Genomic DNA, 71,257 nt, shown 5'->3' with positions numbered 1-71,257 from the left:
GTGGATCCATATCAGTTTAACGGTTGCCAAAATTTCAGATGGACAGATAGACATCGTTCAACTTTCTTTTAAAGATTTTTTATTTCAAACTCATTAACATTTAGATTTAGAAATATCCTAATTTAAGCTACACATGGATCCTGGGATAGTTTAAGTTACTTTTTTAAAATTTAAATGTTTTTGTGATGGTTTTAGGCTATTTCATTTTACTTCCTATCCTAAATTCTAGAATATAGCCGCTGTATAAAATGACAAAAAAGAAATTTTGGTTTTCAAAAAATTTTATTAAAATTCTGTTCAAATTTTAGGTGGAACGGGAGGAGACAGAAAAAGCCGAAACTTCCTCATTTGCTAAATTTATAGAATTATTTGCTGGCAGGTAAAACCGCTTGCATTAGTCCAAAAGTTAATTGCAATATGAAAAGGGTAAGGCAAAATGAGAGATTCAAATGTGAAAAGTGACTGAAAAAATAGGGGAATGGTATTTAAAGTAACAAAACACAGCTGAGACTGATATACCGATATCAGGACTACTTATTTATCGCATCGTATTATAGCATCTTTCAGCGGATATTAAAATGAAAAATTATAAGATTAAAACAAGTTTTATTAGCCTTGGACTTTTGCCTCTTAGGATATTAATTTTGTGATTTTTATTTGAAAATATATGGAAAATTTCTGTAATACGATGTTATACATGAGTTTTCATCATGGCTGAGAAATAGTTTTAATCTAGTGGATATTAATCGGTTTCGAAGCCATACTGGAAAAGTTTCCGAAAGAACACAGACAAAAAAGATTACTTACGGAGAAGCTTCCTAAAATCTGATAAATTATGAATCTATGAAAAGAAACTATCTTAATTGTATAGAATGTTTATAAATAACTTCTTTCTTGTGAGATATGATAATAAAACTGTAATAAAAGCATTATATTGATATAACATTATAACCCAGGGAAGGAGGGGACATTGGGCTGTTTATTACACTAGTCCCCAAAGTCTTAAAATAACCTTTCCTTATTCGTTGGCTTAACAACCTTGGGGACTTTTGTTGAATTTTTATTGGTTGGTCTATTCATAAGTTGAGTGTCCAAACGTTTCAACCAATAAATGTAATCTACTAAAGGGGTAATTTTGTGTATTAGCATTGGGGATGTACATTGATTTATCAGCCATTGTCTTATCCCTTTAGATCTCTGATTATAGCATCAATGCATTTATTAATTAGCAATATTCTTGCTGTTTCTAGTAATAATTACTGAATATAATATTTTGCTATTTATTAGATTCGGCCACTTAATTTAAATATATCCAAGCACTGCGAAAACAAGGAAAATAAATACTTGGATCCCACACTAGATTATCATGTACTCTAATATACTGAAACTAAAATAACAACGATACCCCCCCCTCCCCCATCCACCCCTTTTAACCCATCCCCTCCCCTTCTACTGGATGAATGAAGTGACCAATAAATGATGTCCATGTTAGCAACCTAAATTAACGACACAAATGTCCCCGTATATTGACAATGTACAATAGTACATCCATTTTCAGAATAGAAACCATCCTAGCTTTGATAACCCCCTCCCCCACACCATATTTACCATCCCCTCCCCTTTTAATGAACGAATTGGCCAATAAATGATAAATTTCAGAACAGAAACCATCCTAGCTTTGATAACCCCTACCCCACTCCCTATCCTACTCCTTAACATCATCCCCTCCATTTCTACTCGATGAACGAATTGAACCAATAAATGATAAATTTCAGGACAGAAACCATCCTAGCTTTGATAACCCTTACCCCACACCCTATCCTACTCCTTTACATCATCCCCTCCATGTCTACTCGATGAACGAATTGACCAATAAATGATAAATTTCAGGACAGAAACCATCCTAGCTGTGACCTGTTTACTTATCATAATCTTCACATTCTGTGCTTTCATCACCTACAGATGTGAGAAAATATTTATCAAATACAAAAAGGTAAGATGTTTATTATGGGAGGAAGAGGACATTAGGCCGTGTATTACATTAGTCCCTAAAGTGTTATAACGTTTTCTTATTCGTCAGGCTAAACAACTTGGAGGACTTTCATTTAATTTTGATTGGTTGGTTCATTAAGTTGTGTGTCCAAACGTTTCAATCACAAATTAAAAACTACAGAAATATATTGTTTATCATCATTGGGGATGTACATAAATTTATAAGTCATTGTCTTATCCCTTGTCTGTTATAGGACCCCTTGTGGCTTCGCCCAGAACCTCTAGGGGCGAAGCCACAAGAGGTAATGGCAAATCCTATATAAAATCGTTCTTAAAGCTATTGAGATTTTTTAAAAATAACTTCTCTTGTCAAATTTACTCTGTGGCAAAATTAAACGCAAAATAAAAAAAATTATTTTTGGAAAACAATGTATCTAATCAGAATAACTTTTGTTGAGCTGTATGTTTTTTGTGGATAGTCTCTTTTAACACTAGTTTCGTGTATTGTTTTAATAAATATAATAGGGGGTGGGCTCTTTAATCGGTTCTGCGGTTACCGAGATCTTAAGTTTCAGACGTACAGACATCATTCTTTTTATTATAGATAAATAGATATTTTCTAGCCTAATTTTCACTTCTCAAATTTTCTTTTCACATTAAATTTTTCTTCTTTGAGCTAAGCTTGTATTTATCAATTTATAAAACTAAATATTACATTTTTAGGATATTAATTTGTTATATCAAATGTTTGCTTAACTCAAAATACCAAATATTAAAGAAATATTTACTGCTAATGAGAATAAAATAAAAAAGAATAATCTTTCTAATTGTATCTACCTAATTATTTACATAATTTGTTTTCTTAGAAAAAAAATCTTAACTTGTAGTGTACAAAATTATTTAGTACCTATGTTACTATTTAATTCAATGGCGTGTACAGGGTTTTGTCAGGAAGGTGTAAACATTTGGGGGGAGGGGGAAATTTAAGTATTCACAACCTTCTTCCAGACAATCATAATTTAAGGATCTTGGACAAAGTAGCTTCGGACAAAGTAGCTTCAGACAAAGTAGCTTCAGACAAAGTAGCTTCAGGACAAAGTAGCTTCAGGAAAAAGTTTCCATTATAAGGACTCATGTTCGTTTAAACATTTTAGGTAAAACATTATTTTTATAGCTGCTTATTGAGATAGATGTCTGAAATTTTGTTGGGAAAAAATGTTTAACTGCAATTTCTGCATGATTTGGGGTGATGGTAAACTCCCCCAAAGTAGTCATATACTTTCCTAGGAACTATGAGAGGCTTCGTTGTAAACGAGAACTATATCGGTTCAGCGGTTAGCGAGATCCTCTGGTACAAACAGACACACACAGATCCTGTTACTTTTAAATTATTCACTATCTTACTTAAACCTAACATTTCTTTAAGTATCCAGACTGATATGTCAATCGGTCAACGATGGTACACAAAATTACCCTTTCTGAAGAGAACATGAGTGGTTGAACACTCAACTTAATAAACTAACCATTCATAATTCAATCAAAATCCTCAAAGTTGTTAAGCCAACGAAAAAGAAAACGTTACTACAAAACGTTTGGGTCTAGTGTAATAAACAGCCCAAAATCCCCTTTGATACTAGAGACGAAGCCACTATAATGTGTAAAAGTGCGAGTATATAAATATAAATATAAAAGGTAGTATTACATAATATAAATAAAAAGTTTAACCTGAGCCAGCAAAGCAATAAATTTATCCAAACATTACATTTACAAAATATCATTTTTTGAAGCAAAGTTATTTTTGGGTTTGGGTTTGTCAGTTTTTACCACATACCTCGTAAATAAGTTATTTAAGTTTAGAATATTAATACCAAGGATCTAAAGGGATTAGACAATGGCCGATAAATTCATTTATATCCCTAATGATGATACAAAAAATCTGTAGATCAAAATCAGTGGTTGAAATGTTTGAACAATCAAACGAAAATGTTTAGCCAAAGAATAAGAAAACTTTGGGGACTATTGTAATAAACATCCCAATGCCCCTCACTTCCTGGGTAACCCCTCAAAAAAAGACATGAAATTCTTCTTGTGAAAGTTTTGAATTTAGGTGTCCTTGGTATGAGGCCGCTAAATCTTAAAGAAATGTGATATTCTGAGTGAATAAAAGCGATGGTATTGTAAAATATTTCATACATACACAAAATCTTAAACAAATACGCGTGGAAAATTCTTTATAGCACTAGCGGACTAATGCAATGGATATATTACTACTTGAATCTTACACCAGATTTTCATGTTCTCTAATAAAGTAAAACATGCAGCGGGCTAAAATAACGCCTCCCCCATCCAATCCATTTATCCCATCCCGTCCCCTCCAACTGGGTGAATAAACTGACAAATAAATGAGTTCCAAGCTAAATTGAGGACAATTTCTCCCCCTTTCATAATATCCACGTACATTCTAAATCTACATCCATTAGTTGACCAAGTTAAATTAACATTTCATAACAAAGAGGCGCATCTGTTCGTTGTCTGGAAAGGCGATAGGTTCGAATCTCGGCCACTTGCGAAAGAAACTGCTGTTATGTATGGTGCGCGACATTAATTTATATATTAGGTGATTTGTTCTTGCATAAATCAAACACAACTCATGACCATACACAATTAGAACATCCAGAAATAGTCTTTCAATCAAAGGGTTAGTTGGACAAAAGAATTTCAAGTCACAAAAAAATGGGGGCGGGCTGAATGGGTTTTAAGGGTGGGGTGCAGGGGCGTCCAAGCTTTTTTTTGGGGGGGGGTAAAAAATTTTAGGGGGGGGTAATTCGTGTTTGGGGGGGGTAAAATGGCGTGCGAAGCGCGCCGAAATTTTTTTTTACCCCCCCCAAAATTTTTACCCCGGGGGTAAAATTTGATTGGGGGGGGTAATTACCCCCCCTAAAGTCTGTTGGGGGGGTAAATACTCCCCCCAAATCTGTTGGGGGGGGTAATTACCCCCCCCAAACTAATTTACCCCGGGGGTAAAATTTTTGGGGGGTAATTTAATTATGTAAAAAAAGCACCTACCTAATCTATTAAGTTAATAATAAGTACTATCTTATAACATAAAGTAGTAAGTAAGGTTTATTTGACTATAGCTTCAGATTTCATTACTTTTAATACTGAGTTCTCCTTTTTAGGAAAGCTTCACATAGATCCCATGATGGTTCCACACTATTATAGGTCAATCCTTTGAGTGGTTTTAGGCTATTTTTCTCCTCCCTTTTTACCCTTTAGAAAACACGAGTTCTTAGATGCTAAGGGCGCCACTACTATTCAAATATATAGTAGTATCTCATTCTTTAGAACATAAAAATACAATAATTAACTCACTAACCAATGAACCAATATGATTTTACTTTAAAGTGAAGCGTCTTATAGGTCCTGGTAAGTTTTATAACTAGTTTTGAGACACCCTGACATCCTCCCAAAAGAAATCGCCTATAGAAATTCTTTTTCATTATTTAATGAAATATTTAATTTAGTTAGGTATCTATTTTATGGAATCTTCAGTGCTTTACAATTACATCATAGATCCCCGGGATGGTTTTAGCCCTTATAAAGGCCCAAGCAAATAAAACATGATCAAACTATTAAATTTTTGTTATCATGGTTAAGAACTGTTTTAACTGGTTGGACAGTAAAATTTTTTTTAAAGAACATTCAATTTGGGGGGGGGTAAATACCCCCCCCAAAAAAAATTTTTTTAAAGAACATTTATTTTGGGGGGGGTAATTACCCCCCCAAAATCGTTTGGGGGAGGTAAATACCCCCCCCCCCAAAATCGTTGGGGGTGCCTACGGCACCCCCAAGGTAGGGGTAATTTTTTTTGGGGGGGGGTATTGTTCACAAAATTTTGGGGGTGCCGTAGGCACCCCCAAAATCGTTTGGGGGTGCCAAATGGCCCATTACCCCCCCCCTTGGACGCCTATGGTGGGGTGTACCACTTGAGTTATAAGTTAAAGTTCCCAAATACTTGAATATCTCGGATAGATTTTACCAAATATCAATTCAAATAGATATTGAGATATAAATAAATTTTAAAATCTTTTTACAAATACTTTATAATCGTTTTGTCAATATAGCATTGATAAGAGCCAGTAATAGTAATTTATCGCATCGTATTATACTCAACTTAACGCGGATACTACCTAAAAACTAGTTTTGTTGGCTCTAAAGGTTCCAAAGTCTCCGGCTAACGAAATTAGTATTTATTTCATGATTTTTATTTGGATATTCGTGGAAAATTGTCTGTAATACTATGCTATACATATCAAAGGTATGAAAGGTTAGCTTTCTAATAAGTTTATTATTGTAATGTAGGATTGATTTTTCCAGGAAGGCTTCGAAACCGGTTCACTGCCATTCCGAAAAATCATGTATAACAGACAATTTTCTCCTAATATTATAATAAAAAATAATAAAATTGATACTAGTTTTGTCAGCCCGGAACCTCAACACCTCGGAAAAAAAACTGGTTTTATCATATTTTTTCAATATCTGAGGAAAGCTGTTTATAATACGATGCGATAAAAAAATCTATTATCCCACCCTGTCAAGAGCTATATTCTATCATGTTACCAATAAGGTTTTTTACTAAAAAGCTAGAAAAAATTATTTTGTCATCTCATTATTATTGTTGAAATTTTCGGCAACTCTGGAATGAAAAACAAAAAGAAAATGCTTTTAGCTTGTCTAAAGAAATTCATGGACACACGGACATTGAATTTTATCAAAATTAGTTTTGTTTTGGAACTTATACTTTGGTTTGGGGGCCACAGGGAAAAGAGAGGGGGGGAGTTGATATAAACCGATATATTACTTGGATGTTGCACCAGATTTTCAAACTTTAAAGGACGCCTGCAAGAAATACCACGCTTTAACTGCTGAAAGACTGCCACAAGTAGACCCAATACCCCAAATTTAAAGCCTTCAGCTTCAATAACAAAAAAGTTCTAGGCATTTCAAAATAGCATTTTATGTACAATAAATATTTTGAAAGATTTCCAATGCTCATAAACGAAAAAAAGAATATTAAATTACGTCGCCTAGACACAAAATCATAACCTTATCTTTGTCAGAAACTTAGATTTCCGGTAACTGATTACATTTTTACAATAAAAACACCACATTTCATAGTCAAAATCTTTGAAAAAAATTCGATTTAAATTACATTTTTAAACAAAAAACATAGCGGAAACAAAGGGGAAAACCAATACAAGCTCAGCTGTGATTGGTTGCTTAGCTGATTCAGCCTTCTGATTGGCTACAGTACACTCGGTACAACGCAAGTTAAACTTAATTTTTTTAAATGATTTTGACTATAAAAATGGGTATTTTTATTGTAAAAATATAATTAGTTACTGGCAATCTAAATTTGTGACAAAAATAAGCTTATAATTTTGTTTCTAGGCCATGTAGTTTAATTTCAAAATTTCTAACATTAACATTGAAATTCTTTCAAAAATTTAATGTACATAAAATGTCATCTTAAAATGCCTTGAACTTTTTTGTTATAGAAGCTGAAGGCTTCAAATTTGGGGTATTGGGTCTACTTGTGGCAGTCTTTCAGCAGTTAAAGCGTGGTATTTCTTGCAGGCTTCCTTTAACCTGTCATTATATCCACGTATTCTATATTCATTCATTCATCCCATGTTATGTCGAGACCCGCGACCGTGGCTCATCACGTTGCGCCTAGCTCGTCGTCGGGGAGGTGATAGGTTCGAATCTCGGTTTAACACCGCGTCATAACTAAAAACGTTAAAAATAGTTCCTACTGCTACTATGTCAGGTGCGCGACATAAATAGTTAGAGTAGGGGGAATGCCTTGGCCCAAACTATGCGCAACTTATTACCATGCACAGTTAGGACTTCTCAGACAAAGGTCATGCAATCAAAGGGTTGGTTGTCTAATGGGCGAATGGACGCTTTACACCGCAATCACAAGCGGTGTATGTTTGAAACAGTTTTCTGACTGCCTGCTTTTTTTCCTGCTACATCATCTCAAGCTTTTATTCAAATCTTTAGATTTCCTTTGTTTCCTTTCTTGGAAACATTGTTTGGTAACTTAACCCCATGACGCTTAACTTAGACGCCCGCAAGATGACCTACCTCCCCCCCCCCCCTCCTCCTCACCAACAGTCTCACCACCTCTCTCCCCTCCAAACTTCTGTCAACAACCCCTCCTCATAACTTCAACTACACCTACGTGCCTACAACATCTATAAACCCGCTAGAAATCCTTTGTGCTTTTATTATCTATTTTAGTGTGTGTGAAAGGGAAAATATTTTTCCTTTATTCTTGTGCAGATTCCCCCATATTTTATGGGGTATTTTCACCCGCAAAAGCCTAGGGGCGGGTTCGCTTATTACAGTGATACTTTCAAATCCTGGCAAGAACTCTTGTAGTCTTTTTATAATAAGACTACCTTACAATTTTGACTTTTCCTCAATTTTGTAAGTCCCCAAAAGAGCCCAGTAAACTTAAACTGGGACCCTCCACCTCCATAATCTACTCCTGCCCAAAATTCTTGCTATCAATCAAACCAACCAACTCTAACAAACTAAACTCAAACACCAAACCAATTTAAACATTATCAATTTAATTGTGTATTTAGTTTATTATGCTAGTTATTAATATTTTATATGTATAACAGCTAACCCTTAACCTACTAACACATATCTAATTTATTCATTTTTTTAGTTCGTATTTTACTTATTTTATCATGTATGATTTTTTTCTGTAAGAATAAATCATTTCAACAACAACAACATTAATTATAACTTTTAAATAAATCTCTGTTTCTTGAAAAAAAAAAAAAAAAAAAAAAAAAAAAAAAAGGTGTGTGGAGAGGTCTAGAACCCAAAGCGACACCAAGCCCCCTAGAGCCATCATCATATGTTTAGAAAAAAATAACTTTTTATCCATATACAAATCTCAAAATCCCTGAAGTAAAATAGAGATTTGCTCTATATCAATGGATATAGAATATACGTGGATAATATGACAGGGGAAAATTTTGGTTGCTATGTCCCCTGTCATTTATTGGTCAGTTCGTTCATTCAGTAGGAGAAGAGGGGTTGGGGTAAGTGTTGGATGGGGGAGATCTCGTTTTTTTAGCCCGCTACAAGTTTTACTTTATTAGAATTTGACAATCTGGTGTAACATCCAAATAATAATATATCCATTAATAGAGATTTGTTCTATATCTGATGTGGATATCAAACAAAATCAAGAGTTCAATTCCACAATTTTTATTTAAATTTCAATGTGTTTTGACTTTTATGGTAAAATCTTAAGAAATTCTTTAAAAATAACTATCAATTTTTTTAATAACAGTGCCCTGTGATTAAAAAATATTGTTGAATATATTTGGCTTACATTCTTATAATTATAAAAATTACCATTATGTGTGTCTATCTTTAGCTTAAGATCTCCCAAACCGCTGAATTGAAAAGATTATTCTTTACAGCGAAGCCTCTTATTGGTCCAGGAAAGGTTTTACAAAAGAAATCACCCTTACAATTTTTTTAATTTATTTTGAAAACTAAACAAAAAAGTCTTGGAGCAAATTATACCCCCCCCCCCCACCCTGCTTCCTCGATTTCAATTATTTTGTTATTCTATAGAAACACTTAATTTAAAATTTCCTAATGTGTTTAAGGAAATGAGTCTTGCTTCATGCTCTCAATGCTAAAATTTAATCTTAGGACATCTTTTAGATTTTTAGCTTTTGTTTTCCTTGTTCTATCATATCCTATATTCTGTTTTTAAAAGTTAAGCTTTTCTATAATTAGGGTCGGTCCGTACAACCGTAACGGTTAGCTCTTTTCGTTAATTAAGGCATGTTCGAATTGTCCTATAGATTTCAAACTTTGCATGGTGATTCCTGTAGTTGTTAGGTACGATTTAGAAAGCAAAGCAACTTTGTAATCAAAACCAGAATGTCCGTACGTACATTTTAAACATGTTGATTTTTAACTTTTTTTATTTTATGCATTATAATTATAAGATTGATCTGATTTTTGGAATACTGATTTCTAGGACAATAATGTACAATGTTATAAGCGAATCATTTCTATAATCAAGTCCTAAAAATGTAATTATGTCCTGAAACATTATCCTGCATGCAAGCAATTTTTCGACAAATTTACTTACAATTTTGTTTCGAATTTTATACATTTATATTCTAACTTATCAGTTCTGACACTCTACAAGTGTTAATATTCGTTTGTCCTACAGTTTCAGAGCTTCGCTTTTATGGATGTTGTCATCCTTGTTAAAAGGGTAGAGAGAGGAGCTAGAAAATACCTAAAAATCATTCAAAGACTAAAATCTGAAAACAAAATAGCCAAAAACCATAATTTAAATCTAAATAATAGGATGAGAATCAATAGAGTTGTGACTTGTGTCATCCTGGTATTGGGAATAAGAGACAAGTATTTACCTGTCAATATATCCATATATATATCTTATATCCATAATTTACCTGTCAATATATCCACATATATCCTATATCCATTATTTACTAAGTATATTTGCGATTACTTTTATTTAATAGATTTTTCCAATTTTTAACATTTACAAAAGGGCCTGCTTTATTGCTTCAAGATCCATGTCAGATCTATATAGGAAATAAATGTCTATAAACGAGCTCAAGTTTTCCAAGGAATAAATGTTTAAAACTCATAGTGCTCCAATAATCCATAATAAACTCTCATTGCCCAGAACAATAAAACCCAATATTTTACTTTATTAAGAATAAATAAATTTTTTTTATTTCATCTGGCTATTTACGTAATATTGAAGTATTTTATTACTATTCTTAAAAAAGAAAATTTAAATTCATAATATAGTAAATTTAAGAAAACTTAGTTTTAAAATGAGTTGATTCTAGCGCCCCTCCCTAATGTGTCCAAATTTTGAAACAAAAATTAAAAACATTTTAACCCTTTCCTGACGGTTATAAAAAAATATATATTGGAAAATAAATTCCGTAATTTAAATAGCATTTTTAAAAGAATGAAAATGGCTTTATTATAAATACGTATTTGAAGATTAAATTAAGAAATCAAAAGAAAATGGAAGAAAAAGCAAGTTAGAGAGAGGTTTTTTTTTTAAAAACAAGAAAACGCTGAGGCAGAATGTTAATACGTTCATAGTATCAAAGACTTTTATTATAAAATAAATAACTAAAATCAGCCGAACAGAAATTCTAATGTAAGTAGTTGAGCTTGAAGTAATCTTTATGTGTAAGTTAATATATTTATCTCTTTCTATTCTAAATGCATAAGAATATTTTAAACTAGCGAATGTGTACCTAGCATCCAGGGGCTCTCAATTAAAAGGGGCAGAAACAGGCTAGAAAAAATAGCTCAAAACCATCTGAAAATGAAATAGCCTAATACCATCATGGAACCTATTTAAAGCTTACCTAAAATAGAGAACCTAATTGCTTCAGTAGTTATTGAGATCTTAACCTTCATAAAAAAAGGTTGAGTTTACTTCTTTACGGTTTCTTACAGACAGACAGACATTTCAATTAGAGTACAAAGAAACATATGATAACATCCTCAAACTTTGTGAAGTTCAAAAAAATCTAATAAAATAGACGGACAATATGGTTAAAACATTAGATGTCAATAGAAATATATACAGTAAACTTAAAACATAAAATACCATAAAATCTAATTACTAAAACTTTAGCATAATGGACGGACTGACTGACAAAGTTAATTAAATATATATAATGCTTTTTAGTCAGCGAAATCCTCACATACAAATTTGCTTTTCATTTTTAATTTTAAGTAAATCATAATTCTGATTTTGTACCAGACAGACATACAAAGTTCAAGTAAGATTTTCTGCTAAAATATTTCATTACAGACCAGCGAACAACGTGAGCTGTAGGCTAGTCATATTATATTTATATTCAGAGCTGTGACTCGTGTCATCATGGTATTGGGAATAAGAGACAAGCATTTCCCTGTCAATATATCCATATATATCCTATATCCATTATCTTATATCATATTTTATTTAGAGCTGTGACTCGTGTCATCATGGTATTGGGAATAAGAGACAAGTATTTACCTGTCAATTTATCCACATATATATCTTATATCCATAATTTACCTGTCAATATATCCACATATATCCTATATCCATTATGATATAATATTTTATTTAGAGCTGTGACTCGTGTCATCATGGTATTGGGAATAAGAGACAAGTTTTTACCTGTCATTATATCCATATATATATCTTATATCCATAATTTACCTGTCAATATATCCACATATATCCTATATCCATTATGATATAATATTTTATTTAGAGCTGTGACTCGTGTCATCATGGTATTGGGAATAAGAGACAAGTTTTTACCTGTCATTATATCCATATATATCTTATATCCATTATCATATAATATTTTATTTAGAGCTGTGACTCGTGTCATCATGGTATTGGGAATAAGAGACAAGTATTTACACAAACAGGTATAGGTAAAGAATTTGTATCAATTATTCATTTTTAGGAACTTAGCTACTCTATAATTCACTTTCATAGGCGTCCAAGGGGGGGGGTAATGGGCCATTTGGCACCCCCAAACGATTTTGGGGGTGCCGTAGGCACCCCCAAAATTTTGTGAACAATACCCCCCCCAAAAAAAAAATTACCCCTACCTTGGGGGTGCCGTAGGCACCCCCAACGATTTTGGGGGGGGTATTTACCCCCCCCAAACCATTTTGGGGGGGTAAATACTCCCCCCAAAATAGAAAATCTCTAACAAAAAAAATTTTTGCGCGCTTCGCGCGCATTTTTAATACTAAATTTTTTATAAAATTTAAATTACCCCCCCCAAAAATTTTACCCCGGGGGTAAATTTTGGGGGGGGTAAACAAATTTTACCCCTGCCAACAGATTTCAGGGGGGGTAATTACCCCCCCTAAGCAAATTTTACCCCCGGGGTAAAAATTTTGGGGGGGGTAAAAAAAATTTGCGGCGCGCTTCGCGCGCCATTTTACCCCCCCCAAAACCAAATTACCCCCCCCTTAAAAAAATTTTACCCCCCCCAAAATAAAAAGCTTGGACGCCCCTGTTCACTTTGCCTGTATTTTCGACAGTCAGCTAGTCCGGGAGAAATGTGATTTTCTCAGCCACTATTCAGGATAGACTGGTGATTTTTTTGTGAGGATTACTTATACCCATGAGCATTCAGTATGTAATTTACTATATTCGTCTGCCTGTCAGTCATGCTACAAAATAAAAATATAAAAAATACATGAGAAAGGTTTTGTGATTTTTTCTCCATTAATCTATTCTTGATATTAACAAATGCTCTATAAATCTAGTTGTCTGTATTCTTATCAATGACTTTTTGGTGCATCTCTACTTATGGATGTTGTCTTGTTTTAATCATTTTTTCCCAACAATTGATACATAAAAAGATAAATTTCTATAATCAGAAAAAATACAAGATCGTTCGTTACATTACATCATAATTAGACTATTTACAAAAGAAATCCTTTTATGTCTTTATGAAAATATTGGGTTTTTAATTTATAAATTTATGTATTTAGATTTGGGGAGCATGTTATATCTGGAGGATAGGGAGACCTCCAGTACAAATACACAAGATCTTAGTTCTCCTCCACAGTTTACTAGTAAGGTAAGTGAATGGATGTATTATACCCGGAGTTTACTAGTGAGGTAAGAGAATGTATGTATTATACCTGCAGTTTACTAGTAAGGTAAGTGAATGGATGTATTATATCTGGAGTTTTTAGAAACCTCCAGTACAAATACACAAGATCTTAGTTCTCCTCCACAGTTTACTAGTAAGGTAAGTGAATGGATGTATTATACCTGGAGTTTACTAGTAAGTTAAGTGAATGGATGTATTATACCTGGAGTTTACTAGTAAGGTAAGTGAATGGATGTATTATACCTGGAGTTTACTAGTAAGGTAAGTGAATGGATGTATTATATCTGGAGTTTAGAGAAACCTCCAGTACAAATACACAAGATCTTAGTTCGCCACCACAGTTTACCAGTAAGGTAAGTAAATGGATGTATTATATCTGGAGGTTACTAGTAAGGTAAGTGAATGTATGTATTACACCTGGAGTTTACTAGTAAGGTACGTTAATTATGAATTGTATTTTCTTGTTTTTAACTAATCCTTAATATATATATTATTTACAGATTCTAAGTTACCGGCGCAGCTCCCAGGGTGGCGATTTTACTCTTGGCCATGGGGCAGGCTCCATGGCGGCTCGCAGCGGAGAATACCTTCTAGAGGCAGCTGTCGGGGAGCGGAGCACTGAGCAGCTGCATCTCATAGAGACGCGCAGCTGCGATGGGTTTTTGGCTTGAAGCAGCAAAGACTTACAAAGCGCAGACATTAAAACTAAATCTGATACTTTCAGAGGCGCCAAAAATGCAGTTAATTGCAGAGTGATATGAATAACAGTTTTATGTTAAAATTAGAAGGTTGCAAAAATTATCTTATATAATTTCAGTTATGTTCTAAGTTTTCAGTTTTGAAAGATGAAATTAATGTGTTAATTTAAATAAATTTAATAAAGTCTATTCAAAGTTTATTAAATGTTTAGAAATTTTCCCAAAGATTTTCATTTTTGTTGTCATTATCCCTTTAGGAAAATAAAAACGCCTACCTTTTTATAATATTTTCCAGTATGGCTTAGAAACCGATTAATAACCGCTACTAGATTAGAACCGGTTCGTAGCAATACTGAAAAATCACGAGGCCCGGACTAACAAAACTGGTGTTAATTTTATGATTTTAATTTAATATTCGTTGATAATGGTCTGTAAAACAATGCTATACATAATTTTTCAGTATGGCTAAGCACCGGTTCTTATCTATTGGATATTAATCGGATTGGAATCCATACTGGAATAAATATTCTGTCTTAATTTCAAGATACTTTAAAAGTATAATAAACTGTTTAAACATGTTTTTAACTAAAACTTGCCAAATGAAAAGTGATATACCTATATTTAGTTTCAATAAAAAAACAAGGTTGTAATTCTAAACAAGATACTATTGTTCAATTTTTGTTTGACGGTTTCCCTTAAAAGTTCCTAGTCGAGAACAGAAACCCCACTTATTTTAAAATAAATTGAAAATGAAGGGGGGGGAGATATATTCTTTTTTTATTTCTTTATGCCAAGTTAGGTTAGGTTATTTTGGGCACTGTACACTTACAGCCCACAGGGTTAGGGTAAGAATGTAATGGCCAAAAGGGTTAGGCCCTCCCCCACAATATTTTAAATTTATTTTAAAAACAGGGAATGGAGATTCAAAGTTGGACGGACACTTTAAAGGAAATCACTTTATTTCTAGTTTGATTTTAACAAATAATCAAAAACCTTCTTTTATATGAATTAATGTTTATAATTTGTAAATAAGATTAAGAATAACTATACCGGTTCAATAAAAATGATATAGTAGATAAATGAATTGAAAAAAATTGGTTGTATTGTTATATTAAATAAATTTTATAATGAATCATAGTAACTACTTCAGGTTTTTTGAATCTACTGCAGTTCACGTAAAATATTGTTGGTAACGAATATTGCCAAAAATCTATGAATTTTAAAGGCTGCTAGCTGCCAAACGGCTAAACGTACAGATCATTCCCGCACACTGTTATAAGCGGCATAAGAAGGCCTACAAATAATCTGGAATAGCCATAAATCAATAATGCTTAATTATCTCGCAGTGCAGAGAAATGCGCGAAAAAGGCCTATTTTACGCGTTTTTTCTTCAGTGAAGCTTTCCCTGTGCATCATTGGATCTTGGCTATTCCAGATTATATGTAGGCCTTCTTATACCGCTTGAAATGGTGTGCGGGTATGATCTGTACGTTCAGCCGTTTAGCAGCTAGCAGCCTTTAAAATTCATAGATTTTTGGCAATATTTGTTACCAGCAATATTTTACCATGAACTGCAGTGAATCCGGTTTTTTAATTATAAATTTGTTTGATTTGAGTCCCTGTTCACTTGTGTCAATTTTTTAAAAATAAACAAGGATAATGATAACTCTAAGTAGCGCTGTGCAATTTATTTTTTTTAAATCTCAGAAAAAAGCTTAGTCCTTCATATGTCAGGCAAATCAATTTATTATTACTTGGATGTTGCACCAGATTTTCATGTACTCTAATAAAGTAAAACTTGCAGCTGACTGAAATAGCGATCGCCCTCCTTTGCACCCTTTACCTCCATCCTCTCTTACTGAATGAAAGAACTGACCAATAAATGAGGTTCATATTAGCCTAAATTGACTACAAATTTTTTTCCTGTCTTAATATTCACGTATATTCACATGGCTAACAATGCTTCTAGGTTGAAATTTTTAATTTTGGTCAAAAATAAAATGTAAATGCATAAATTCTAATACAGGACTAAACAGAAAGTAAATGGAAAGTTGTCACCTTATATATTTTCTTTTCGGGATTTGTTAAAAACAACAAAAAAAAACTTTTTATTGTCTTGAGATTGCAACTACCCACCGAAAACCTAATAGCTTTTTGGCGAGGCTTACAAATGGACATTACACCAGATTATCATGTACTCTAATAGTGAAAATTGTAGCAGGCTAAAATAACGATCCGCCACCTTTATACCATCCCCTTCGCTCCTACTTAATGAATGAACTGACCAATAAATAATGCCCATCTAAGCAACCTATATTGACGACTATTTTTCTCTTGTCATACACGTATATTATATATCCAATGTCGGGGTACAGCCATTGCAGCTAGTAAAAGTACAGTGGATGTACTTTCGCCTGTACATTGAAAATGAAAAAAATATGGATGTAATTTGAAAAAATGTTAAAAATATTGGCAAAAATACCTGGAATATATCTTAATTTAATAATGTTTATTGCTATAATTCACTGAAGTTCATAACGGTTGAGTAATTTCTTTCCGAAAAAAAATAATTTTTTTCTGTTTGAAGTTCTGTCTGTAATACACTTCAAAAATACCAGAAAAAGGCCTCAAATTTGATTACTTATATAACTCTTGTGGAAAAAAAGGATTCTATTTTATATTCTTTCTTTGTATTGTATTAATACACTTTTGGTTCTTGGTATAAACATAAATGAACAGAACATATGTACACAGAAAAAGAAAAAAACTTTAAATTCACAAGAAAATGAAACTTGTTGAGTGCAAAAAAAGGAAAGTTTCCTTTTTGTGTTATCTTGTGGCACTTAACAACCCACCCTTTGAATGGATATATTATTACTTGGATCTTACACCTGATTTTCATGAGCTCTTATAAAGTAAAAAACGCTGCTGGCTAAAACATTTCTAGCCCTCTTTCATCTCCTTTACCACATACCCTCCCCTCCTACTGGATGAACGAACTGACCAATAACATTGGTTCATGTTAGCAAGCTAATGACGATAATTATTTCTCTGTCATAAAATAATTTATGATATAAGAAATTGACAACTGAAAAAAATACCCACCTTTTCCTTTTCCGTTTAAAAAAAGTGTACACTGAAGGAACGATTTTGCCCCCCCCCCCCCCCCCCCCATTGCCTCAAGTATTCTTAGAGTAGCCTCTGACAAAGTAGCCCCGGACAAAGTAGCCTCGGACATTTAGTAGTCTCCGGACAAAGTAGCCTCTAAAACAAAGTAGCCTCAGGACATTTACTTAAGAATAGTAGCCGCTTAGAATTTTGTGGTTGGTAGAGCGCTGTGGGAAAACAGTAAAAGTGTCGAACTATGACGTCAGAAAAAATTAACAACTGACCAATGAGAGGCCGCTATATATTTTACCACAGTGAATACTGGCTTCTTATTGGTTAATTGTTAATTCTTTCTGACGTCATAGTTCGACACTTTTACTGTTTTCCGCTGCGGCAATGATCATTATTATCAGTTGAGGCTATTTTCCTTTGGAGGCTACTTTGTCAGGAGGCTACTTTGTCAGAGGCTACTTTTTTCAAGAACCCTCTAAGGGAAAACCTCAACTAATCATCATACAGGACCTCTGGTTTAATTTTCCTTGTTTCAAGGATTAAAATGGATCTAATCAAGTTAAAAGGAAATTACCCAAAGAAAAGTTTTGAGAAAATGTTGTAGTCATAGAAACTCCATTATAAAGATCAGGGATTGAGGGGACATTGGACTGTTATGACACTAGTCCCCAAAGTTTTATAATAACGTTTTCATATTCGTTGTCTTGACAACTTTGGGGGCTTTTTATTAAATTTTAATTTGGTGGTTAACTAAGTTGAGTGACCAGTCGTTTCAACCACTACATTATCTAAATTATTTATAAGAAATAATTTAGTGTATCACCATTGAGGATGTACATTAATCTATCGGCCATTGTCTGATCTCTTTGTATCCCTGATTATACAGATACATGTGAAACAAATGTGTTCAACATGTTAGTTAAAAAAAATGCATTCAATCAAGAACGAAAATTTTGGTAAAATTCAAAGTCAAATATGTGCTTTGAAGGAGCTTTGAATTTGATAGAAGGGGGGTGTAAAGGGGTGAAACCAAACCCCAAATCAAATTCGTACTTTCTTTTCTTTTTGCTGAAAGCATAAAAAAATAGGTTTAAATTTACTAAATGGCTAATTTAAAAGCAAAGCTACTCTATAATTCAGTTTTGTCAGACCGTAATTTTCTCAGATCATATTAAAATAAATTACTGATTTTTATGTAAAGGTTACAGGTAATATTTTTTTGGTGTTCGCTACTAATGGATTTTGTCAACCTTGTTTGCTTTTATTTCATTTGCGGATTCGCCTTTAGAGTCTAGTGGTACTGCATAAATTTAGCCTAAAACCATCCCAAAACCATTGTGAAGCTTCCAAAAAATGAAAAACTCAATCGGTTCAGTAGCCATCGAAATCTTAAGCTACAAACAAACAAAAAACTTACTATTTATATAATTTTTTTAATAAACTTATGACTTCCAAAATAACAAAATCATTGTATATTTTCGTTTTATCTTGAAACAATTGATTGGATTTATTATTACATTAATTTTACACCAGATTTTTCATGTTCTCCAATAAAGAGAAACACGATGCGGTACCCCCAATCCACCCCATTACCCCATCCCCTCCCCTCCTACTGGATGAACGAACTGACCTTTAAAGGGGTTTCATTTTAGCAACCTAAATTAACGACAATTTTTCCGATTAATATATCCACCTGTATTCTATATCCATTCTTGAGAGGAAAAAAAACAATGAGAGTAATTTTGTTTTGTAATGTATGTAACTTTTACAGGATTAACTATAAGCTTAGTTTTTCTTTTCAAAATAAACTTATTTTATCTCAGCAACAAAGGGTTAAGCAAATTATTTTCCAGTATTGCTTTGAATCCGATTAATATCCGCTGAAAAATCATGTATAGCATCGTATTACAGACAATTTTCCATGAATATTAAAATAGAAATAATAAAATTAGTGCCAGATTTACAGGATTAACTCTAAGCTTAGTTTTTCTTTTCAAAATAAACCTTTTTTTATCTCAGCCACAAAGGATTAAGCAAATTATTTTTCACTATGGCTTTTAATCCGATTAACAATTGCAGGATTAAAATCGGTTCTCAGCTATACTGAAAAATAAAGTATAGCATCGTATTACAGACAATTTTCCATATTGTCTTTATTAGTCTAATTCCTAATCCCTCCTTATTTTCGATAAATTCCAATAATAAGGTTAGTTTCTGTGCTAAATAAGCCCAAAATATCAGGAATCTGCAGGGATAAGGCAATGACCGATAAATTAATATACATCCCCAATGATGATACACAAAATTAATGTTTGAACACTTTACTAAATGAACCAACCAATCAAAATTAAATAAAAGTCCCTAAGGTTGTTAAGCCAATGAATAGGAAACGCTATTATAAGACTTTTGATAATAGTGTAATAAACAGCCCGGTGTCCCCTCCCTCTCTAACAAAAAAGCACAGACATTAAAAAATTGAGTCACACTGTTTTTAATAATAAATTTAATTTTTAATGCTCTCTCTTTTACCTTTATCTCTTACTTTTATCTTCTTTATATAAAAGGCATAGACAGAACTGAAATAATTTAAAAAGTTGTGTAAAGAGTGCCATTAAAAGTAGGGAGTAAGGGAGGGGAAAATGGGCAATTAATTCAATATAAGAGTTATCAAAGAAAGGCCATGAAATCCAGATTAATCCAATAAATTTGGAGGAAATTATAAAGGGATTGTTAATTAAATAATAGATTTCCATAGCATCATGTAAAGTGAAATCACAACTTGTTTTTGATAAAATATATTGAGGTTTTATGGTGTTATTTTTATATTACAAGATTATTGGACCCGGCCAGCTGCTAGCTGGCTGGGCAAGAATATGACTGCCCCTTTTTTTCTGTTTATTTCCCTTGCCCCCACCTCCCTACTCCCTACTCCCTTCTCCCCGTCTGCTACATTCAAAACTAACACAACGAGTAGTTATTTCTCTTGCCCCCACTTCCCTTCTCCCTCTCCCAATTGCAATATTCAAAACAAACACAACGAGTAGCTGCATTTCATGCGCTAGTACCCAAACTCAGTCAGAAACTGCTAAATTCTTGCACATTTCCTTTAAGCCAGTACCCAAAGTCTGAGACTCCTAAAAATTGAATATTCGATCCATTGTCCCCTCCCTTACTCCCTGCATTAAAAGGCCATAATATACTTCAACTTACTTCATTTCCTTACCATTTATACATAGTACGTTCATTTAATAGATTTATGATTACTTGGATCTTACACCAGCTTATCATGTACTCTAACAAAGTGAAACTTGTAGCTGGCAAATTAACGGTCCCTCCATCCACCCCCAGTATCCTCACACCCCTCCCTTCCTACTGGATTAACAAACTGAACAATAAATGATGTCCATGTTAGCAACATAAATTGAAGACAATTTTCCCCTATCATAATATCCACGTGTATTCTACATCTACATATTGTTCATTTATCAAACTTCCACTTGAGAGGGGAGTTGAATCCCAAAACACATTTTTTTAATTTCATTTTTTTTAGAAATATTTTTTTTTTGGTAGGGGGTAATTTGTTCTAGGGGCGTTTACTCTTGGAAGGGTTGTTGTACCCTCCCCCAAAATAGTTATAAACCTTCCCAGGACCTATGAGAAGCTTTACTGTGCAGGAGAACCCAATCAGTTCAGCAGTTATCGAGATCTTTCGGTATAGACAGACAAACAGGCTAACAAACATCCTTTTACTTTATTACGAGGATTTATTTTAGTTTTTGTTGGCCCATCCGTCTATCCGTACAGGATAGTTTTAATTGTTTAGTTTAGTCTTGTTAGAATCATTGTATTAATTTTAAATCTTTAATTAGGATTTCTCGTATTCATTCGAATCCGGTGGATAGCAACCGGTTCTCATCCATACGAAAAACTATGTCTAGCATCGTATTATATCCAGCTTAATCTACGAATATAAAAATGTACAATCATAAGATTAAAACCAGTTTTTTTAGCCGGTGCCTTCGGCACCTCGGGGCTAAAAAAAACTAATTTTAATCTTATAATTGTACATTCTATATACGCGAAAAGCCGTTTATAATACGATGCGAGAAATAACTATTTTCTTTTTATTTACGAAAGCTGAAATAATAATTCATATAAACTTGTTTTTTTTTTTAATGGTGATTACTATGGCAATAAGAAATAATGTTATAATCGTTGCAATTCGATAAATAAAAGTAATCAGCTGAACATCAGACCTAAGTTAGTTATAGAAAAACTCGAACTTTTTAGAAAAAAAACTTAAGAAAAAACATTTACTTAAAGTGCATTTATCTATTATGTTGTGGTAAATAAAACTTTTCTCACACACATAGGACAAATGCACACAGAGAGGGGACAAGGGGCTGCTAATTACACTAGTTCCCAAAGTTTTATAATATCGTTTTCTTATTCGTTGGCTTAGCAACTTTGGGGACTTTGATTAATTGCTTTAATAATTTGATTGTTCGAACGTTTCAACCAATAATTTTAATCTACAGAAGGGATAATTATGTGTATCATTATTGGGGATGTACATTGATTTATCGGAGATTGTCTTATCCCTTTAGATCACTGGAACAAATGTGCAAAACTCTATGTTATTAACACACAAAGTTTATTATATAAAGATTTGCTTCCCCCACTCAGTTCCCAGCCATACTAAAAAATCATGTATATTAATGTATCATTGACAATTTTCCACGAATATCAAAATAAAAAATCATTTAATTAATACCAGTTTTGTTAGCCCCCGGTGCCGGAGACCCGGACTTACAAAACTGCTTTTAATCTTATAATTTTTCATTTTGATATCCGCGAAAAGTGTCTTTAAATAAACTTAAATAAAGTAGTAAGCTTTTTGGTCTGTACCGAAAGATCTCGCTAACTGCTGAACTTATATGGTTCTCCTTTACAGTAAAGGTTTATAACTATTTTGGGAAATGGATTTTCTAATCTCCCTGGAGAAATCGCCCCTAGAAAAACGACCCCCCTCCCCTTCCAAACAAAATAATAACATTTACTTTTCTTTTAAAACTAAAATTGAATTAAATCACCAAGAAATAATTAATTATCGCATCGTATTATTGACAGCCTTTTGCGGATATTAAGATAAAAAACTGAAAGATTAAAACCTAAAGGACTAACAAAACTGGTATTAATACATGATTTTTATAATTATATCGGTAGAAAATTGGCTGTAATACAATGCTTTACATGATTTTTCAGTATTGCTGATTTTAATCGGTTTCGAAGCTATAACTGAAAAGTTATTATTATCTTTGGAGAAAAAATATTTTCCATCAAATAGCCTAAAACCTGACCTAGATGAATCTTTTACTGTTCTTAACGCGTAGTATGCATTGTTTAATGTAAAATTTATTCTTGTTGAGGGTACACTACAATATAATTTAAGAATGATAATTAAAGTAGAAAGTAATTCAAATATAATACAGTCCATTTGTGACGCAGCTAACAAATGGGATAAAATTATAAGAAACTAGCGGATTTGCCACCAGATCCCGCTAGAGCCCAATAGAAGCTTCCACGACAAAAAAAAGGGTGAACTGAACAAGTAGACTTTCAGACAAAGGTTGTGCAATCTGAAGGTTGGTTGTTAGTAGGGTGTGTGTTTTATCTAATACCCGAATTGTTTGGAAATAGAAGGAAACATTGCTCCCCTAGATTAGTTATCCTTGGTTGCGGGACCTGAGCCGTGGCCATAGTCGTAGCCGTATCTGTAGCCGTTGCCGTCGCCACTGCCAGTGTTGCCAATAAAACATGGATTTTTAAAAGATTTTACAGCAGTGCAATACCAACTATCCTAAAAATATGGATCTCTAAAATCTTCTATGGCCCACCCCAAAAATAAATTAATTATTTTTATAAAAGAAATACGTGTAGCCAATTTGATTTAAACATCGCTATTGGTTTAGTGGCTGTACCTCTGGCAGCGGCAAACGGCAACGGCTACACATTTAAAGATCCAGCTCTGATGTTACCTCGTTAGGACAGGATTCTCCTTCTAAACTGAGAACCAAATAAATAAGCAAATTCGGAAAGGATCGATATAAATACTTGACATTATAAAATGTCGATATAGTCTCATCATTTTTAACAGGTAATCATGAATGGATTTTTATCGCCTGGATCTTACATCAAATTATCATGTACTCTAATAAAGTGAAACACGTAGCTGGCTAAAATAACTATACCCCCCATCCACCATCTTTTCCACACCCCTCCCCTCCTACTGGACGAACGATCTGACCAATAAATGATTTCCAGTTAGCAACCAAAATTGTCGACAGTTTTTCCTCTGTCATAATATCCACGTATATTCTATATCCATTTAATCATGCAATACAAGACACATTATAGAGAAGCTTCGCTTTTTAATATAACAAGTATGGAAAAGTGCACCTTTAGAACAAATTGCCATGAACTTATAATACAAGGTTAAAACATATACATTAAACATATGATGCTCAGGGATCTTAAGGAACACACAAATTATGATAAACAAAATCACCATTCAAGAATATATGTGCAAAAGTTTGAACACTGCTAATATATAACCAAATCTACAAAATGTTATAGGGGTTGTAAAATTTTTATTCCATAGTCCCCTCCCTCCTTGCATGTATAAGTGAGAGTGTTTTCAAAATTTTCTACATTATCAAAATTAGCAAAATTTATATTTTTACCATCAATGTTTATTACTTGGATGTTTCACCAGATTTTCATATATACTCTAATAAAGTGATACTCCCAGCTGTCTAAAATAACGATACTCCCCCATATACCCCTTTTTTCCCAAACCCTATCCTCCTACTGGGTCAACGAACCGACCAGTAAATGGTGACCATGTTAGCAACCTAAATTGAGGACCATTCCCTTGTCATAATATCCACTTTGCTATATCATAGATCACATATCCATTTTGCTATTAAATCTATGTAAGTTGTTTTGCAAGAAGTGTATACAAAAATTGGGGCATATTCACTTTCACAGTAGTTTTGCCCCTGTTTGTAGCCCCTGCGGGGGGCTCTAACCCTGCGAGGACAATCGCCTAACCCTGCGGGGCAATCACTTAAACTAACCTAACCTATCAAAAGGTGCTGTGAAAATACGACGAAACGCCCCATATGAGGAGTTTCCAATTTTGCTATAAAATCTATGTAAGTTGTTTTGCAAGAATTGAATATAAAAATTGTCCTCTAAAGATTTGTGCAAAAAACAAACACTTAAGTTTGCACCACAACAACAAGTTTACCAGGCATTATATTGGGTGCGAGAGAAAGTGACCAGGGATAAAGGTTTCATCAATCAAATGTCCTTTTTCAATTATATGTAGTAAGCTTTTTTCTTTGTTGCGAAGGATCTCGCAAACCGCTAAAACTATATGGTTCTTCTTTACAGTGAAACAACTTTTAGGTCCATGGAAGGTTTTTAAATATATTGTGGGAGGGTATCTCCACCCTCCCAATAAAAAAATAACCCCCCCCCAAAAAAAAAAAAAGATTTTTTAACTTTTTCTTTTTAAAAATAAAATTGAAAATCGGGGGGGGGGGTTCAACTTTCCCCCCTCCAACCTTAAGTGCCACTAGAGGATTTTAGGGGCGTAGCCGCTAGTTTAATATATATATATATATATCAAGGGCCTAACTATGAAGTGGTCTTTACCTGCAGTGCCTTAACCCTGCGGGATTACGTTTACTTAGTACCAAATATAACCTAACTTAACCTGAAAACTATCCCCTCTCCCCTTATTTTTAATTTATTTAATTCAGGGGGTTTTGTGCTCGACAAGGCACTTTAAGGAAACGCTGGGAAATCAAATAAAAGACAGGTATAACTTTATCTTAAAACAAGCGGCTGCGTTCCTAGAGGCCTCTAGGGACACTTACCTCTCCAAAAATAGTTTAAAACCTTACCTGGACCTATAAGAAGCACCACTGTTAACGAGAACCATATAAGTTCGGCGGTAAGCGAGATCCTTCGGTACAGACAGACAGACAGACATCCTATACTTTCATATAAGGATAAGCATTCCTATATGGCAGATATTATTTAAGCAAATTTTTTTCGGATTATTTGCTAATGCATATTTCTTGAGATATTATATTATGTAAACCTACTTTATTATGTAACCCCTGACTTATAAGTTAACAGAACTTAATAATACACTAGCGGCTACGCCCCTAGAGACCTCTAGGGACATGTAAAATTGTTTCTTTTCAATCTATTTTAAAATCAGCTATTTATCAAAAATATTTTTTTCTCCGATAGATGGTGTTAGTTATGTTTTAATGTTTTTATTTTTGTCGATTTCATTGGTTAGGGTGGTTGTAAATGTACCCTCCGACAAAATAGTTGTAAACATTCCCAGGACCTATGAGAATCTGCCCTGTTAAGGAGAACCCGATCGGTTCAGCGGTTAGCGAGATCTTTCGGTACAGACAAACAGACAGACAAACATCATTTTACTTTATTATAAGGATTGAAAAAAAAACAATAGCAACAGGGTCCACGAAAGCGAAGCTGTAAAATCAGATAGAATGACAAATGAACAATAACTCTTGTAGAGTGTCAGAACTTAATAAGCAGAACATTAATTTGTAAGTCTAAAAAAATAGTCATTAAGTTTGTTGCAAAATATAATGTTTAAATGAGTAAGAAAAAACTTATTTTAACTTAAAAAGTTATTTTTAAGGTGATTGAGATTTTATACCCCCTCTACTAGAGTTTGCGAGCGAAGGTGCTAACTTAAAAAATTCTCTTGTCTACAAAAAAAGAATAAATATTGTTATAAAATGTTTGTTTGAAGCTATTTTGTAATCAGACCCCTATCCAGATATTTTATTACAACGTTTTGGTGTCCAATCGCACCCGTTAAAATGTCCAACAGTAAATTAAATTTTTAAATAGTTATTTATTGCATCGTATTATAGCCAGCTTCCGCTAGAAAATTATATGTTTAAATTTAGTAATGTTAGCTCCATGGGGCAAAAGGCAAAACTGGTATCAATTTTATGATTATTGTTTTAATATTCGTGAAAAATTGTCCGCCGAAATGCGCCGCTGTGATTGGCTGAAATTCTGCGCGGGGTGATTTAGCGCACCATTGATTTAAAGATCCAGCTCGTGATACGATGCTATATATATTTTTTTAAGTATGGCTGAGAACCGGTTCTAATCTAGCGGATATTAATCGGTTTCAAAGCCTTAATGGTAAACTTTTTGCAGCAGTGCTAGTGCACCTAAGTTGCAGGTTGTGAGGGGACATTGGACTGTTTATTACACTAGTCCCCAAAGTCTTATTATGAAGTTTTCTTATTTGTTGGCTTAACCTGCTAAATAAATTTTGATTGGTTGGTTCATTTAATTGAGTGTGCAAACGTTTCAACCACTAATTGTAATCTACAGGAGGGGTAATTTTTTGTATCATCATTGGGATGTATATTGATTTATCGCCCATTGTCTTATCCCTTTAGATCCCTGTCTAAATTGTATAGTTTCCTGAAAACAATGAGACCACATTTACAAACAAATATATTTCAAGAAGTAAACATAAAATTTATTTTTAGTGCGGGGTATTCTTTTATTTCTAGCTGTATTAAAGCTCAGAAATCTAAAGGAATAAGACAATGGTCGAAAAATTTATTTAAACAAAATTATACCTTCTATAGATTACAATTAGAGTTGAGAACTTTTGAAAGCTTAACTTAACCAACAAATAAATTTTTTAATAAAAATCCCAAAGTTGTTAAGCCAACGAATAAAAAAACGTTATTTAAAACTTTGGGGACTAGTGTAATAATCAGCAGGGATCTAAAGGGATTAGACAATGGTCGAAAAAATTATGTACATCCTTATTAATGATAAACAAACCCATCAAACCCAAACAAACATCACCCATTCTGTAGATTACAATTAGAGTTTGATTCTTTTGGACACTTAACTTAATGAACCAACTGATCAAATCTAATAAAAATCCCCAAAGTAGTTTAGAAATATAAGAAAACGTTATCATAACACTTTGGGGACTAGTGTAATAATCAGCGCAATATCCTCTCCCTTCCTGGGTATTTGACTAATTATGTGGAAAATAGAAATAATGTCACCAGCCAAAACAATCTTATAAGACTTAACACAGATAATGGATATATATTATACGTGGATATTATGACAGAAGAATAATTGTCGTCAATTTATGTTGCTATTTCCTCTATCATTCATTGGTCAATTTGTTAATCCAGTAGTAGTGGAGGGGATGGGTTAAAAGGGGTGGATGGGGAGTGGATATCGTTATTTTAGCCAGCTGCGAGTATTATGATATCAGAGTACATGAAATTGTGGTGCAATATCCAAGTAATAATATATCGATTTAACACAGAAACAGAACAAATATATTATTTTTTTAATTCCATTGTCCGTCTGTATGTTTTGTATAATCTCAAAACACCAAGGAAGTTTGGCCATGTTTTAGTCCAGTTTCAAGTTTTTACACTTTCACTGTATAAAAGTCTATCTGTTTATCTATTACTGAGGCATAGAACTATATACAATAAGATTAAAACAAGTTTTGTTAGCCCAAAGGGGCCGACGATTAGTAAGATCTAAAGCTTCATTTGGAGAGCGAGACTAAAGAAGATAATGCTGTCTTTACTTCACTTAGAGGTGTGTATCAGAGGTGTTATTATCAATCTGATACTTATGTTTATGGGTAAATATTTATCTTCTGATTACAGAAAATGAATCTAAATTATACTAAAGTCAAGCGAGCTACACTACAATACTTAATTTTAAATCATGAAGATCAAAACAATTTTTAACAGTATATATTAGATTTTGATACAAATTAAATTTTTTAAATTTTGTCCAACTAGTCATTGTGATTTGTACTTTAGCATTATTGTCTTTACTGCGCAAGTCAAAGATTCCTTCTAATTTCCCAGAAATTTTAGGGGTTTCACTTCTATTCCTCCTTATTCTATGAGCGAGACTTACAGACATCATTCTACTTTGTAATATTGATAAAATATTGAATAAAATGGAAATCAAATTATTTTCCAAATATAAAAGTTGGTTTGATGCCTAATTTGTAATGATTATTCGTATTGCTTATTTATTAGGTTAATATTCATATGTATTTAGGTTAGACTCTACATTATTATAATTATCAAACAAGAAGCTTTTCTACAATTAAAGTGTTGTCTGTACATTTGTACGTCGCTAAAGCATAGCAATAAAGGTAAAAATAGATGTTAAAAATACGTGGATATTATGGCAGGGGAAAAATTGTCGTCAATTTAAGTTGCTATCTTGGAACTCGTTTATTGGTCTGTTCGTTCATCCAGTGAGAGGGGAGTGGATGGGGTAAAGGGAGAATAGTAAATTTATCCCGCTGTAGGTTTCCCTTTATAAGAAAACATGAAAATCTGGTGTAAGGGATTCTTGGTCGGTTCATAAAGTTGAGTGTCTAATCGTTTCAACCAATAATTGTAATCTACAGAAGGGGTAATTTTGTTTACAATCATTGAGGATGTACATCAATTTATCGGCCATTATATGTCCGATTAAAATATTTGTTAGTTTTCGATTATATGGATGTTAACATCCTTGTTATATGTAAATTATACATTAATAGTTTGGCTTTACAAGATGGTAATCTTAATATTTTTATTACAATTATGCAAATTTATGGAATAATGAAAAAACAATAATTAAATAAACAAACACATGTTAAAGCAAATATATCAACACCTATAAAAAGTGAAGCTTTGAAACAGTAGGACAAATAAACATTAACAATTTAGTGTCAGAATTGAATAATCAGAATATAAATGTTTAAAAGTAGAACGAAACAAAATTGTAAGTAAATCTGCTGAAAAACTGATTAAATACAGGATATTGTTTCAGGACACACTTACATTTTTAGGACTTGATTATATACATAGATGCTTCTCTTATAACAATGTACTTTGTTGTCCTAGGAATTAGTATTCAAAAAAACAGACCAATCGGATAATTTTATCACATAAAAATTTTATGTTAAAAAAGTTAAAAAGCAACATGTCTAAAATGGACGTAGGGACTTTATAGAGTTGTTTTGCTTTCTAACTCGTACCTAATTCCTAGGAATCATCAAGCAAAATTTGAAATCGACAATTTTAACATGCCTAAATTAACGAAAAGAACTATTCGTTACGTATGGATGGACGTACGGACCGACCATAATTATAGAAAAGCTTCGCTTTTAAAAATTCTTCATCTATGGACAATATATAGAATAGTGGCTTCACCTCTAGTCTATAGTTTCTAAACCCTGAATGGTTACCATTACCATTACCTTGTGAGGGCAGGATTCTCCTTCGATTTCAGTGATCATCCACGTGTAATGGGATGCAATACTCTAACAACCAAGAATATTAGGATAAGTAACATCCATCAGACAACTAACCCTCTGATTTCACGACTTTTGTCTGAGAAGTCATAATTGTGCATGGTAGTGAGTTGCGCCTGTTTATGGACCCTGGCATTCCCCCTACTTACTATTTATGTCTCACACTTGACATAACAGCAGTAGGAACCATTTTTAACGTCTTTAGTTATGACGCAGTGTCGGCCCGAGATTCGAGCCTGTCACCCGGTGACGAGCGGATGAGCTATGTGTTGAGCCACGATCGCGGGTAACCCTGAATAATAGAAATAGGAGAGAAGAACTATAGTGTGAACCCCTTTTACGTAAATCTGACGAAGGAACTTTTCTAGCTGACAAAAAACTTTAAAATTTTTTGAGTATATAATTTCTAGAAAGCTAACTTTATATTAAGGAATTCAACAATTCATAGCTAACTTATTAAAGGATTTGTAATATGCTTTACACTATACTAGAAAATAAATTTTAACACGATATAATTTTCGTGAGAAAAGCTTTATCTTAAGAAATTCGACTATTTACAGCTGACTCTTTATATGAACAAAATGAAAAAAATATGCCCTTTCCTTTTACCCATATGTGTACAGTGTATACACAGTACTACGCTAGGTCCTGTTGAAAACGTAACGAACGTACTGTTGTATTGCTATTTGTTGTTATTTTATTTTTATATAATTTATTTCGAGGTAAACATGAAACAAACTATGAATTTATGTATTTTAAATGTTTATAATAGATACGAATTACGAATTAAAGATTATAAATCATGTACATTTGAAGTCCGAGATATTATTTTTTTGTTTGAATAGAAACTCAAGAAAAAAATATGATTTTATTAACTTAAATTAATAGAGGGATTTTTATTATTTTACAACGATTGCAATAGATGAAGCATATTTATTATTAATGCACAGATAAAACATAGATGTGAAACAACAATATGAAGGCAGTACTTCATGTGATGGACTTGATTCGAGTAAAAGTTGAAAGAACAGCTCTAATTAACTCTAATGAAAAAACTAGAAAACTTCAGTTTAATTCAACCAATGAGATTTCATGTATGCTCCGATGCGATTCATTTATTGGCTCAATCAGACATTACCTCTCTTTCTTAGTACCTTTATTCCCTGAATGGTTTGCAAAAAATAAATCTGTATAGCACTTTGCGAGGTTTAAAGAAAACAAATACTTAATTCACTTCTTATCCATACATTAAAGTAACAGGAGGTTTGTCTGTCTGTTTAAAGTGCCGATAGCAACTATGCCACTAGTATATTAAGATAATGGTTAAACCTTAAATGATCAAATAGTTCAACGTTTTACCTTACTACAGAATTAGAACTGTTCATATACAGGAAAATAAAGTAAAAAAGCTTAAAATTAGAAACTTTTTTACATGTTATAAAACAGGCCACTTAAAATAGTACATTATATTGTTAACTTCTAATCACTGGCGTCCACAGGGTTTTGCCAGGGGGGTGGGGGTGCGTGGATTTTGGGAGTCCTCTTAAACCAGTATCAAGGGATGTTTAAAGTGGTGAAATACATACATGTAAAATGAAATGTAAAAAAGTACAATATACTACAAAATAGTATATAAACATCAAAGGTTTTTGAGGTATCTTATTTTAAAGTACTGCTGTAAAATCATCTTTTACACAACAAAAAGGTGAAACATAAAATAATATATTTTAGAGAAAATTATAAATATCTGTAATATTGCTCCAAATTGACCAAATTGGACAGTTAAGGTGTCTAAAACTATCTACATTCAATGGATAATCCAAATACATGCTTTTTAAGACAATATAAGTCAACAGGAGGATGCTAAAATGTAATTTCAAAGAAACAAATGTAATTTAATTTTAATTAAAAATCACTTTTAAGGCATATTTCATGTTTTTGCAAAGGTTAGGTTAGGTTAAAAATATACAAATATGCCCCCCCCCCCAAGGGTTGGTTACTGTAGGGGGGGATTTTTTCTAGGGGTAAGTTGGCTCTTCAAAAAAAAATTTAAGATGGTTTAAATAGACTATGTTAGGTTAAGAAAGGTAAAATGAATAAAGCTCCCTGCAGGGGTTAGGCGTTTGGATAACCTAAAAGACATTTCTAAATAGGTTAGGAATATAATATACAAATAAGCACCCCATAGGGGTTAGGCGTTTGATGGTGGCAAATCAAAATTCAATTAAAAGACCCAAAGTTTTTAAGCCTGAATTGTTATAAAATTTAAGATGAATTGTTATAAAACATTGGGTACCAGTGTAATTTAATGTACAATGTCCCCTCTCTGGGTTTTGGAGGGGAGGGGGGGGGCATTGGGTTGTTTATTACACTAGTCCTTAAATTTTCTTTTATAAGTCTTAATAAGACTTTTTTTATTTGTTAGATTAAATTTATTTTAAAAAAAATATTTCAATGTTCTTTTTAAAGATGTAGGTAGGTCGTTTTTAAAATACTAAAAATATTAAGATATAAATTTCTTTTATTTACATTTGTTTATTATTTTATTTATATAAAACTTAAAGATTGGGGAGGGGTGGGGGGCCAAAAACAGCCAACTCCGTTTTTCTGTCATCCTTCTTTTGTAAAATTAGTAGTTGAGGACGTAAGCATGTTTTGGGCTCCACAAACCTCTTTGGAGCCAGGGAGGGAGGGGACAATGGGCTGTTTATTACACTAGTTCCTAAAGGTCATTTAAATTTGAATTTCCAAATGTGTTTCCCCGGTGTTTCCTCATCTTATCTCAATATTTACTACTAGATAAAAAAGCTTTTAACTTAAAAAAAATCTTAATTTTAAGAATTAAAATTTTGAATGTATAAATTGTTTATCTATCTATCTTTCACGCAGTAGTTCCAGCTTTAATAACTAGTTGTATATTACCAGTGAAGACGTCAACATGAAACTACTCAATTGTGTATGTTTTAAGTATTTTGTTCATTTTTAATAAAACAAGGATGACAACATTCAAAAGTAGTGAAGCAAGAAATATTTAAAAATAGTTTTAAAGAAACTTAAAGATAAATAATAATGTAGAAATTTATTTTTGTTGCTATTACTAAAAAAAATTCAGACAGATGGACATTAGAAATTAAAGAGTAGCTGCTAGTATAACAGTGACAACTTTTCTTAAAAATACTTTTAAAGCACTAAACAATATATTCTTTTAATTTATATTTTACTAGATTCTATGTCCTCCAGTGGCACTTGGGATTGGATGGAGAAGGGGGGAGTCAACCATTCCTCATTTTTTTTTTAATTTTAAAAAGTAAATATTTTTCTTAAATAGGGCGGGGGTAGGGTATTTTTTCCATGAGCGATTTTTCTTCAGAGAGTTGTTGAACATTCTCAAAAATTATTTTCCCAGGACCTATTAGAAGCTGCGTTGTATATGAGAACCATATCAGTTTGGTGGTTAATGAGATTCTTTGGTACAGACAGACACACACACAGAAATCCTTTAACTTTATTATAAGGATATTAGATTAACATGAGATTTTATCTAACTATAAATTTTACATAAGGCTTAATTTAAGGCTTCCATTGCAGTGTATTCACTTTTAAAAGCAAAAATTTTTATACTTAGGGTCAGTCCTTCCATCTGTAACTGTTAGCTCTTTTTATTAATTTATACATGTTATATTTACCCTTTCAATTTCAAACTTTGTAAATTGATTCCTATAACAGTTAGGTACAATTTAGAAAGCATAGCAACTCTATAATTGTTACCAGAAAACATGTACTTACATTTAAAACATGTTACTTTTAACCTTTTTCAAACAAATTTTTATGTAATATATTTATACTATTTATCTAATTCTTGGAATGCTGATTATGCTAAGGTAAAAGCAAAGCATCTCTTTAATCAAATACTAAAAAATGTGAGCGTGTCATTTAACAGTATCCTGTATTTATGCAACAAATTTACTTACAATTTATTTCAGCTTATTTATATTCTGCTTATTCAGTTTTGACACTCTACAATGTTATTTGTCCTTCAGTTTCAGAGCTTTGCTATTATGGATGTGGCATCCTTGTTTTCATGTTCATTTTAGTTTTTTTAAACACATTATATGTTTACTAGCAGCTACGCCCCTAGAGGCCTCTAAAGCACCTGAGGAGGAGAGAGTTGAATTTAATAACCCCATTTCTTATTTTAGATTTTAAAAGAAAAAGTAAAAAAGAAATTTTGGGGAGCAAAAATATTTTTTTTTTTTTTGGGGGGGGGGGTGCCTCTCCCCTTCATTTTTAATTTAAGATAAAAAAATTAAATTTTTTTTTTTTGGGGGGGGGGATTTTTCATTTTTGTTGGGGGTTGGGGGTGTTATAAAAGTTATAGACATTTCAACATCATATTTTTAGTACAATGAAAATTTTAAAAGTTTTTTATTGCTAAACATGATTTTTGAGTATAGGTGAGAACTAATTTTTATCCTGCATATATTAATCGGTTTTAAAGCCATATTGGAAGATATATTATCTCATATCAAAAATTTCAAAATCTTTTTTTCTTTTTAAGGTCTTCCTGCTGTTACTTGCACATCCAATTCTATCGTGTTTCCCTGTGCAGGTACTTTAATAATAACTAATGGCTACACCCCTAGAGGCTTCAAATGTCACATGAAGTTGAAGTAAAAAAAATTTTATGGGGGTAATTGTTTCTAAAGGTGATTTATTTTAGGGGGGTGGTACACACAGACACACATATGTTATACAAGGATCAATCAAAATATGATATAGAATATTATATTTGTTTATAGGAAAAAACTGAAGGTTCTTGTTCTGAAGATATAACTACTCCTGAAGACACAACACTAGCTGAACTTGATACAACAACTCCTGAAGACACAACTATAACTGAACTAGAAGCTAGAAATATGGAGTTAGGTAATGAATAATTTATTTTAACTATTTCAAAAATAAACCTCACCACATAGAAGACACAAATAGTTCTGCTTATTTTTATGTTAAAATGTGTGTCTGTCACAAAAGATCTTGTAAACAGCAGAAGTTTTCAGGAGTTTTAATATAGGTGCAGGATTGTTTTTTTAATTCAAGATACATTCATTCTTCTTGGGTGCAAAATAAATAGTTTTATTTTTCATTAGGTTTGATTGAAGCATCTGGAGCTGGAAACACAAGTCAAGTATTGAAGCTTTTAAGCATAGCAGTCAACATTCATGCTTATGATAATGAAGGTAAAGATTATTATACATTCCTTTTAATTTAATTTGAATGAATTTTCCTAACAATAGAACAATCTAAAATACAAATTAGAACAATGTATGTATGTTTTTTTGTCAATTTATTTGTACCTTCCTCACTTAAGGTTTTTCAGAACTATGAGAAGGGTAAGTCCAAAAGCAATTTCTTCCAGGGTTTCTGACCACCTGTTTTTATGTGTTAATATGAACCAGCATAGTCCTCCAACACCAAAAATACCCTTGGAAATGGTTTTTGGCGTCTAGAACTGATTCTATGGCCAGTTTAGTGACAAAAAAATGTATTTAAAAATCAATTTAGCTCTATATCTCAACCTTGAAGCATTTTACAGCCATACTTGCAAAGGGTAGAAAATTTGAGCATAAGAAAAATCCACTACAACCATTTTTAAATGTTGACAACTAAGTTTTGAATTTTAGTTACAGTACTTTTTTATAGAAAATGGAGCTAATAGCAATGCAAAAAATGACTATGGTTATTTACATAATATTATTACTAAATAGTAATTCTATCATATGTATAAGATCTTATATCCTAACTGTCTATATTTCTATCTATCTATTTATTTACATATCTTTTTATCTTACTATACTATTTTATACTTTATTTATTTATTATATGTATAAACACAGTTTATTTCTTTAACTTTTTATTGATGGAATACATATGTTTCTCTATAAAAATAGATCATCAGTTCCAATTAAGATGTATAAAATAAGAGTTAAAAAAATATATGTCCTTGCATTTTGAATCCTTTTAAAAGACTAAATAAGAAAGAAGTGTTAGGAAATTGTACCCCCTGCGGGGGGAAATTAGCATCTTTATAAAAAGGGAGAGGTGTTTAAAGAGAATCTTTAAAGGGAAAAATAGGTCATATTTTATCATTTGCAGTTTTACAAATTAATACATATTATATAAAAAAATACTGCTTTGAATATGTTTCACGTCATGCACTTTGAAAGAAGGAACTTTTCTCTGTGTGGACACTTGCTGAAGATTTCATTTCTGTTGTTTAAAGTTTGTATGTTAGATTTGAAAGCTTTCATTATTTCGAAACTTTCTGTCAAGCAAAGATTGTATTTTTTGGAATTTTGATTGTAAGGGTTTGCTAGTTTTTAAATTGACCATTCAATTTTATAGTTTGTGTTTTTCTGTCTTTTTGTTTTGATGAAATCAGATAGCTTTGTGCAAGTTGTGTCTCGTGAGAAAGAGGATTAGTGCCTACTATATACTTTTTAACACATATTATCTCTTTGTGTATCTATAACTCTACTCTAAACTTTATAATGTATAATAAATATAATATATCTACATCTAGGAAAGACCAGTCTTCTGTGGGCAGCAATAAATGGAAGGGCTGATGTTATGAAGATATTATTAGAAAATGGAGCTGATATCAATACAAAGGACAATTATGGTTAGTTACATAATATTATTATTATACAAGATTTCTATCATATGTATAATATCTTAATATATCCTTCCTTCTATCTGTCTTTATTTCTAATTATCTATTATCTAAACATATCTTACTATAAATGACAATACTAAATATATCAATAAACCTATATATTTATATCTAGGAGCGACCAGTCTTATATATGCAGCAATGTATGGATATACTGATGTTGTAAAGATATTATTAGAAAACGGAGCTGATATCAATGCAAAGACTAATAGTGGTTAGTTACATAATATTATAATTATACAAGATTTCTATCATATGTATTATATATATCAAATATATATATTATAATATCTTGATTGATCTTTTCTTCTATCTGTATATTTCTATCTATCTTTTAACAACACATCTCTTTAATTACTATAAATGACAGTACTAAATATATAAAATCTAATTTATTTATATCTAGGAGAGACCATTCTTAGTTTTGCAGCAAGTAATGGAAATACTGATGTTGTGAAGATATTATTAGAAAACGGAGCTGATATCAAAGCAAAGACTAATGATGGTTAGTTACATAATATTATTATTATACAAGATTTCTATCATATGTATAATATCTTAATACATCCTTCCTTCTATCTGTCTCTATTTCTATCCATCTATTATCTATACATATCTTTTTATCTGACTTTAAATAAAAATATATATTCATATCTAGGATGGACCAGTCTTAGTTATGCAGCAATGTGTGGAGATTCTAATATAGTGAAGATATTATTAGAAAAGGGAGCTGATGTCAATGCAAAAAATAACTATGGTTAGTTAGATAATATTATTATTATACATTAAAGGAACCCTGCAAGAAATACACTGACACTTTAATTACAAAAAAAGTTGTACAATGAAAATTTTTAAAGATTTTCATTTCTTATGTTAAAAAATTTGAAATTATTCTACATAATCTAGAAACAAAATTATAAGCTTATTTTCATCATAAATTTAGGTTACCAGTAACCATTTTATAGCCAAAATCATTTTTAAAAAGTTAAGTTTAACTTACGTTGTACCGAGAGTACTGTAATATTTCCAGCCAATCAGAAGGCTAAATCACCTCAACAACCAATCACAGCTGAGCTTGTATTTAGTTTCATTTGTTTCCGCAATGATTTTACGCTTACATATGCAAATTAAACAAAAATTTTTTCAGAGATTGTTACTATGAAAAGTGGTGTTTTTATTGAAAAAAAATAAACAGTTACTGGCAATTTAAGTTTCTGACAAAGATAAGGTTATAATTTTGTGTCTAGGCAACCTAATTTAATATTGTAATTTCTGTTATAAGCAATGGAAATCTTTCAAAATTTTCATTGTACATATAATGTAATTTTGGAATGCCTAGAACTTTTTTGTTATTGAAGCTGAAGGCTTCAAATTTTGGGTATTGGGTCTACTTGTGGCAGTCTTTCAGCAATTAAAGTATTGTATTTCGAGCAAGGTTCCTTTAATTCCATCATAATCATAGTATCTAAATATATTCTTACTTTCTATATTTATAATTATCTATTATCTATACATATCTATTTATCTTACTATAAATTCAATACTAAATATATAATAAATATTAATATATTTATATCTAGGAGGGACCAGTCTTTTATATGCAGCAATGTATGGAGATACTGATGTTGTGAAGATATTATTAGAAAACGGAGCTGATACCAATGCTAAGGATAATAATGGTTAGTTATATTAATATTATTTTTATACAATATTTCTATCACTAGCGGCTTTGCCCCTAGCCTCTAGGGGCTTTGCCATATGAGGTAAGGGAAAGTCAACTTAAAAAAAGGGGGTTGGGGGTGTCCCACGCCAAATTTTTTATTTAAAAAAATTACGGTAAGTAGGTCAAAGTAAAATTTTGCTTCCTTCACCCTTTCATTTCACAACCTTTATTTTTAAGTCTTTATTTTCTTAAAAATTTAAATCATTTGTAATTTTCTGTATAATCTGTAGAAGACCAGAGTTTTAGAAAATGTTTTTTTATGTAAATTTTACATTAAATTATCAACAACAAAAATTTGGGAGGCAGCAATGGTACATGGTAGCTGACAGTGGGTAGGAAAACCGATGTGGATTTTCACCAAATAAGTCATGTGATCTTAGGCTTAATTTTAAATTTTTGTAATTACAGTCACTTGAGCCATTTGAATATTAAAGACCTTCAGGATCATGCCTTGAACCTGAAATTGACTTATATCACCTATATTATATCATGTTGTACTTCTATACGTTATTTTATTATTTTGGCAACATAAAATGCTTTGTTTTAGTAAACAAAACTAGACCATACCCCTCCCCCCCCCCCTCCCAACCAAGATTATATATTTTATAATGATTGATTCTTAGTTTGAGCAAAAACGATGTATGTCTTGTCCAATAAGCATTATCAGATAATTTTTTTCTCTGATCAGACAGTTTGTTTTTTTATGATTTAAAGGAACCCTGCAAGAAATACCCAGCTTTAACTGCTGAAAGTCTGCCATGAGGAGACCCAATACTCAAAATTTGAAGCCTCCAGCTTCAATAACAAAAAAGGTTACAGACATTTTAAAATGATTATTTTAGTACAATGAAAATTTTGAAAGATTTTATTGCTCATAATGGAAATTTCAATATTAAATTACATCATCTGGAAGCAAAATTAAAAGCTTATCTTTGTCAGAAACTTAGAATGCCAGTAACTGATAACATTTTTACAATAAAAACACCCCCTTTTACAGTCAAAATTTTTTTTTTAATTTGGTTTAAATTGCGTTTGAAAGCGTAAAATCATATGCGGGAAAAATAAACTAATGTAACTAATACAGATGCTCAGCTGTAATTGTTTGTTCAGCGGACTTAGCTCAGACTCAGACTTCTGATTGGCTGGAAATCCTAAATGCTGGCATTCTCTCGCTACAGTACTCTCAATACAAGGCAAATTAAACTGAATTTTTTTAATGATTTTGACTATAAAGAAGAGTGTTTTTATTGTAAAAAATGTATCAGTTACTGGCATCCTAAGTTTCTGCCAAAAATAAACCTATAATTTTCTTTCTAGGCGACATATTTTGATAATGAAAATTCTATTATTAGCAATGAAAAACTTTCAAAATTTACATTGTACTAAAAATATGATTTTGAAATGTCTATAACTTTTTTTGGGATTTGGGTCTACTCATGGCAATCTTTCAGCAGTTAAAGCAGTATATTCTTGCATGGTTCTTGCAAGTTTTAAAGACTTAATTCTTAAATAAATAATCTTAAAAGACAGTAATCTGTAACATATATCAGCATTTTTCCAGCTTCATGATCACTTCAGGTTCCCAAATGAGTAATTGCTTGTATTTTATAATCTATCAAATTCCTAGGAGATACAGCGCTAGATAAAGCTTGGAAAACTGAAATAGCAGAAATACTTAGAGAACATGGTAAGCATATTTCTTACATGCATAAATATAGATTTTTATCCTTATATAAAAGTAATCTATGTTAGAATGTGTGTACTGAAGGATCTTGGGAACTGATAAGGTTCTCCTTTACATTTTAGCTTTTCATAGGTTCTGGGAAGGTTACAACAATTTTATGGGAGGGTACCATTACCCTCCCTAAAAAATTTTACCCTGCTTCCATTTGAAACTAAGGTTTACACAAGCAGAAGGGGAGTATTGACTTTCCCTCCACCCTCTTATATAAGAAAATAGATTAAAGGAAAATGTGTAACATGTTATAATTTATCATGTTTGCTTATTTTTTTCTTTTAATTTTTTTCTTTTAATTTTTCTTTTAATCTACATTTCAACAGTTAGATTGGTGTATTTCTTGTAACCTTCCTTTAACCCATTAGTGCCGAGCGTCACTTTTATGGACCGATCGAGCTGAAAATCTCAGGGAAGCTTTACAATGGTAAAAACGGAATTCCAATTTTTTTGTTTTGCTCTAGTGGCGTGCACAGGAAAGTTGCAAAAAAAACAGTTCGGCGCGAGTAAAGAAACCTTTTGGCATTAATAACCGTTTTTGGCGTTTTTTGGTGCTTTCCCCCGGCATTAAAGCCTGTTTTCGACCTAAATACCCGGTTTTTTGGCCCAAAAAGTTAAAAATGTAATTTTTGAACGCCCAAAGTGAGATGAACACTTTTTAAAACTACGATACGATTTGTAATTGAAAACTACATAACCTCATGTAATTGATAGAGCTACAACTAACATACAAAACAATTTATATCACATTTAAGATTTTGGCTATAGGTACTGCCTTTTTCAGTTAAAAAAGCCCATTTCGAGGAAGTTTTAAAACTTTTGCTAATATTTGTATTGATAATAATGGGAGGGATATTGATAATGTAATTTTTGAACGTCCAAAGTGAATTATAGAGTAGCAACTATTCTAGTAGTATCAGTAATTGAAAAATATATAAAAAAATATAATTTTTATTGATAAAGGAAAGACTAGAAAAGACTTAACACATATCTTTGGCCTAAAATATTTTAAAAATATCACAAACAAAAGAATAGAATAATACAGTAATATCAAGATAACAAAAATGGCCTAAAACCATCAAATTTGCATATCCCCCCCCCCACCCCTTAAAAATAATTATGTAATAAAGTCTAAACCAAGATATATCTATCTATCTGTCCATCCATCCTTTTATTTATCTATCTAACAATTGTTGATTATCATTGGGAATCTACATAAATTTATCGGCCATTGTCTTATCCCTATATCACAAGGACTCTGGTAGGAAATTGACAACTTATTCATACGTACTGTACTAAATCAATCATTACTTGAACTAATTTAACCAAATTAGGTTTTTTTTAGGTTTTTGATATTTCATACAACCCCCTTAATTCATTACAGTAAAATACAATTTTAAAATTTATTTCCTGTGTAAATATGCATAAATATGACGTTTTTACTGACAATTATGTGGATTTTTACTCAAAGCATATATCTTGTAGACAATAAAATGATAATAACTTTCGTTCTATTTAAGATAAATTGATGAAATAAAAAGTGCATTCAATTTTATTAAGCTGAAAAGTCACTTATTGATATTAAGAAATAATAAACCCCTTTGAGTGGGGGAGGGGGGGGCGTTGAGTATCGAAATAAGAAACTAATGTAAATTTCTTTTCTACAGTGGGTTTTAATGATTCATATAGCAGCCAAACTGTTTTAGGCAATACCCATTTGTCTGTCTGTCCCTTTGTCTGTCTGTCCTTTTGTCTGTCTGTCCCACCACTTGTCTGTCTATCTGTCTAACTGCCTCTCTTTTGGATTTCAATGAATCATCTAGCATAGCCTAATTGTAATTTGTTAATGCCTCAAAGACTCTTTGTTACTATTTACCTGTCCCTCTGTCTGTCTGTCTGTCCCTCTGTCTGTCTGACCATTCACAGGTTCTCTATTGTATTTTATCTAATTAATTGTCTATTTTAGTAAAACTTTGATAATTCTTCTTGCCCGTCTGTCTGTCTATCTACTGAGTTTCTACCCTTGGTCTAACAGACTTATTCACTTAATTTATAAAAAATTAGATTTAACTAATAATATGGTGGTATCTTGTACCAAGAGATACACAAATAACCTTGTGTTGAAAAAAAAACAAATAAAAAATGATTCAATTTCTTCTATGAAGAAAAGTGTAATACATGTTCCTTTATTCTCTTTGTACATAAAAAATATGTTTCTAATTTATAATATCAGGTTATATTCCATTAATTTTTTGACACCCCACTTATAACTTTTAACAGCCCCCTTTAACTAAAATCAAGGGTGATTTTATTAAGATTTTACCAAACCTACTTTACATAAGAAATTTATTACATTTTAAAAATTTTTTTATAAAAAGAGGATTGGGATATATCTCCCTCCTAACATTAACTTTAAAAACTATTGTAAAATATATTAAAAGTTATAAACATATATCTATCAAGATCATTAAAGGAATTAACTCAAGTTTGAGGGGGGGGGGGCTTAATGCAACCATCTCGTAATCAATGCACAAATTGCACTTAGAATTCGAATTTTGTTACAAAACTTGGCATGAGTAATCCTTGGTACATCTATTTTCCCAAAATGGAACAAAAAGTTGGAAAAGTGACGGCTAACAGCTGGCGGCTCAGTCATTTAGCCGTTTTTGGGCTATATTCAGGGCGAAACTATCATTAATTGCATAGGAATCAACTTTTTGAAACATATTTTTGCTTTAAATATCCATTTTTAAAATTTCTTGTACCAGCTGCTAGAACTGGCTGAAAATGGCTGGGAGCGGCTAAGAGTATTAAGAGTAGATAGGGCTTGTGACATGTCTAGGGGTAGGTTTTTATTGGTACTGAGCTCAAAAATACTACTATAAATAGTGGGGGTCCATCCATTTGGCAGCTGGGGCTGTTACACAGATTGTTAAAAACCTACCTAGAGACACGTCACAAGCCCTATCTACTCATTCTACTCTTGGCCGCTCCCAGCTGAGCTGCAGTCATTAGCAGACTGCCATATGAATTTTTTTGTGGTATTTTAAAAATCAATAAAATAAAATTAATGGTCTTCTCATCAATAAAGGGGGGTTTGGTGCTGGAAGGTGGGCAAAATTGATATATATTGAGCTAAAATTTTTTAACTACCTGGTCCAGTAGTTACTGCATCTAAAAGAAAAACAAAATTAAAATTTTTTTTAAGTTAGGTAAGAAAAACTGCAAAAATGGAATTTGACTTTGCAGATTTCTTGCTACACCTTCATATGTTATTATTGAGACTGCTCCATTTTTTTGGTAAATTTCAGGTTTATATTGACATACTAGAATTGAAATTTTGTAAAAATCTTTAAAATTGAGATCACACAAAAGAACTAAAAAAACATTCTTTTTGCAGATTTCAAAAACTTTGAAGTGCTCGTGAGGTCACAATTATTGCATCACAGAAAAAAATATTTAGCATGGGTCATTTTTTTGCTTAAATCAACCACATTTTTACTGGGGGCATAATTTTTTCAAAATTTTTTCATGGTGGGATGATTTAATCTACAATATATACTTTTGGCTGTTGACAGCTGTTCTCAGCCATTTTTGGCAGTTTTCAGCTGTTATGACAGCAAAATCTAGAAATTAAAAAAGTGTTTTTAGTAATATGTCCTTGTCCATGACATAAAGTTATAATGTTAATTAAGAAAAGTTTAATTCCATGGAAATATTCAATTTTTTATATCCTTATAAGCCATTGCCCAGCTGCCACTATTTTTGGTAGTATTTTTCAGCTCAACACCCCTTAAAACCTATCCCTAATGGACGATTCCTACGTAATTATTGCTGGATTTGCCCTGAAAATAGCCCAAAAATGGCTAAACAGCTGAGCAAACAGCCCTTAGCCATTACTTTTCCAAACTTTTGTTCCATTTTGGGAAAAAAGATCTACCAAGGATTACTCATGCCAAGTTTTGTAATGAAATTTTAATTCTAGGTGCCATTTGTGCATTGATTACATGATGGTTGCCTTAACCCCCCCCCCCCCCTTAAGCTTAACTTTTTGTTAAATTTTGAAAAACAGACCTACTAAGGATTACACATGCCAATTTTCATAACAAAATTTGGATTAATTGATTATGGGATGGTTGCATTAACTCCCCCCCCCCCTACATATGTATGAGAGTTTCCTCATGTCTCAATTTACTAATTAAAAGTTGTACAGAATATTGCAAGATTTTTTTTAGTAAAGTCTGGTAATTAATTTACCTAAAAATAGATAGCATAGAATTATCTGAATCAGTGACTTGCTTAAATACACCCTCCTTAAACACCCCCAACCCCACTTTATTTTAAGGGGTGTAAATTTATTTCCTTTATACCCCCTTGGAATTTATAGAGGGGTGTATCTGAGGGTGTAGGCTCTTGTCAAGAGGGTGGACATGGGTGGACACCTAGGGAGGTGTATCCATCCCCCTTAATTTTACAAGGGTGGTGTAAACAACCCCTATACCAACCTTTTGCACGCCTTTGATCTTAACTATACTTTTAGAGAACATAAAGTTGTAAATTCAGTAACTATTCTACAAAAATTATCTTCCTAAATTGATATATGATTTTCAGGGTAATCTCCGTTGGACTAAACATTAAAATTTTATGGAAACAAAGATATCTTTGGAACATGCATGTCTTGAAATTATCCCCCCTTTGTACTCAATACGCATTATTAATTCTAAGTGCGTCAATTTTGCATTTAAAGATACCCTTAGTTTAAGCATTAATTTCTCCAAAAAATGATGAAAAAAGATAAATTTTTTTTTGATAAAATGATAAAAGTATATGTAAAATGAAATAACCAGCAAAAAAAATTACAAAATTACGTTAAATAGAACGAAAATTAGAGCGTTTTTTATGCCTTATAAAATGCGTATTTCTCATGAAAATTGTAACGATTTAGTGTGTTGAGTAAAATATTTACAAACTTCCCGCTTTTATAAGTAGCTAGAGCCTTTGTGATATATCAGTCTATCTATCTATCTATCGATCCTTTTATTTATCTATCTATCAATTATATTTATCATTGGGAAATAAAGAAATTTTTACATTTGAAGAGAATAATAAATGATAAAAAATATCTAATATATCTAATGGTTGAAAAGTTAAAACCGGGTATCTTTACTCATGCCGAGCAGGGCAATAAAACTAGCGGGTATTTTTACTCACGCCGAACCGGAGTTATATAGAACATAATTAATTGATAAAAAAATCATATAAAAAATAATAATTTGAATAAAACGATTTCACAAATGAATGTAGTTGCCAATAAACTTTAAATTTCACGAAAAAAATCACTAACTTTACTTCATAAACAAAAAAGTTAGAAGGGGTATTTTAAATCACCTTGTTTTTCTTGGTTCACCCATTTTCGATGAAATATTGTGGCCGACCGAATAGATAGAAACGCTTCTATCTGGGGGGAATTGAAAAACAGCGCAGTAAAGGATAGGCTCATGCGAGCATGATGCAATCCTGAAACTGACAACTGGTTTTTTTCTGCATTTTCTGGAACCGGGTGTTAAAAGCCAGTTCGTCACTAATGGGTTAAATACATCTTTGCGTGTTTTGACCGTTTTGGTCTGTTTTTGACATAATTTGGGATGTTTAAAAATTTATATTCCATTGTCTTATTCTTAAAGATTAATGAATATTGAATAACTATAAAAAAGTTTAAAGGGCGAATATGGGTTCGATATGATATGAGCTTATATCAAAGGTGCAATTCCATAGATTATAAATAACTTAAAAATATTGACATATTCAATTGTATAAGTCTATTTATAGCTTAAAACCCGTCAATCTCGAAAAAAAAATTTGGAATTAGTGTGGTTCCCTAAGAACTCAAACACCCTAGCATCACACAAGGCTTCGTGGCAAGGTTGAATTAAAAAGCTTTCGTTAAATGATAGTCATAATAACGTGGAAACCAATTAATCAGGGGTAAATATACCCTCCTTCTACCTTCATTAAATTATTTAAAAGTTAAAAAAAAACATCAAATAATGTAAAAAGTAAAAAAAATTAATCGATAAAATTTTCTTGGAGGAAGAATGATTTCAAATCCCTGTTTTGTTGTGGCCGTGTGTGTGTGTGTTGAAAATGCGTACAGAAGGGTTGTTTATATCACCATGAATTAATCAAAGATCTCTGTACAGAAAATAAACTTTAAGACGTATTATTTACCCTGTCAATACTCCTGACGCCTTTCTACGCAAATTATTTTTATGCTTTTTAAAAAATTAAATAAACTAGTATATAATCTAAAATAATAAACATTTAAATTATCTTTTAAGGTGCGTGCCAATGTAATAGTCAATCAAACTTAAGCAAAATAGTCAAAAAAAAGTCTTGTAAAGGGCTAAAATAAACGATTTTGTCGGCAATCTCATTTATTATATGTTCAATTGAAACAGAAAATTGCAAAATCTACTTAAGGATTTTTTTGAATTTTTAAATTTGGCATAGATATTCTAAAAGTATGTAATGGCACCTTTGATATAAGCTCATATCATATCGAACCTATATTCGCCCTTTAAACTTAAAATGTTATCAAAATTAGGGTTGGGCCGGATATCCGGCCGGATACCGGATATTGAAACTATCCGGCTGGATATCCGGCAATATAATCTTTTATATTTTACAACAAAAATCTCTGTTTTTTTTAATCTTAAATGGCTGTAATTTTCTTATTATTGAAGATAGAAGAACAATTTTTTCTGAATATGTTTATCTTTATGTAAATTTTATATTAGAAATCTCAAAACATAAATTTTAGCGGTGGCAGCAGTACTTGGCAGCTGCCAGCAGCAAACCGACAGTTTGCAGGTAAACGGCAACGGATTTTATGAAATTGTAATATGTCATGAAGATATATAAAAAAGCCTAAGTTTAAAATTTGAAATCTTCAAGTAAAAAGTTGCGGTCTTCAAGTTGAGACCTGAAGGTTCAGGACTTGCAGGATTATACCTGGAACCTGAAATCAACTTGAACACCTATATTACATATAAGAATGTAAGACTATAGGATATTTTAGTATTAGATAACATGAAATGCTTTGTTTAAGTAAAAAAATATTTTTACTTTTTACCTGAATGACCTTGCCAGATTTGCTGGCATCCTGTGCCCGCCAGGAAGGAGGGATTAAAAAAAGTTCAACTCTCAGTTATGTCTCATACCCATATTTCAAAAGTCACTTAGTTATAGCCCTCTACCTTTTATACACAGAAAATGGGATAGAAAAAAACAGAGGGGGGGGGGAGGCATTTAACGCCACATCCCCGCCCATCCTCTAACCGTTAGGGGTTGATATTACAGATTGAGGGAAGTAATAGTTCATTAGATTTATTTGCTAAGTAGAAAGATCATTTAATACTTACTTAATTTTTAAGTTTTAATCTTAATTTTATCCTATTATACAAAGTAGTAAGCTTTTTTTGTCTGTAGCGAAGGATCTCGCTAACCGCTGAACTGATATGTTCAAAAATAACCTATTAAAAGCAATTTTAAAAATACAACGAATCGCCCCTTAAGGTGCATTGCCACAAAAGGGACTATATCCTTTTTTGATACTTTAATATGTAGTAATTTGGCCGGTTATCCGGCTGGATATCCGGTAATTTGGCCGGATAACCGGATATTTGCCGGATATCCGGCGTTGGCCGGTTACCGGATATCCGGCATTTGAAATCAGCCGGATATCCGGTATCCGGCCAAAAAAATATCCGGCCCAACCCTAATCAAAATATAATTACAGGAGCTAAGAGAGGAAGTGAGATGGAGTAAAAATATTGACAGAATAAACAGGTAAGATTTTTATAAAAATAGATATTAAAAGGTTAAAACACATAGCAGTTAGATAATATATATCTATTTATGTCAAGCAAGTTCAAGTTATTTCGATGGGACCTATATGATGCTCTCCTGAAATGGAGAATTTATCAATTCAGTAGTTATCAAAATCCTAAGCTGCAGACAATAATATGGTTTTGACTACTCTAATCTTAAATAATATATTTATTTACTAGCAGCTTTGCCCCTAGGCTCTAGAGGCTTCACTGGTGCAACAACTACCACATTTTTTTAAAAACTTAAATACCACTGGTGCAACAACTACCACATTTTTTAAAAAAGTTAAGTACCACTGCACTGGTGCAACAACAACAATTTTAAAAAAAATATAAAAAAATGGGGGGGGGGTATTTTTCAGTTTTGGGTGGGTTGGGGGTGACCAACCCCCCAATGAAATAGCCTTAAACAACCACAGGACCAGTAGGTATATTCCCTGAAGAGTAGAATCTGATCTGTTCTGTGGTCACTGGGATCTTAAGGGACAGGCGGACGGACAGACATCATTCTACTTTGTATTGAATGAACAATTATTATTTTATCAAAACTGTAATTTTATTCTGCTATTCTGTTTCCTTATCTCACATTCGTATAGTCATATCTGATATTCTAATTATACATAATATTTATTATTATAAATAATATTTCAGGACTAATCAGCTGATTGATCTAAGGTCCTTCTCTGTGTATCTTCGATGTTTCAAAGAAAATAAATGAATATTAAACATATTACTAACTCTCTTAGGTACTTATTCTATGTTATCTCTATATTGTTTTTCAAATTTTTAGCTTTTCTGTGAGAGCAAAATTGTTTTAAAAATGCTTTAAAATAACCAAGAATTCTAATTGGTCTAAACTAACCATAAAATCAAATGAGAATTATATTCAAACTTTTAGTTAATTGATAAAACTGTACTGTAACACTATTACTTTATATTTAAGTTCTTCTTATACATTTTTGTAAACCTTTTTCATCATGGCTTAGAATCCAAATCCACTGAATACAAACAGGTTCTAAGCCATGATAAAAAATCAGGTAAGCATGGTTTAAAATCATTAATTTCTTTAAAATTCAAAGGATTATTTATTTCTATTTTACTTTAGGTATACAAGTAATACTTATTAAATTTTCTACAAAAAATTAATAAATAAAATCGAACTAGAAATATATGATATTATATCAAGCATATCAACTATATAACTAGGATGTGAATATTTTGGTCATGATTGTTTAACTAGCATACAGCCAACAACAGATTAACTGTGCAGACTTATTTTCTTATTGAAGGATTTTTTAAAAAGTAAACATTTTGTGATACACCTCTTAAACATAATTTTCAAAAGGTTATACAAATGTTGAAAATCTCTTGAATGCTGCGCTATTTTATCTATTATAATTGCATTTAGCATGTATTTTTTTTCAAATTTCATGATAATCATAGATTAAAAGACAGATTTAAATACTTATTAAAAATGTTTTGATTTGATTTCTGTACAAAGCATGTCTGCAGCTAAATTTGTGTTTTTTTTAAATTAGTTTTTATTTGTAATAAAATATTTTTCCCTCTAAGATTTTTTTTAAATTAGCCCCTAAATTATAAAAATTAGAAAACAAAGATGACAGCACCCAAAGTAGCAAAGTCAAAAAAAATATTATGTATGTATTATAACAAAGTGAGCTATAGAGCAGATTATCTGTAACATATCAAAAAAAGAAACAGAGAGAATTTGCAAAACTTAAATCACAAAACCTTAAAAAAGGCTTATGAAAGTTGTAATTAGAAAAGCAGCTAAAAATCTGTTTAAAGGCAGTGAAACTAACATAGATTTTATATCTAATTATGGTGAATAATGAAGGGAATATTGGCAAGAAGTTTTAGCCTTCTATCTTTTACAGGAGCCGAGAAAATTAGTTGTGAAAAATAAAAGCAGCTAAAAAGCTGCTTGAAAGCAGTCCAACTGCTTTGGATGTTTTATAGTTAATTAAGCTCCATAATAATGGGAATGTTGACACAAAGTTTCAGCCTTGTATTTTGAACTGGAGCTAAAACAATCACATTTCCCCCTATTTGTGTCTAACGGACGGACATTTGGAATTACCTTGGTATTTGCTCAGGCATGCTTTACTGACCCGGAATTGATTGATACAAATATGAAAATTGTCATTTAAAGATTAAAAACAGTTTTTAGCCTGTGCCTTAAGCATCTCGGGTCTAAAAAACTGGTTTTAATCCTGTAATTGTACATTTTATATCCAGGGAAAGCTATTTATGATACGATGTAAAAAATAACTATTCTATTATTACAAAAATATTCACAAATTATTTCAAATATACTAAAAATATATAAAAGTAACAAAATGTCTCTGAGTCTTTGTGTGTTGGTACCAAATGATTTTGCTAACTGCTAAACTGTTAGGTTAGTAGAGAAATTTGAAGGAAAAAAAGGTCAATTTTGAACAAATTTTAGCTCTACAGACGCAAAAATCACATTTACAGGGTGTCCCAAAGTGTAATTTGACAACCCTATAGTTACCTACCTTCATAGATAACTAGATATCTAGACATCCAGCATCCTTGAATCACCCAACGGACCAAAATATAGAGCATTACCGAAATTGGAGAGGTAGTGCAGAAAAGTGGCAAATAATGCACCATAATTATAGAACATATCAAAAGACTTTTGAAATTTCATGACCAAGGCAAAGCTTAACCCTTTTTGTTTATCATTATTAAAAGCTAAAACCACTCTATGACAGGAGAGCTACCCTATCATTTTAATCAGAAATCTAACGGTATAAGACAATTGACGATAAATTGATATACATCCCCAATGATGAAACACAAAATTACCCTTCTGTGGATTACAATAGGTGGTTGAAATGTTTGGGCATTCTACTTGATAAACCAACCAATCAAAGTTCAATAAAAGTCCCGAAAGTCAACAATTAAGAAACGTAATTATAAAACTTTGGGTGGGGACTAGTGTAATAAACAGCCCAATATCCCCTCCCTCACTAATTTTAATATTCCTTATCTATAATCAATTCTAAACAAAACTTATAATCAAATTACATATATTGAAACAAGGATGACAACATCCATAAAAGCGAAGCTCTGAAACGGTATGACAGACGAAGTTTAACTCTTGTAGAGTGTAAGAACTTAATATACAAAATAGAAATATATAAGTTTTGAGAAAATTATTCGTGAATTTGTTGCAAAACTTCTTAAATTCAGAATACTGTTGAAGGACATACTGACATTTTTAGGATTTGATTATAGAGTTGCTTCACTCATAATTTTGTACCTTATTGTAATAGAAATCAGTACTCAAAAAAACAGATCAATCGGATGATTTTATCTCATAAAAAATTGTTGTTAAAAAAGTTAAAATCAACATATTGGAAATAGACGTACGGACATTCTGGTAATGATTATAGAGTTGCTACGATTTATAAATCTTACCTAACTACTACAGGAATCATCATGCATAGTTTGAAATTGATGGGACAATTCTAACATTCCTAAATTAACGAAAAAATCTATCCGTTACGGTCGGACGTACGGACGGACTGACCCTAATTATCGAAAAGCTTCGCTCTTAAAAACACTGAGTAAAATCAAATATTTTTCTTTATCTGAATCTTTATTTTCTCCTATTTGACAATTTTAGGTAATAAATTGCACACTATATCTCTCCCCTTTATCTTACACTTTCATATTCTCAGAAAAATCATTTAAATATTTGATACTTTATATAGTACTAGCGGCTGCGCCCCTAGCATCTAGGGGCTCTACATTTGAAGAGCTATATGAGGGCAGAAAAATAGCTTAAAACCATACCCAGACTTATTTATAAAAATAAAATAGCCTAAAACCATCTCAGGGCCTATACAAAGCTTAGCTTTAAAAGAGAACCATATCGGTTCAGTGGTTAGCTATATCCTTCGCTACAAACAAAAAAGCTTATTACTTTATATTTTAGGATATAACTAGCGGCTGCATCCCTTTGGAGATTAGAGGTACCTGAAACATCCCCCAAAATAGTTTAAACCTTCCTGTAACTCGTAAAAAGCTTTACAAGTTAAATATATCCAGAGAGACAGTGAAGCAGACCATAAAAAGAGAGACAGACAGACATACTAGTGCTTTTACAGAAGTACAACAAAAGCAAGTTAAAATTACTAGAATAGTTTTTAGAATAATAAATCTCTTAGCTGAGAATATGAACATAAAAATCTATGGAAAAAAAAACCTTTTAATGTTTGGTATCAACTGCTATGCTTATATCAAACTGTCTTCAAATACTTTAATATTTTTGTTAAGTATTACAAAGGATACACTATACGTGAATATATTGACAGTTTGGTCAGTTTGTTTATCCAATATGAGTGAAGTGGGTAAAGAGGGTGGATGGGAGGGTTGAGGGAGGTTCGTTATTTTAGCCAGCCACAACTTTCACATTAGAATATATGATAATCTGGTGTAAGATTCAAGTAATAATAAATCCATTATATCAGTTAAAGTAAGAAGGTAGCATCGCTGCTATGAGTTTTCTATTTATTTAAACTAGTCTATTTAGTTTTGTGGTTTATTTTGAAGATGATTAAGTATTTTTTGTTTCAATAAAAAAAATATAGAATTGTAGGTAATTGTTTTTACGTTATTAAAGAAGAATATTTTTACAATAACCTAAATATTTTGAAAATAATATGTGTATCAATATTCAGGTATCTAAAGGGATAACACCACGGCCAATAAATTTATGTTCATCCCCAATAATAATACACAAAATTAACCCTCCTGTAGATTATAATTAGTGGTTTGAACATTTGGAAACTGAACTTAATGAACCTACCAATCAAAATTTAAAAAAAGTCCCCAAAGTTATTGAGATAACGAATAACAAAACGTTATTATAAAACTTTGGGGACTAGTGTAAAAAAAAGCTCAATGTCCCCTCCCCCCCCCCCCTGATCAATATTGTAATTTGGAAATAGATATTTTATAAATCATTTTATAACATATACTTACAAAAATAAATAAAATATTAAGATTTGTTTTAAAATAATGAAAGTATAAAAATATAAAAATTAGGTTTATTCTTTTCATATTAATAAACACTTAAATAAAAAAAATTAGATAATTTTAATAATTTCTTTAATCAAAGTAAAATATTCAAGCAACATAATAGCAACCTTTTAGGGGATTATTAAACACAAAAACATTTTATTTTTTTTATTTTTGTAATTTTAAGCTTTTTTTTTCGTCTGATGCTTAAGATTTCGGAAATTGGTGGTCCGAATAAGATCTACTTTTCAATGAAGTTTTATAAATATCTTGGGGTGGTTTTCATCTATTTTCTTGTGCCCCACAAATCCCTAGAGGCTAGAGGCGAGGCAATTAGTACTTTAAAATGTAAAATTGGTTAAGACTTAACGATGCTTTAATGATATTTCTATTTTTTTTCCATGAAAAAAAGCTATGGTTCTTTTCATAGACGTCCTAGGGTGGGGTTAAGGGGTGTTTTACCCCTGAAACATTGAAACCCCAAATTTTACCCCATTCAACATTCAGTTCTGACACTATATAAGTGTTAATGTCCGTTTGTCCTACCGTTTCAGCGCTTCGCTTTTATGGATGTTGTCATCCTTGTTATTTTTTATCCTCTTAAGCTTTTTAAGCTAAAGTGCCTTTTAACCACGATTTTTTCTTAAAAAGTCAGGGATCTTAAAAGATAAGAAAATGGACGATAAAATTTATTCATCCCCAATGTTGATAAACAAGATTTTTCTTGTGTTAAATTAAAGTTATTGGGTTGAAAAGTTTGGATACTACTAGTTTAGAACCAACCAATCAAAATTCAACAAAATTTTTCAAAGTTTATGATTTAATGAATAAAAAACGTTGTTATCAAACTTTGGGCACCAGTACATTTTAAAGACCAATATCCCCTCACTCCCTAGGGATATAGGAATGTCTTAGATAAATATACAGTAACTTTTCATTAAGAATTAAAAGCTATATACAAACAGAGCATATAAGTTTGGAGAAAGAAGAAAAGAATTTCCAGTATGGCTTCGAAACCGATTAATGTCCGCTGGATTAGAATAATGTTTCATGATTATTTCAAAAATCATATCTTTATTTTGATATCCGCGGAAAGATGTCTATAATACGATGCAATAATTAACCATTCATTGGCGTATCCCTAGAACCCTGTGAAATTACAAACCAAAAAAAAACTTTTTCTCGAGAGAGAGTTGATGAAAATTGGTTAAAATTGGTCCTTCAAAATAGAACATTATTTCTGATTGTTGTAAACAAAATTACCATTTTCACACCAACATAGTTAAGTGTGTTCTTGAACAGGGAGGGAGAGGTCATTGGGCTGTTTATTACACTAGTTCCCCAAGTTTTATAATAACGTTTTCTTATTCGATGGCTCAACAATTTTGATTGGTTGGTTGAGTGTTTCAACAAAAATCTATAGAAGGGGTAATTTGTAATGTACATTAATTTAACAGCCATTTTCTTATCCCTTTAGGTCTCTGACTTTAACATCAACATAGTTAAGTTATTTAAGGTTATTTGGTCATCTTTTTTTAGACAGCGCAGCATCTCATTAATTTGCCTTTATCTAAATTCTTTCTATTTCAATTACAAGTAAGGCGGTTAGGCCATTAGGCGATTTTTTAAATTATTTATGTTAATCCACTTTAAATTGGAATTTTTTATTTTGGTGGTTGATGTACCCTTCCCTAAAATAATTATAAGCTTTCCCGACCCTGTACATATAAGAATCTTCACTGTAAAGGAGAACCATATAGGTTTAGCGATTAGGTATATCTTAAGCTATAGACAGACAGAAAGACAGATATCCTCTTTCTTTTTATATCACATATTTATATTTTTTTGGGCAAAGAACATTCATTATTTCTGACCCAATATCTTTTCCATCCATTAAAAGTTCTCTTTTAGCTTGAGTCCAATACTTAAAAGAAAGAATCTGGAATTTACTGATATATTTTTCTAACATCTTTTAAAGTTTCAATAATTTAACCTTGGATTTTTCTTACAAAGTAAACGTATTAAAATGCAGCTGTCTATAGTGCCCTAGCAAAATGGGGATAGATGTCACTGCTTTTGGCCTACCTTTTCTATCGACGTCAGGAAAACCCAATACACCTTTTTTTCTAGGGGGTTTCTTTCCACCTTCCCTTTTTCTTTCCCTCTACTATGACGTCAATAGAATAGGGAGGCCAAAAGCGGGGACATCTATCCCCATTTTCCTAGGGCACTAAACACAGCTACCATAATAAATTTTTAAGAAGGTGATTTTAATTCAGTAAAAAATGTAAAAAGGTTCGTTTAAATCGCTAAGAAATGTGTTTTTTAAGGATTGATCTCTGTTTTTTTTTGCTATCCATTCTTTGTCCAACGAGCAATAAATCTATTAACTAAGAGTTTTAAGATTGATGTAAGGTTTATAAGGGAATAATACCATACACACAATATTATACTCTATAAAACAAGGATGACAACATCCATAAAAACGAAGCTCTGAAACGGGTGGACAAACGAACATTAACACTTGTAGAGTGTCAGAACTGAATATACAAAATATTTATATATGTATAAGTGTTGACAAAATTATACATAAATTTGTTACAAAACTTCTTAAATACGGAACTGGTTTAAGGACATACTGACATTTTAAGGAATGATTATATAACATAAAAAATTGTTGTTAAATAAGTTGAAAATCAACACGTTAAAAAAGGACATACTGACATTCTGGTAATGATTATAGATTTGCTACACTTTCTAACTCATACCCAACTACTACAGGAATCATCATGCAAAATTTGAAATCGATAGGAGGATAGAAGTACAGACAGACGTACAGACCGATTCTAATAATAGATAAGCTTCGCTTTTAAAAATACCGAACCTATACACAATATTATACTCTATAAAAATACTATGTAACCTATGTTCGTATACCCATGTAATATACATACATACACAAATAGGGTTGTAGCCGTTTAGTATAAATTTGTTTTTGTATAGAAGCTACTCTATAATTCACTTTGTGCGTCCGTCCACCCATAAGTTTTATAACCAAGTAAACTTATTAATTGGCTTAAAAACTTTGGGTACTTTTATTGAATTTTGATTGGTTTGTTCCAATACTGATATTGTATAAATTTTCTACCAATAATCAAAATCTTCTGTGATAATTTTGTTTATCATCATTTGGGATGTAATTCAATATACAGACCATTGTCTTATCCCTTAAGATACGAGGTATACAGTAAGTACAACTTGTAGTTGATTACTTTGTTTAAGTCTAGACTTCACAAATTAGTAGTAAATCTCATGGATCTAAAGGGATAAGGCAATGGCCGATATATTGATGTACATCCCCAATGAAAATACACAAAATTACCCCTTCTGTAGATTAAAAATTAGTGGTTGAAACGTAATTAACCAAAAAATCTAAATTTAATAAAAGATTGTTAAGCAAACGAAAAAGAAAACTTTATTATAAAACTTTGGGGACTAGTGTAACAAACAGTCCAATATCCCATCCCATCCTGAAGTTGAAAAATAAATAATTTCGTCAGAACCCTAATAAAAAAAGATACTTTTATGGTTGTATAATATAATAATGCAATATGCGTATGTACATCTGTTTATTCTTATATTACAATATATATACATTATTTATGTATATTATACATATATATATACACGTATAATTTTTATATTATATATTATAAATACATTTTAGGATAAATACTATGGGGGGGGGGGGGAGTTGGACTATAAATTACTCAGATACCTAAGGTATTATAATGCATTATCTTATTTATTGGCTAAAATCATTAAAAACTTTTAAAGAGTTTTGAATGGTTGGTTTCAAACTAGAAATGTCTAAATTTTCATCAAATAGATTTACAGAAAGGGTAATTTTGTTTATCATGTATATTGATTTAGCGTCCTTTGTCTTTTCCCTAAAGATCCCTGATTAATACTTAATATTTACTTTAAAAACTGTAAATAAAATTGTTTTCTGGTTTCTGCATTCTAATAGAGTAAAATCCGTGGAACTTAAGATTCAAGGAACTTTTATCTATGTATTCTGGTTACTGCATTCTATCATAGTAAAATCCGTGGACCTAATGTTGTATATATATTTTATGTATGTGCTCTGGTTTTTGCACTCTAATAGGGTAAAATCCGTGGAACTCATGAAATATGTTTCTTTTTGTATAAAAGTGTTCTGGTTTCTGTACTCTAGCATGGTACCATCTGTGGAGATAATTATACAAATATCTGGTTTCTGCACTTTAACATGGTAAAAATCCGTGGACTCCAAGATGCATATATCTATAATCTATCTATTGGGAAACCCAAAACATTACGTAAGGCCAGACAGATAAATACACTTATAAATCAGCTTTGCTAAGAGTACCATTCTATATTGGTGGGTAAATAATTGTCATGGATTTAAAGGGATAAGAGAGACAATGGCCGATAAATTGATGTATATCCCAAAAATTATCCCTTCTGTAGATTAATGATTGAAACATTTGGAAATAAACCTAATGAACCAATCAATTAAAATTCAGTTAAAGTCTCCAAAGTTGTTAAGCCAACTAATAGGAAAACGTTATTATAAACAGCCCACCCTAATAATTGTACTGACAATCTAATATCTTGTGGTATATAGTAATGTAATATTATCAAGTTGATATGCCACAATGGATGTAGAACATACGTGGATATTATGACAGGGGGAAAATTGTCGTCAAATCAGGTTGCTATTTACCCTGTCACTTATTGGTCAGGCCGTTCATCCAGTAGGAGATGAGGGATTGGGGTAAAGAGAGGGGATTGAGGAGAACTTTATTTTAGCCTTCTACAAGTTTTACTTTATTAGAGAACATGATAATCTGGTGCAAGATCCAAATAATAATAAATCTATTTATGCCACCAAACATTTTATGCATATGCTTATTGGGAAAAATCACAGGGATCAAAAGGGATAAGACAATGGCCGATAAATTTATGTACATCCCCAATGATATTACACCTTTTGTAGATTACAATTATTAGTTTAAACGTTTGAACACTTAACTTAATGAACTAAACAATCAATAAAATTCTACAAGGTTATTGAGCCAACGAATAAGAAATATTATTATATTATTATAAACTTTGGGGACTCCCCTCCCTGAAAAAATCAGCAATTTAGAGATAGAAAAATAGGCTCATAATAAAATAGGATAATTTTGGGATACTTCAAGGAAATAGGTAGCTTGATAATTTATAAACTACATTAGATTTTTGTTTTAAAAGAAAAAATTTTAAAGATTGATATTGATAAATTTAAACAATACCTCGCAAGACCTATAATAAGCTTCACTGTAAAGGAAACACATTCGGTAATTTTAGGTAATTTATAAGTATCTTTTTGTGTGATTAATATTAGCATTTTTAATGCCATCTTTGTTATATAACTTGCTTAAACATATGTTTATTCAGTGTAACCAAAATTATATAACAAATTCAAAAAATAGTATTTTAGTCAGTAAAACATGCAGTATGTCAGTTTAACTTGCGACCGTGGCTCAACATGTAGCGCATCCGCTCGTCGTCGGGAAGGTGATAGGTTCGAATCTCGGTCCAACACCAAGTCATAACTAAAGACGTTAAAAATGACTCCCACTGCTACTATGTCAGATGCGCGACGTAAATAATTAGAGTGGGGGGAATGCCTTGGCCCAAAACAGGCGCAACTCGCTACCATGCACAGTTGGGACTTCTCAGACAAAGGTCGTGCATCTGAGAGAGTTGGTTGTCTGATGGGTGATTGGACGCTTTACACCGCAATCATAAGTATTGTATGTATGTTCCAAGGTGCGTGGAGAGAGGTCTAGTACCCGAAGCGACACCTAGCCCCCTAGGGTCTTTAACTCTTTTTATTTCAATTTTTATTTCAATTTTTTTTTCATTTTTGTATTCAATTGTTTTAGCATATAGTTATTTAACCCTTGCTCCCTCTATTCTTTTACTTTAATGTAAAAAAAAAGATATCTAAACTTTAGTACCAAAATGTGAAAATTTTCTAACCCGTAATAAGACCTGATTGTTCTTTCACTATGTTCTAATTGGTCCAATTTACTAATTATGGATCTATATTAATTATGATTGTTGTCGAAGCACAGCTGGTTGAGAAAATACAAAGAGACGAGCTTCCTAATACTTGTTGTTTGTTTATATAAACACCTATGAAGAATCCATACTACATAAATTGAATAATGGATATGTTATTACTTCGATCTTACAACAGATTTTCATGTTCTCTAATAAAGTGAAACACGCAGCGGGCCAAAATTCTTTGCCTGTATTATCCTCTTAGAAATTTTTTTTTAATTTTGAAAATTTGAGTACCCCCCCCCCCCCCTCTCCGACAGCGAACTATGAACTCTGGCCGCAGCACTCGGCCCCCTTGCCTGCCTAGCCGCAGCGCTCGGTTCCCTAGCCTAAAACCTAACCTAACCTAAAATAGTTGTTCGTCGTTGTCGTTGTCGGGGGGGGGGGGGGTTACTCAAATTTTCAAAATTAAAAAAAAAAGTTCTAAGAGGATAACGCCTCTTTCCCTTTCCACCCCCTATACCCCATCCACTTCCCTCCTAATGTATGAACGAACTGATTAGTAAATGAGTTCCATGTTAGCAAGCTGAATTGACGACAATTTTTCCGCTGTCCTAATATCCACGTATATTCTACATCCATTACATGAATATAGGCTGAGGGGAATATATTAGCAAAAATATCATCTTAATACATCATAAATGTTTTGAGTAATAATATATATATTATGTTAATCAAATATCAAGGATGACAACATTCATATGAATCCAGGTATCTAAAAGGATAAGACAATTGCCAATAAATTGATGTACATTCCCATTGTCAATACACTAAATTACCCCTTCTGTAGATTACATTAAGTGGTTGAATCGTTTAAATACTTAACTAAATAAACCAACCAATCAAAATTCAATAAAAGTTCCCAAAGTTGTTAAGCCAACGAAATATCAAACTCTTATTGGTGGAATTTTGATTATTTGGTTTCAAACCAGTAGTGTCCACATATTTTTCTGATTTCTCTCAAAGTGCGATGAGAAGTAGAGAAACCATAGCTTCACTATTTTGAAAAAAAATGGAAATAAGGGTTGGGAAGTTATTGTCTTTTTTATTTTAGGTCATGTTAGGTTATGTTATATTGGTTACAGGTAGACCCGCAGGTTTAGGGCACCGCAGGAATAATAGTTATGCACTAAGAAAATAAACAACAACCCCTCTTTTATCTCGAATTCATTTCAAAATAAAGGAAGTGGGTTTCGGTGCTTTCTATGTAATAAAGTTTAAATAGAAATATTAAAAATTTTAAATTTGTGGCTGCCGATCCCTAAAATGCGCCAAATTTAGGATAAATACACAAAAACGGAGAGAGGTGAAAATAAGTCAAATATTGTAAATATATTATCAATCACAAAACAACTCAAAATTCTGAACAATTTTAAAATCAAAGAAAATATAATATTTTTCTACCTTTAGGATATAAAATTAGCAATATTAATTGGTTATTTTTTCAATAATCTTAAGCTACAAAAGAAAACGTAAATAAACAAATAAACATTTATAAATAATGCAAAAAAAACTTAATTCTTATTTATAATTTTCAAGTTTCAAGTTTCTCACATTTACTTAGTTATTTACCTCGATAGGGTTGGATTCTCCTTCGATTTCAAGATAATCACAATAAGTAACATTCAACAGACAACAAACCCTGGAATTGCCTGATATTTTTTCTGGATGTCCTAACCGTGCATGTAAATAAGTTGAGCCTGTTTATGGGTTAAGGCATTTCCCCTAATAGTGTCACATGCCATTCAAAGAAGCAGAGGGTATTTTATATATGGGTTTGTTCAGACTCGAACCTGCCACCTCCATAAAAGCAATCGTGTACGCTAATGTTACTGGTATTTACCCCCCGCAAGGTCCAAACACCTCCAACAAAAGAAAACCTTTGCACTCCACTGTATTTGGTAACCTACATATTCAACAATCAATATAATATTACTTGGAACTTACACCAGATTTTCATGTTCTCTAATAAAGAAAAACACGTCTTTGGATAATATAACGATTCGCCCCTTCCACCTCCTTTACCCCCACCCCTTCGTGCCTACTGGATGAACGAATTGACCAACAAATGAGTTCCATGTTAGCAAGCTAAATAGATGACTATTTTTCTCCCTGTCACAATATATTCTACATCCATTACATTAACAGTTTTTATATAAGGTAAATAAACTTTTTACTTTACAATTTAATAATATCTAAAGTTTTGAAAAACACATAAAATGAAACAAAATTCTACTATTTTGATCTTTACTATTGTTTACATTCTCAAGGACAAAAGACAGTCATTATTAAGAGAAAAATATGAAGCTTGGGGGTTCACTAAAAGTGTCGACCCCTCCCATATTTTGAAATTAAAAGTAATGAGTCGAGGATTGGGCTAGGTTAGGTTTGGTTGTATTTAGTACAGGTTAGCCCCGCAAGATTCGCAGGTAAAGACATTGCAGAGTTTGGGTAATTTTTTTTATAAATAAGGGATGGGGGGTGGGGGGTTGTGATCGCTAGACGCGTGAGGAAAAGCATCCAAAACCCCATTTAAAATTTATTTTCCTTTCTCTAATATTTGTTGGTTTTTTTTTGCTTATATTTGTCCTTGTGACTTTATATTTGAAGAATTTACAATTTCGTATAGTAAACAGTTTTAAATTGGAATATTTGTTCTTTACTCAGGTATAAATCAGGGTGAAAGACAGCTTTCCTCAGACGTTAAAATAAAAAATTATAAGATTTTATTAATTTCATGATTTTTATTTTGATATTCGTGGAATATTGCAGTAAAAAGATGCTATATATAATTTCTCCGTATGGCTGAGAAACGGTTCTAATCCAGTGTATATGAATCGGTTTCGAAGCCACAATGCAAATAAGTTTTGTTTTGACGATTTATTCGTCTTTTAATATAAGACGTTTTGTCAATGTTTGCAAATAAATAAATTTTCAGTATGGCTTTGAATCCTATTAACATCTGCAGGATTAGAACCGTTTCCCAGTAATACTGAAAAATTATGTATAGAATCCTGTTACAGACAATTTTTCCCGAATGTTAAAATAGAAATCCTAAAATTAAACCAGTTTATTAGCCCGAGCCTTCGTCTCTTCGGCCCTAACAAAACTGGTTTTAATCTTAAATTTTTAATTTTAATATCCACGGAAAATTGCGTTAAATAACTATTCCTTCATCCCTGGATATATTCAGAGTTTACTACTATTCATCGTAAATAAACTTTAGGCTAGGTTTATACTTTTGGTTAATAACATTTACTATTTATATATTGTACTAGCGACTGGTCCAGTAGCATCTAGGGAAAAGATTGGGAGGGTAGAAAATAGCCTAAAACTATCCCAAGACTTAGATTTAAGATAAAAAAGCCTAAAAACATCGCTAAGACTTAAATAGCCAAGAACCATCCTGGGATCCAGGGGCGTCAAAGCTTTTTTTATTTGGGGGGGGGGGTAAATTTTTGAAAATAAAAATTTGGGGTGGGGGTAATCACCCCTTTATCCCCCCCCCCCTTGGACGTCTATGCTGGGATCAATGTAAATCTTCCAAAACATTGAACTGTGAATTACACAGGTACCCAAAGTTTTATTTGGGTACTTTTATTGAATTTCGATTGGTTTGTTTCAAACTATGAGTGTTCAAATTTTTCTAATAAATAATAGTAATCTACAGAAGAGGGGTGATTTTGTTTATCATCATTGGTGTCTTTCATTATTTTATCTCTTAAGTAACACTCTAATTTTCTATCTAAAATTTTAATGCAAATTTTTGTTCAACCTTGGACCAGAGTGTTTATAATTTGATTAAGTTAAACACTTAGGATGCAAACCTGAATAATTCCTAATAATTTATTTTCAATTAAATTTATTACTTAATATAAAACCAGCAAAAGCGCCCCTAGCGTTTAGGGGTTATGTATTCAACAAGGGTAAGAACGGTCAGAAACCATCCAGTGACCTATATGATGCGTTCCTGAAAAGAAGAACTCAATAAGTTTGGTGGTTATTGAAATCTTAAGCTTCGGACAAAGTACCTTCTACATCCTTAAACTAAAGTAACAGGATGTTTGTTTGTCTGAGTGTCTCTGTGTCTGTGTATCTGTGTGTCTGTACCGAAGGATCTCGCTAACCGCTGAACCGATCGGGTTCCCCTTAACAGGGTAGCTTCTTATAAATCCCAGGAAGGTTTATAACTATTTTTATGGGGGGTGAGAGACCCTCAACTCCCCCAAAAAATGAGAAATCCCCCCCCCAAAAAAATTTCTTAAATTTTTTTATTTAAAATTAAAAATGAGAGGGGAGGCAGTGGGCACCCCCCCTTAAAAAAAAATTGTTTCTCCCACCCCAAAACTTTTTTTTACTTTTTCTTTTAAAATTTAAAATAAGAAATTTGGTTATTAAATTTGACTCTCTCCTCCGCAAGTGCCCCCTAGAGGCCTCTAATGGCGTAGCCGCTAGTTATGCATATAATAGGACTAGTGTCTTTTCCCTAAAAGGGTAGCTTTACAAAGCGTCTAAAAAATTATCCGTGTGACGTCATAAAATTACTTACAAATCCATCTCTTTTTTAGGGATTTCCTTTCCCACATCTCCTCTCATCTCATTTTTATGACGTTACACGGATGATCTATTGAGACACTTTGTAAAGCTTCGCTTCAAATTTGAATTTTAGTTTTAAAGAAAATTTTACTTTGGGGGATCTTTGGAAGTCGAAATACACTTTTCAAAATAGTGGTAAACTTTTCCTACACATACAAAAAGCTTTACTGTATAGGAACACTCTATTGCTCCAACGGTGTTAAAGAGATCCTTTGATACAAACAGACAGACATCCTGTTAGTTTTATAAAATGATAATAGAAAAACAAAAGAAGTTTTAACTGTCTTAAACATAAATCTGGTGCAATGATCAATTATGAAATTTATTGTGGTAATAGATTTTCTTTAAAATAATTTCTCGGATTATTTCAACAAGAAAAGTTGGCACACAGACTCAAAATTAAACAGATTAACACCAGGGATCTAAAGGGATAAGATAATGAACAATAAACTGATGTACAGCACCATTAATTGTACACAAAATTAACCCTTCTGTAGATTACAATAAGTGGTTGACACGTTGGGATGCTCAAATTAATCAACCAACCAATCAAAATCCAGTGAAAGTCACCAAAGTTGTTGAGCCAGAGAATAACCTTATTATAAAACTTTGGGGACCAGCCCAAAGTCCCCTCAATCCCTGGATTAACCCAGTGGCGTGCACAGAGTTTTGCCAGGAGGAGGTAAAGCCTTGGGGGGGGGGGGACGAAGAAAGTCCTACCAAGTTTTCATGTTTATAGATGTGTTTTAAAAACAAGAGGGTGGACGTTTCGATGCTCGCTTGGCACTTTCAGTAAAAGCACAAAAAGTAAGCCAAATAATTTTGACCTATTTTAAATGAGAAAAAAGTTTTGCATGGAACTTTAAGTTAAAAGTTTATAATTCTACATAGTTTAGTTTTGCCTGATGAATTACCTTTTTTCCTGGGAGCAAAGCTTTTCGTGGATTTATGTTTAAAGCAACGTAGATATAACCCTCTCATTTCGGTATTAAACGAGAGATATTTGAATAACCAAAGGTGGATTCTTAACTAATCGCTTAGTGGGGCAAAATTGTTTTCGTGAAAAATCCACCGAAATCACATAAAAAATATACAAAAATTAAATAAAATCTTAAGTTAATAACCCATCTATGATTTTGTTTAATTTTTGTAGCTTTTAAATGTGATTTTGGTGCATTTTTCACGAAAACAATTTTGCCCCACTAAGCGATTAGTGGGGCAAACTTTTTTTAAGGATTCGCCTCAAGTCTGTGCACGTACGTGCTTTAATGTTATCTACTACCAGATGTGCCCCTACACTCTAGGGGCTTCATTATTAGGTGAAGTTTTGAGAAGAACTAAAAAAAAACATACTACTTTACTTTTTAGAAATCTTTTGCTTTCAATGATACATGTCCATGACTTTAGGTAAAATTGAAAGCCGCCTGTATGTCATGAAAGTAGCTGGTATGTTCAATCAACACCCGCCAAAAGTGTTAAACCCGCTCTATCAAATTAACAATGTCTTACTTATGTTATCTGACCCGCGGTATGGAGGTGTCGGGTTCGAGTCTGGTACACACCGCGTCATACTAGAGACGTTAAAGTCTGGCACGTGACACTAATAGTAAGAATAGTGGGATTGCATTGGCCCAAAACAGGCAAAACACATTACATTTCAGACAAAGGTTGTGCAATCAAAGAGTGGGTTGTCTGTTTGGTGTTACTTTACCTAATATCCCGGGTGTTTGGATAGAAAAGGAGAGATATGGTGCCACTTAGTTATCCTTGGATTTTAAACTGGACGTTAGAGTGTCATGTATGTATGTATATATGTAGCCTTGATTCTCTGAAGTTAGGATTCAGATGCACAAGGAGATTGGAGGTGAGAATCCTTTGACCAATCCTAGATTTGTAAGCTTCGCGCACAGCTGAGTGTATTCTATGTTACATTACAAGCTGACCCGCAATTCTCGTGGAAGCTACTCAATTATTACATCACCCTGGCCTAGAGTTTTGGCAGGTGTTCCATATTAAGCCATTCTAATTAATGGCACTCTCCCTAGTAGTTTTTACCCCTTTTCGGTCAGATTAGAAATCCACAGTCACTAGATTTCAGATTTAAATCTGTCTCAATATGACTCTTTGTTACCAAAGTTCAGATATGACAAAATTTGACCAAAGTTCAGATTTCAATCTGAAATTTAGTGACATTATGTCAGGTTATTTTCTCATTTTTGGCAATGCAAACAAATCTGACACAATATCACCAAAAGTCATATATGACATTTAGTGACATAGAGTCAGAGTTGGGGAAATTACCTGATCTGACACATTGTTGCCAAAAGTCATATATGACATTTAGTGACATAGAGTCAGAGTTGAGAAAATTACCTAATCTGACACATTGTTGCCAAAAGTCATATATGACATTTAGTGAAATAGAGTCAGAGTTGAGAAAATTACCTAATCTGACACATTGTTGCCAAAAGTCAGATATGACATTTAGTGACATAGAGTCAGAGTTGAGAAAATTACCTAATCTGATACAATATCACCAAAAGTCATATATGATATTTAGTGACATAGAGTCAGAGTTGGGGAAATTACCTAATCTGACACATTGTTGCCAAAAGTCAGATATGACATTTAGTGAAATAGAGTCAGAGTTGAGAAAATTACCTAATCTGACAAATTGTTGCCAAAAGTCATATATGACATTTAGTGACACAGAGTCAGAGTTGAGAAAACTACCTAATCTGACACATTATTATCAGAATTCATATATGACATTTAGTGACATATAGTCAGAGTTGGGGCAATTACCTAATCTGACACATTGTTACCAAAAGTCATATATGACATTTAGTGACAAAGAGTCAGAGTTGAGAAAATGACCTAATCTGACAAATTGTTACCAAAAGTCATATATGACATGTATTGACATAGAGTCAGAGTTGGGCCAATTACCATATCTGACACATTGTTACCAGAATTCATATATGACATTTATTGACATAGAGTCAGAGTTGGGGTAATTACCTAATCTGACACATTGTTACCAGAATTCATATATGACATTTAGTGACATAGAGTCAGAGTTGGGGAAATTACCTAATCTGACACATTGTTACCAAAAATCATATATGACATTTAGTGAAATAGAGTCAGAGTTGAGAAAACTATCTAATCTGACATATTATTATCAAAAATCATATATGACATTCTGTAGATGCTGCATCTAAGTTTCAAATAAATTGAACATGAGAACACTACTTTTGAAGAGAAGCTTTGCTCCCAAATATATTAAGTAGTCTTAATTATGTATATTAATAATAATTTGATACACACACTGACCTTGACAGGCACACCTCCTTAAATTGGAGTAAGGCTTACACTCTGACTTTCAAGGTGAAAGTCATAACCATCAAAGCCCAGAATTAGGCAATCTTTATGCATTATTCAGCCTATTTTTAGCAATATATTTGCATATATGGACCATGTAGGCACATCTATTGTAATTTAGCAATGTTATATGTTTATATCCAACCATATACCTATTGTAAATTTTCTATTTAACTATTTCTGTATATAAGCCATATTTAAGCCTATTTCTCAGATAACTTTCTTATCCAAAGTATCCCAACAATTTTACGCTCACGCTAAACATACAAACACAATCTAGAAACAGACAACCCTCTAAATTCAAGTATTTAGTTTTCTTTATAGTTTGTAAATGCTTTAAAGCTCAGTTAACATTTAACTCGCAAACCATTCTGTTCTCCCTCTTCTCTCCTGGCTTGAGTAGGTAATATGGCTTAGTTAATTTAGCATGCATTGTTTAGTTTAAATTTAGGTTCCTTTGTACTTGGCATGTACTGTGCATATGACTTATGTTAAAGGACTAATTATATGCACAGCCATGACTTGGACTTCGGCACTTCTCATCCTACACTACTTAAACTCTCTCACTGTAATGATAACTCTTATATATATACTTAAACTTACTATTGTTATCATGTAACTTAAAATATATGCCTGATTTATCTGTAAATACAATTACTTTAGTGAACAGTTTTCTTCCTTTTATGATCTTTACTATACTTATACTATATTAATCTAACATTAAAAAACCAACCTTTATTCTTAGGTTAAAGCACTATAATACCATGCATGGGTATTTATGAATTGCCAGAGCTTCATAAATTTGTATTATATTTGTGGGAATAAAGAACAGAGCATTCTACATTGACACTGATGTTGAGAATACTTATGGGTATTTTATTGAAATTCTAAATTTATGCAGTACTCATAGGAGAGCATCCCCCATATTCACAATAATGGACAAGCACCCTATTTGCACTACCAATTAAATGACATAGAGTCAGAGTTGGGCCAATTACCATATCTGACACATTGTTACCAAAAGTCATATATGACATTTAGTGAAATAGAGTCAGATTTGGGGAAATTTCCTAATCTGACACATTGTTAACAAAAATCATTTAGTGACATAAAGTCACAGTTGAAAAAACTACCTAATCTGACACATTGATACCAAAAATCATATATGACATTTAGTGACATAGAGTCAGAGTTGGGGCAATTACCATATCTGACACATTGTTGCCAGAATTCATATATGACATTTAGTGACATAGAGTCAGAGCTGAGAAAATTACCTAATCTGACACATTGTTAACAAAAATCATATATGACATTTAGTGACATAGAGTCAGAGTTGGGGCAATTACCATATCTGAAACATTGTTACCAAAAGTCATATATGACATGTATTGATATAGAGTCAGAGTTGGGGCAATTACCATGTCTGACACATTTTACCAAAAGTCATTTATGACATTTAATGACATAGAGTCAGAGTTGGTGAAATTACCTAATCTGACACATTATTATCAGAATTCATATATGATATTTAGTAACATAGAGTCAGAGTTGGGGAAATTACCTAATCTGATACATTGTTACCAGAATTAATATAGGACATTTAGTGACATAGAGTCAGAGTTGAGAAAACTACCTAATCTGACATATTGTTATCAGAATTCATAGATGACATTTAGTAACATAGAGTCAGAGTTGGGAAAATTACCTAATCTGACACATTGATACCAAAATCATAAATGACACCTAGTGACATAGAGTCAGAGTTGAGAATACTACCTAATTTGACATATTGTTACCAAAAATCATATATGAGATTTAGTGACATAGAGTCATGGTTGGGCCAATTACCTAATCTGACACATTGTTACCAAAAATCATTCCCCCTTCGCAACATTCTACAAATTTTCATTTTATAATAAGTTTTATTAAGATTTGTTTATTAATTACGGTGCTAGATCGATTCCTAGATTTTTTAGGTTTTCATGATTTTCTTGATTCCTGTTTGGGATTGACAAATGTTGTCATCCTTGTTGCTTTTATGTAAGGATTAAAAAAAACACAATACATCCACTTGTTATCAGAGAGGAAATAGATTTGATTCGCTCAATATTTCAATAATGTTTGTTTCTTATTTTTATGTGTCAATGGATGTTATTCCTATTTAATTTAAACCCAAGTATACTGAATCAGGGAGGGAGTGGACATTGGGATGTTTGTTTAATAAACTAGCCCCCAAAGTAATTTATTATTTGTTGGCTTAACAACCTTAGGGAGTTTTAAAATTTAATTAGTTGCTTTATTTAGTTGAGTGTCCAAACTTTCAACCTCTAAGTTTAATCCACAGAAGACAGACAAACAAACAGACAGACGGCAAGATAGACAGATATATATACAGACAAACAGACAGACATACCTACAGACATATGGTCAGACAGACGGATAGATGATTTTTTGGTAGCTACTTGTAGAGAAGCTTTGCTTTGAAAAAAATGATAAACAAACAGAAGAATTGCCAATATATCCTATCTTTATTGGCCTAGGTAATCAATCAGTTCAAATCCTAAAATTACATACATAAATTGATAATCATAATTGAGACAAAATGTTTAGACTAAATATCTTAAATCTAAATGTATTAGTTCAGTTTTTATAAAAAAAGACTTGCTGTTTTTGTTATCAACAAAATCTGAGAGTAGCTACGCTCCTGGTTATTATAGGCTTGAAGATATACAAGTTACTAATACTAAAAAGGTATGTACATTTTGAAATCCATAGCGGAAAGAGAACTTTTGAGCCAGTTTAAGTGGAGAAAAGGTCGTCTTGTAGACTTTTTGGCAGACGGACAGACAGACAGAAAGACAAAGTCACCTCACACCCCATATTCATTTTGTTTTGAAAAAAAGGATTACAACATCCATAAGTTGCGAAACTCTTTAATTCTATAAATCTTATTTCATTAGTAAGTCAATCTATCTAAGTAGATTAAAAGAAAATTTGTTAAACAAAGAAAAGATTTCTGGGAGAAAATAAACACTCAGCATTATATCATTTTGTATGATGACTGACAGACTGAAATTCAAAGTAAATTACATACTGGATGCTCAGAGCAATGGGAAAAAATAATTTGAAGCTGTTATCCAAAACAAAGTTTAGCCAATACCCTGATAAAAGGCAGTCCGACTGCCATGGATGTTTTCTGTAAACGAAAGGAAATTTAATTTTGATATTATTAACTACAAAAATTTTGTAAACCAAAGATTTGGGATAACATGTGAAAAATAAAAAAAAAACAAGGATGATAACATCCATAAGTAGCGAAGCACAAAAAATTGTGGATTGGAATAAGTAGAAGTAGATTTAAAGTGTATTTATTAAAATCAAGAATAGATTTATTGGAGAAAATAAACATGAAACCTTGTTTTATTTTGTATGATGAAGACGGTTAAAGTAAATTACATACTAGGATGCACATAACAATGGCAAAAAATATTTTAAACTGTTAATGCAAAAAAGTTTTAAAATTGGACCAAAAATACAAAAGATATGGGGAAATATGTCAAATTATAAAAATAGCAAAAAACCCGCTAAAAGGCAGTTTGGCCGCCATTGTTTCTTTTCTTAGAACACCAGAAATTTAATTTTAATATCTTAAACTGAAAATTTTTTGAAAATTTGACCATAAACACCAAAGATATGGGTAAAAATGTGAAAAATATAAAAATAGCCAAAAACCTGCAAAAAGACAGTCTGACTGTCATTGTTGGTTTCTTCAAACGACAGGAAATATCATATATAACTTTTGGTGATATTGTGTCAGATTAGGTAATTTTCTCAACTCTGACTCTATGTCACTAAATGTCATATCTGACTTTTGGCAACAATGTGTCAGATTAGGTAACTTTTCAACTCTGACTCTATTTCACTAAATGTCATATATGACTTTTGGCAACAATGTGTCAGATTAGG

General features: G+C 32.1%; 2 protein-coding genes across 3 annotated transcripts in view; both read left to right on the top strand.

The window, feature by feature from the left end:
- The window catches only part of LOC145327033 (uncharacterized), a 16,546-nt gene extending 1,045 nt beyond the window's left edge, over positions 1-15,501 (top strand). Inside the window, exons 2-6 of one of the 2 annotated variants that reach the window (XM_080170526.1) lie at positions 309-379; positions 1,891-1,993; positions 12,474-12,537; positions 13,615-13,703; positions 14,240-15,501. In XM_080170526.1, the coding sequence (XP_080026652.1) occupies positions 309-379; positions 1,891-1,993; positions 12,474-12,537; positions 13,615-13,703; positions 14,240-14,410 (498 nt within the window). In that variant the 3' untranslated portion in view covers positions 14,411-15,501. The remainder of the gene's footprint in view (positions 1-308; positions 380-1,890; positions 1,994-12,473; positions 12,538-13,614; positions 13,704-14,239) is intronic. The other variant, XM_080170527.1, reaches the window with a different exon arrangement.
- Positions 15,502-32,917: 17,416 nt separating this feature from the next.
- LOC145325619 (uncharacterized) lies at positions 32,918-49,246 on the top strand. The gene is made up of 12 exons (XM_080168581.1): positions 32,918-32,958; positions 34,561-34,611; positions 34,802-34,928; positions 35,150-35,239; positions 36,583-36,681; positions 36,848-36,946; positions 37,139-37,237; positions 37,391-37,489; positions 38,313-38,411; positions 40,083-40,142; positions 47,989-48,038; positions 48,731-49,246. Exons 1-11 carry the CDS (start codon positions 32,941-32,943, stop codon positions 48,015-48,017), a joined length of 870 nt encoding a protein of 289 aa, XP_080024707.1. The 5' UTR covers positions 32,918-32,940; the 3' UTR covers positions 48,018-48,038; positions 48,731-49,246.
- The last annotated feature ends 22,011 nt before the right edge of the window (positions 49,247-71,257 follow it).

The sequence above is a fragment of the Acartia tonsa genome, chromosome 8 (assembly GCF_053477335.1).
Source record: "Acartia tonsa isolate MP-2025a chromosome 8, ASM5347733v1, whole genome shotgun sequence".
Classification (NCBI taxonomy): Eukaryota; Metazoa; Arthropoda; class Copepoda; order Calanoida; family Acartiidae; genus Acartia; species Acartia tonsa.
The sequence above is the reverse complement of the archived record's forward strand: the minus strand, read 5'-3'. Positions and strand labels throughout refer to the sequence as shown.

Bases quoted from the DNA above. Each gene is read 5' to 3' on its own strand.
- LOC145325619 (XM_080168581.1), top strand. The intron at 35,240-36,582 runs GTAAAGATTATT...ATCTACATCTAG, and splicing joins TCATGCTTATGATAATGAAG to GAAAGACCAGTCTTCTGTGG. The intron at 36,947-37,138 runs GTTAGTTACATA...ATTTATATCTAG, and splicing joins CAATGCAAAGACTAATAGTG to GAGAGACCATTCTTAGTTTT.